Source organism: Bufo gargarizans, chromosome 4, assembly GCF_014858855.1.
Source record: "Bufo gargarizans isolate SCDJY-AF-19 chromosome 4, ASM1485885v1, whole genome shotgun sequence".
Classification (NCBI taxonomy): Eukaryota; Metazoa; Chordata; class Amphibia; order Anura; family Bufonidae; genus Bufo; species Bufo gargarizans.
Genome location: NC_058083.1, coordinates 263,052,087 through 263,124,175, shown reverse-complemented (window position 1 = coordinate 263,124,175; position 72,089 = coordinate 263,052,087). Strand labels below are relative to the sequence as shown.

At 44.6% G+C, this 72,089-nt stretch overlaps 1 protein-coding gene across 1 annotated transcript; it reads left to right on the top strand.

Annotated features, from left to right (window-relative positions):
• The first annotated feature begins 16,741 nt into the window (after positions 1-16,741).
• On the top strand, positions 16,742-55,727 carry GPR63 (G protein-coupled receptor 63). Its single transcript, XM_044290540.1, has 2 exons — positions 16,742-16,917; positions 48,546-55,727. The coding sequence occupies exon 2, from the start codon at positions 48,678-48,680 to the stop codon at positions 49,932-49,934; it is 1,257 nt and encodes a 418-aa protein (XP_044146475.1). The 5' UTR covers positions 16,742-16,917; positions 48,546-48,677; the 3' UTR covers positions 49,935-55,727.
• Positions 55,728-72,089: the final 16,362 nt, after the last annotated feature.

Sequence of the window (72,089 nt, the reverse complement as noted above, 5' to 3'; positions counted from 1 at the left end):
CTGCTCCCAATAAGAACCGGCCCGGATTGGCTTTACAGCCATTCTAACAGTTGAAGTGTCAGATTGCACTACAGACCTGACACTTCAGGAAAAAACCCGGTTCTTACCTCACCGAGGCCAGGAACCTCGGTGACACGTATCTTCCGTCAAAGATGGCTCCTTGTTCCTTCTTACAATATATACACACTGATTCAGACACCACTGCAGACAAGAGGTCATCATGGATTCATGAATGCAGCAGTCACTTTCAGTCTGTGGTAGTTTCTATCCTAGGATGGGGCAATAATCTCCGAGCATTTAGGAGACTGATTGCTTTGGGGTAAAAGCTGTTCTTCAGCCTAGTGGTGCGGGCATGTAGGGCTCTAAGACACCTACCAGAGGGTAGGGCAATGAAAAGGCTGTGGCCGGGGTGAGTTGGATCCTCGCAGATAATTTTTGCCCTGTTGCTGCAGCGAGCAGTGAAGATGTCATCCAGTGATGGTAACTGAGTACCAGTGATTCTGCCAGCCATTCTGATGATGCGCTTGAGGGTCTTCTTGTCCTCAGAAGAGCAGCCGGAGTACCACACTGTAATGCAGTATGTGATAACAGATTCTATGGTGCACCTGTAAAAATTGACAAGCAGCTGTTTTGGGAGTTGTGCTTTCTTCAGACTCCTCAGAAAATAAAGCCTCTGAAGGCCTTTTTTGGTCAATTTTGTTGTGTTTTTTATCCATGACAGGTCCTGACTAATATGAACTCCCAAGAATCTGAAACTTTGAACTATCTCCATGTTTCCACCATTAATGCTAATGAGGTGGTGTCCCTTTCGCTTCTTCTTCCTAAAATCCAGAATTAGCTCCTTTGTTTTCTTGGTATTCAGTATGAGGTTGTTCTTACTCCATCTCTCTAGGTTCTCAACCTCTTTCCTATAGGCTGTTTCATCATTGTTGGAGATTAGGCCTATCACGGTCGTGTCATCTGCAAATTTTATAATGGTATTGGTATTGTGAATAGGGAGTAAAGGAGAGGGCTCAACACACAGCCTTGCGGTACCCTAGTGTTTAGTGTTAAGGATGAAGAAAAGTGCTTGCCCATGCGTACGATTAGAGATGGCCTTGCGGTTCGCCCGGCGGTCATTTTGCGTGTTCGCGATTCGCCAAACATGCGAACATATGGAGATATTTGCGCCCACCATTTTCTTTTACATTGTGAAGAACTTTGACCCATGACACATCTATCAGGTGGGACAGGACAGCCAATTGAAACATTTCAGCACATGGACACACCCCCTACCTCATAAGTAGACCTGATCTTGCAGCCATTTTACATTCAGTCTTTTGCCAGTGTAGGAAGAGGTTGCTGTGTGGAGCAAGGACAGGCTGTTAGGGACACCAAACGCTAGCTAATAGGGCCGCAAAAGTCATTTTAAGCACTAGTATAGGTGTGCTATCGATAGGTGTGATCACAGAGGGATGCAATATACTTATAATATACTTTTATAATGAGTCAAAACACACATAGATCTATATAGTGATCACCTGGAAGTCAGGGGCCTAGGGGCTAGGGGCTTACTATGGCCATTTTTATATAGGGTAAGGTTCCGGACAGGGTCGCTCTTATCAGGGCGGGTGGTCTGTGGTTAGGCTATCAGGGCCAGAATAGCAGCCCCCCTGTAGGGCAATATCAGGGACAGTTCTTTGCCTACCCTGTCCTTCAATACCACATCATCATCTAGCCCAGGGATAGATGTTTTTTGCTTTCCCTCCTGGATTCATAGATGTGCACTGGAACCCCCCGGATTGTGGTAGGACATATGGTTTCTGATTTAGTGCCGCCGAGCACTTGTTATTGCCTACCACATCTATGCTTTTTGCTTAACTTTAATAATTTTATTTATTTTCATTTTGGGGGCTATCTTTTCCATTCACACGTCCGCAAAATGGGTTCGCATCCGTTCTGCAATTTTGCAGAATGGGTGCAGACCTATTAATTTTCAATGGGGTTGGAATGTGCTGTCCGCATCCGCATTTGCGGATCCACATCCGCGGATCCGCACTTCCGCATCTGTGCTTCCGTTTCTGCAAAAAAATAGAACATGTAATATTCTTGTCTGCAATTGCAGACAAGATTAGGTATTTTCTATTATTGTGCCGGCGACGTGCGGTCCACAAATTGCAGAATGCACATTGCCGGTATCCATGTTTTGCAGATTCGCAAAACACTTACGTACGTATGGATGGACCCTCATAGTAACATTATTAAAGGTTACGTTTTATCTTTAGGTATACTCTAATGGATTGCCTTCCTTCCTTGCACAATCTTATAATATACTCTCTCTGTTAGAGAGTATATTATAGTGCATTTGTATTGTGCGGCAGTTGTGTGCGGTTCTGCTGCGATACTGCAGGTATATAGAGGGACAAGCGTTATTGGAACAAATAATTTCTACTGGTGTGATATATCAGTCGCCCCCCCCCCCCAAAAAAAAATCTGATTGAAGCGGGGTGTTATATACCAATATACTTTCTTTATAGTGCATTTGGGTACTGTATAGCACATTTGGGCATGTGCGAAAAATATATTGCCGATATTTCGCATAAAAAAAAAATAAAATGAATGGAGATCGCAATTTTGAATAATACATCTGGTATGTCACTGTCCATGTTGTGGGACTATTTGTGCATTTTAGTAATTATTTCTTGGCTGCAAATATGAGCTGAAGGTTTTTCAGGTTTGCCTGCCATTAAAATGAATGGGACCCGCCGCAAACTTGCAGTTCGTAATCATTTGATCGCGTCCGCGAACCGTCCCGGCATATGTTCGTCCATCACTACGTACGATTTGTGGTCTTTTTGTAAGAAAATCCAGTATCTAGTTGCATAGGTGTGAGCTGAGACCCAAGTTGTTCAGTTTCGTTGCCAACTTGTTGGGAGGGATGGTGTTAAAGGCGGAGCTGTAATCAATGAACAGCATTGGCACATAGCGGTCTCTCTGCTCCAGGTGTGACAGTGCAGTGTGAGGGGTAAGTGAGACAGCATCCTCAGCCGACCTATGTGCTCTGTAAGCAAACTGGTATTGGTCCACGGAGTTGCAGATCTTGCTCTTCATGTGCCTGAGGACAAGTTGTTCAAAACACTTCATAGTAATAGAAGTGAGAGCCACCGGGCAATAATCACTTAAAGGGGTTGTCCGGGATCAAACATTTTTTTTTAAAACTGCTTACTCACTGTTAGTAGCCAAATCTATCTTCCTAAGATGTTTTTAGGTAGCTTTTGCACTGCTGCATGGCTCCCACAGTCCCCAGCAGACTGTGTACATATCTGTTTCTGTATGCTATCACTTCCTGCTGCAGTGCATTGTGGCTCCCAGTGCAGATCAGCAGCTCCTGGTTTCTACAGTGTAAGATCACCTCCCTGCACCCGCCCCCCTCATACATATTCAGCCTCCTCCATAGATCCACCCCCTTCATACATATTCAGCCTCCTCCACTCCTCCATAGATCCACCCCCCTCTTACATATTCCTCCCCCATAAACCCCTCCCTGCTCTGGCTCTTGCACATGTCATGTGCTCAGTGTTTGCAGACAGTGAACTAACAGGGAGCAGCTCCATCTTTCCACAATGGTAGATCATTTTTACTTTTGTATGTACATTCATCATTACAATAACCAATTATTAGTAATATATCTTAGCATTGCTAATGTTTTACAATTTCACTAGTTTTGCTCTGCTACACAGTAAGGCTATTTTCACACTCACGTTTGGTGTGGATCCATCATGGATAGATCCGCACCGATAATACAAACTGCTGCATCCGCTCAGAATAGATCAGTTTGTATTATCTTTACCTTAGCCAATATGGATCCATCTTGAACACCATTAAAAGTCAATGGGAGATGGATCCATTTTCTATGGTGCCAGATTGTCATAAAAAACAGATCCGTCCCCATTGACTTAGGGCTCTTTCACACTGGCGTTTTTGCTTTCCATCCTAGAGTTCCGTCCTCTGGGCTCCAGGACGGAAAGATACTGATCAGGCATATCCCCATGCATTCTGAATGGAGAGAAATCCCTTCAGGATGCATCAGGATGTCTTCCGTTCAGTATGTGAACGTTTTTTGGACGTTGACAAAACCGTATCATGCTGCAGATTTGTCTCCGTCCAAAAATCCGGAAGACATGCCATAACGCCGGATCCGGAATTAATGTCCATTGAAGAGCATTAATCCGGACCCGACGTTTACCTTTTATGAATGGTTACCATGGTAGCCAGGACGCTAAAGTCCCGGCTGCCATGGTAAAGTGTAGTGGGGAGGCAGGGAACAAGTATACTTGCCGTCCGTGCGGCTCCCGAGTCCCGGGGCGCTCCACAATGACGTCAGAGCGCCCCATGAGCATGGATCACGTGATCCATGCAAGTGGGGTGCTCTGATGTCATTGTGGAGCAGCCCCAGGACCCGCACGGACTGTAATTTTACCGCTCCCCCGCTCCACACTACTTACTATGGCAACCAGGACTTTAATAGCGTCCTGGCTGCCATAGTAACACTGAAAGCATTTTGAAGACTGATCAGTCTTCAAATGCTTTCAGTTGTCTTGCGCTGTGACAGATCCGGCGGGCATTTCCGGCGACGTAAGTGCACGCCGGATCCACACAACACAAGTGTGAAAGAGCCCTACATGAGCGCTTGGCAGCTGTAGACATCTCTGTTGGTCCCATGTTCATATGTGCCCGCATTGCTGAGACAAATGATGTGAAAGAGGCCTAAGGCTCCTTTCACACCTGCGTTCAGGTGTCCGCTCGTGAGCTCCGTTTGAAGGGGGCTCACAAGCGGACCCGAACGCTTCCGTCCAGCCCTGATGCAGTCTGAATGGATGCGGATCCGCTCAGACTGCATCAGTCTGGCGGCGTTCAGCCTCCGCTCCGCTCAGCAGGCGGACACCTGAACGCTGCTTGCAGCGTTCGGGTGTCCGCCTGGCCGTGCGGAGGCGTGCGGATCCGTCCAGACTTACAATGTAAGTCAATGGGGACGGATCCGTTTGAAGATGCCACAATATGGCTCAATCTTCAAGCGGATCCGTCCCCCATTGACTTTACATTGAAAGTCTGGACGCATCCGTCTGAGGCTCTTTTCACACTTAGCTTTTATATGCCAATATAATGCAGACGGATCCGATCGAACGCTAGTGTGAAAGTAGCCTCATTTTTTGCGGGTTGAGGTGACGGTTTGATTAGTACTATTTTGGGGGACATGCGCCTTTTTGAACGCTTGTTGAAGCACTTTATGTGATGTTAGGTAAAAAAAAAAAAAGGCTTTTTTTTTTTTTTTAACAGTTTTTATGATATTTTTTAAGGTGTTTTTCGGACATGGTGTGCAAGGTGATATATTTATGGGGCCGGTTGTTACGGACAAGGCAATACCAAATAATGTTGTTTTTTTTTGTTTTTTTTATTCATTTAATTTTTTAAAGGAATAAATGAACGGATAAAAGACAATTTTTATTTTTAATTCAAATTTATTTGTTACAGTTTGAATTTGTATGCACGTTCCCTTTTTTTCAGTTTCACTTTTTTTTACTGTCACTTTTACTTTTTTTTCATTACCTTTTTTAATACTTTCACTTTAATACAGTGCATTGCAATAGTCATCTATTTCAATGCACTGTATTGTCAGTGCTACTTTTGCACTAAGGCTAATCAGACCCGGGTCTGATTAGCCTTAGGTCCATAGCAACCAGGACGCCTTTGTTAGGCGTCCGGTTGCCATGGCAACGATCGCGCCGCTACAGGGGCGCGATGGTAGAGAGAAGGAGCTTCACATGGATGCGGCACCAGCAGAGCAGCAGAGTGTTACCTGTAATAGTTACAGCTCGCTCTCTGCTGCCATCACCAATCAAGAAGGAGCGGACGGATCGAGGGGGAGGGGGGGCCGGCTGATCAATCGGCATTTGTCACAGCTCTCAGTAATAAATATCGGCTCCACAATTAGCGGACGGATCGGGGGGGGGGGGGGCGGGGGTTGGGCGATCGCATTGGGGGAGCATTTTACACATGTTGCATCCATGTGGTTGCGACACCAGCAGGGTGTTAGCGTTAGCTGTCACACTGTCACAGCTCTCTGCTGCCATCAGTAATAAATATCAGCTCCACAAGGAGCGGACGGATCGAGGGGGGGGGGGGGGCGGGGGTTGGGCGATCGGCATTTGTAATATATAGGAGTGCATTGGGGGAGCATTTTACACATGTCGCAACCACATGGATGCGACACCAGCAGGAGCGGACGGATCGAGGGGGGACTTACTTGAATTACATTAGACTCTGACTGCAACTGAATGCCGGCAAGGGACTACTCTGATTGGTCCCTTGTCGGCGCCCGGTGACGTCACCGGACTGGAGGGGCGGAGCTTAGCACAATCTTGGCCTGGAGAGTTACTGCCCCTCCCAGACTTTTGCATAACTAATTAGACTGTCAGTGACGTCACCGGGCTCACTCAGCAGCGGAAGAGGAAGCTTTCCTCCCCTGCAAGGGACCCGGTACGTCACTGACTGAAAGGAATCAGTTACTTCCTGCCAGAAAGGTTTTGGATAAAAAGGGTACTTGGAAACATGCTCAAAAGGTAGGACATGGATGTATGGAACGTGGGTGTATGTGCAATGCTATTAAACAATGGTCCCTAATCCCGGACAACCCCTTTAAGGTCTTCACCCCGGCCTGTTTTGGAACTGGGACAATTGTGGAGGACTTCAGGCAAGTGGGGACAATGGCCTGCTCTAGTGAGCTGTTAAATATACTGGTAAACACTGTTTTCAGCTGTTTAGTACACTTTTTTAGGACCTTTCCAGGAACTTCATCAGGGCCAGCTGCTTTGTGGGGATTAATGTGGCTGAAGGCCCCTTCTACCTCATGTGCTCTCAGCATCAGGGAACATGATGGAGCCTCTTGCTGGGCTAATTTGATGATAGGCAACTCATTGGGCCATATTTATGCAGCACGCCAGACCTGCAGGGTATAGCGACAGTGAGGTCACGGTATGGGCAATCGAGGGTTACTCACTTTTTGGAGGACCCTGGGCAGGCATGCAGCAGTGAATGAGAGGCAGACACTAGTTCCTCTGGGGCACACTCTGGGTGTAGAGACCTGGCCTGAGGTTGGGTGAGGTGCCCTGGTTGTTGCAGGTGTTTAGAGTGCCTGAGGCAAGGTCCCTTTAAGGATCGTGACACCAGTGCCTGTAACGGTGGCACACCGGTTGGTAGGAATAGTAATTGAGGTACACAGATATAGTTAATGCTTTGCAGTACAATGCTGCTCTATCCCCTCAGCTATTCTAGCTGGCTGGATCCCAAGGCCCGGATGCCTAAGTGCTGGCTTGAATCCTTGGTATAAATTCCTTCCTCTAGTATAGACCCTTGCTCTTCACTTTATAGTACTCATGCTACTTATCTGTACTTGGTTGTATTATCCTCTTTTGGTAGGGAAACTGCAGGTTGCTCCCAGGAGGTGCTCTCCTACTACTGGGGTATCTCAACTGAGCTATCCTTAGCCTCAGGAGCTTCAGGCTGACTAGGTGACTCCTCTAGTCCCCTGGAATACACTGCCTCTCCCCTGTCTTGGCCTTCCTATATATATCTAGGGCTCTCTAGCTCCCTCTAACGTCTGGGAGGCTAAACTGCACCCTGACAGGCCTGACACCCAGTTAACACAGGGAAAATACATGCACATGACATTCAATGCAATAAAACACATTAACCCCTTTTGTGTAGTGCCCACCTTTACCTAGTGGGACACTACATTTATCATTAGTTCAAGTCAGAATAATGGAGTGAAAAAGTCGCAAAAAAATGCGCAAACGCTAAAACTGCACACAAATTTTCTGCTCTACACTATGCTCGCCATTTTTTTGATAGTGGGCGTGTTTTCTTATGTAAATGAATCTCTAGACAGATTTACTATTGGGACTTTTTTAAAAGTCGCAATTTCACTCCAGTGAGGACCATGCTTATCTTATGAGACTTTTTAACAGAACATGCGACTTTTGTAAAGACGTGCGACTTTTGTAAAGCTGCTTACTGACGGATAAACTGCTACCGTCAAACCACATTTATTACAGTCTTAAAGGGCCGATCATAAATCTGACTTGGCTAAAACTGACTTGAGCCATATGTGAAAGTGGAGTGAGCTGTCAGTCATGATAAATCTGGCCCCTTGTCTTTGTCAAATCGTGCAAAGAAATGATTTAGGTCATCAGGAGAGAAAGAATTTCCAGTGTTGATAGAACAGGTGTTGCTCTTATAATTCGTAATGGACTTGATACCCTGCCACATGCGTTGGGAATCAGAGCTTGTAAAATGATGTTCTATTTTTGTTTTGTAGCAGCGCTTCGCCTCTTTAATGCCCAGTGGCGTACATATAGGGGTCGCAGTTGCGACCGGGCCCGGCCGCCTGTGGACCCCTGGCCCCGCAATAGTACTGTGTGTGCTGGCGCTGCGCCTGACAGTATAATAACCCGGGCGGCCGGCCCGGGGCCCACTGCCCAGTGTTTCGCTGTAGAGCCAGGCAGCCTACCCTCCCTTGAGTCTTCTCCCCCTGTCAGTCTCCTCCCCGTGTGGGTGCGGCGTGCCTCGTCATTTCCTGTTAGTCATCGGACATGACGTTTCCCTAGGCTGCGCAGGCGCACAACGACGCCGAGACGCAGCAGGGAGAAGGGAGCGCGCAAATAAGCCGGTGCCGACAGTCCGGATTGGAACTAGATAAGATTATTAAGATTTTTAAAATAAATAAAAAAATTGGTCACGGAGTTCAGACTCAGAGTGGGGTCTGACTGGTCAATGTTACTGTCTGTCTTGCCTTCATATGTTATGGTAAAATTAAATACTTCATTGGCCTATCAAGCGTTTGCATTATAGGTGCGGATCCGTCTGTGCAGATACGGATCCGCACCTAACGCAGGTGTGAAAGTAGCCTAACTCTGCTATATTTCTGTAGCCTGCAACCTCTGACTGCCCAGTTGGGCTGAAACTACTACACCCAACATGTTCTGGCAGTAATAGTAAATGGATATTGGTGCAATTCTGAGCTACTAGTCTATATAATACATATAATGTATTATATAGACTAGTAGCTCAGAATTGCACCAATATCCATTTATTACTGCCAGAACATGTTGGGTGTAGTAGTTTCAGCAGTCAGAGGTTGCAGGCTACAGAAATATAGCAGAGTTAGGCTACTTTCACACCTGCGTTAGGTGCGGATCCGTATCTGCACAGACGGATCCGCACCTATAATGCAAACGCTTGTATCCGTTCAGAACGGATCCGTTTGCATTATTCTTTTTAAAAAAACAGATCCGTCCTGACTTACATTGAAAGTCAATAGGATCAGTTTTAAATTGCACCATATTGTGTCAGTGAAAATGGATCCGTCCCCATTGACTTACATTGTAAGTCAGGACGGATCCATTTGGCTCCGCATCACCAACGGAGGCAAACTGATGCATTCTGAACGGATCCTTATCCATTCAGAATCCATTGGGGCTGAACTGATCCGTTTTGAACCGTTTGTGACATCCCTGAAACGGATCTCACAAGCGGACCCAGAAACGCCAGTGTGAAAATAGCCTAAGCCTACTTTCACAATGGCATTTTGAATTCCGTTTGTGAGATCCGTTTCAGGGCTGTCACAAACGGTTCAAAACGGATCAGTTCAGTCCCAATGGATTCTGAATGGATAAGGATCCGTTCAGAATGCATCAGTTTGGCTCCGTTCAGTTTGGCCCAGCCGTTACTTTCAATGTAAGTCAGGACGGATCCGTTTTGACTTAGACTTTTTTTTTTTTAAGAATAATGCAAACGGATCCGTTCTGAACGGACACAAGCGTTTGCATTATAGGTGCGGATCCGTCTGTGCAGATACCAGACGAATCCGCACCTAACGCAGGTGTGAAAGTAGCCTTAGTTATAAAGCCATTAATGGGCCAATGGAGTATTTTACCATATGAAGGCAAAACAAATGCATGACAAAACCAGCTCTGCTACATAATGTAGCTGGTTTTACGTGGGAAATGCATTGCTGGTACCTGATGCTGACACCTGCAGTTCTGAGTAAAAGTACATAGTTATGGTTGAGGCCATTTGTTAACTCTGCTACATCTGCTTGTAAAGGGATGAACAGACTGCGCACATTGTGGTATACCTTCTTGTTCTTGCATTAGTCTTCAGCCTGTGGCTCTCTAGACCTGGTGGAAGTACAAATTTAGGCGGTTTGGGGGTGGAGGGAGGTTTTGGGGGGGGTGGGGGCCCCATGGATCAGTTTTGCACCGGGGCCCCATGGATTGTGTGTACGCCACTGTTAATGCCCCTCTTCAGATTGGACCTGGCTGTTTTGTACTCCTCTACAGAAAGCAATGTCACGTGCGTTCAAAGGTTTTGGACATTTCTGTTCATCCATGGTTTCCTATTTGGGGAGGTCCGAATGATTTTGGTATCAGAGACATTGTCTATGCAAAATGTAATATAGGATAGGACAGAGGAGGCATATATGTTTAAGTCTGTGTGATTTTCCTTTGTAGCTGCCTGTTTAAACAAATCCCAATCTGTGTCCTCAAAACAATCCTATAGTCTCATTGTGGCCCCTTCAGGCCAAACTCTGATTGTATGCAAAGTAGGCTTAATCCTGGTGATTAGAGGTTTGTATGCTGGAGCCAAAAACAAAGAAATGTGATCCGACCTGCCAAGATGGGGGGCAGGTGATGCTGTATAAGCATTTTCTATGTTGCAATAAACACGGTCCAATGTATTTGTCCCCCTAGTTGGGAATTTACCAAACTGGTAAAATTTGGGGAGCACAGTTTTGAGATTGGCTTGGTTAAAACCACCCGTGAAGATGAACACTCCATCTGGATGGATATTTTGCAGACTGTTCATAATGTCATACAATTTAGACAGTGCCAGCTTAATATTAGCTTGTGGAGGAATATAGACTATGGTGAGATACACGACGAAGGACTATTGTGTGTGGTGGCAGCAATATAATATAGCCATCAACTTTTTTCCCCATACTTTTCAATACTTTTTCTATAGAGGGTGTCTGCAGTGACCTGTGACTTCTGTGCAATACCTTCTGTGTGTCAGGGCCAGAGATTGGAGAAATATAAGTGAAAACTAGTATATTTTTTCCCACAGGCCATAGCACTAAATGCGCACCTTTCAAAATGACTGGCCCTGGAAATGTTGCCATTTAGGCTTGTGGACACTGAGGCCTTCCGCAGCGTGATGTCGGCGGCTGTCCCACGGTACTCTGTCCCCAGCCTCCACTATTTTTCAAGGTGTGCCGTGCCCGCCTTACACCAACATGTGTCCCGAAACGTCACAAGTTCCCTGACCAACAGTTACTGGGAAGGTTCACTTAACCACGGACACATGGACAAGTGCATTGTGCCAGGGACGCTACATTTCCCTGACGGCACACTGGGTGAACATTGTGGAGGTCGGGAGCGAGTCGTACCCTGGGATGGCACAGGTGCTACTGACGCCGAGGAATGCGGGCCCTAATTCCATCAGGGTTTCCGCCAGCACCTATGTTAGTGGCTCCAACCCCCACTTCTCCTCCTCCTCCAAATTATCCACGTAAGCACCAGTCAGCCATCAGTCGGTAGATGGAAGTAGTGTAGTACTGTAGTGGGGAAGCGTCAACAGGCCGTGCTGACATTTATTTGCTTAGGTGACAAACAGCACACCGCCGCAGAGCTGTGGCAGGGGATAAGAGACCAGACTGAGCTGTGGCTCTCGCCACTCAACCTAGAACCAGGCATGGTTGTGTCTGATAATGGCACTAACTTGGTGGCGGCTTTGGAGCTCGGCAAGCTCACACACATCCCATGCCTAGCCCACGTCTTAAACTTAGTGGTTTCTCAAAACCTACCCCAATTTGCCTGAGCGGTGAAGATGCTCCATGTGTGTGCACATTTCCGCATGTCATCAACAGCTGCAGCCAGTCTGTCAATGCTGCAGCAGCGCTTTAAACTGCCAGCTCACCGGCTGTTATGCGACGTGAACATGCGCTGGAACTCGATGTTCCACATTTGGCCAGGCTTTGTGAGCAGCAGAGGGCAGTAGTGGAATACCAGCTGCAACATGGTCGTCGCCTTTCCAGTCAGCTTCTGCGAGGAGTGGGCATGGATGTCTGACCTCTGTGAGGTTTTAAGAAACTTTGAGGAATCAACACAGATGGTGAGCGACGATGCCGCTAATTTCAGTGTAACCATCCCACTTCTGTGTCTACTCAAACGCCCGCTGCTCACAATTAAGGACGACGCTTTGCATGTGGCAGATGTGGAAATGGGGGAAGAAGACATTACACATGGTGATAGCCAGACCACCCTCCGTCCGTCTTCTCAGCGCGAATTGGACGATGAAGAGGAGAAGCAGGAGATGGTTGCCTCCACTACAGAGGGTAGTGCCCATGGAAGTTAAATTCCATCTGTTTAGCGTGGGGGGGGGGGGGGGGGCAGAAGAGGATGATGAGCTGGACAGTCATCCTCCTGATGACTACAGTGATGGTACTCTGGCACACATTTTAGACAACACGGATTACTGGGTGGTCACCCTTCTCGACCCCCACTACAAAGAGAACTTCTCATCTCTCATTCCTCAGGTGGAGAGGACGAGCAAAATGGTGCAATACCAGAAGGTCCTTGTTGAAAAATTGCTCCAAAATTGATAGGGCAGACATCCAAATGGATTGTCGCCGTCACGGGGGCGTGCGATCGCCTAGAAGTTATCTAGAGTCAACAAAGTGGCAGCAGGTCCTCACCTACAAGTCCAGTCTCAGTAGCCAAGAGTCTAGTCAACACAATCCTCACCATGACGGCTGCTGGCACCAGACTTGCCCTCCAATAGATCCTCGTTAACGGAAAGTGTACTCATTTTAATAACAGGGCCTCTTGTTATTTATTGTCACTACCTCCCCGAGTTGGGATGTGTTCGGCCAGAGCATCCGAGCACTTTGGTGCTCGATTAACACTAATCCAGAGATCTCTCCATTCATTGCTCTGCTAGATTAATATCCAGCAGACAGCTCAGGGGGGGTGTCTTTTCTGCTGCAGCTATTTTCCTGTAACTGCCACAACTTCAGCTTTACTGAGCACATTCTTCCCCTCAGTGAGGAGGACAAGAAATATAAAAAAGAACAAACAGCAGGTGGCGCTATACAGATACATTTTATTGAATAACTTAGTGGCTATAATACATTTATAAAAATATTCAGATCCAGGTGCTGGTTTAAAAACTATAGAATATTTTTTTTTATGACATTGAAATGAATGGGACGGCTTGGGTGTAATTACACCTGCTCACCACTGCAGATGCAACGGCGACAAGGTAAACCGTGAAGAGGAGGCAGTGCACGCCTCCTCTTCAAACAGCTGATTGGCGGGGGGTGCAGAGTGTCGGACCCCCGCCGATCTGATATTGATGACCCATCCTGAGGATAGGTCATCAATAAATATAACTCGGACAACCCCTTTAAAGTCTATGGGAAATATTAAAGGCAGGCTAAACTGTTGTTTTTTTCTAGCTGCATTTTTTCACCGTTAAAAGTTTTTTTGTTTTTTTTTAGTTAATGGAATTTTTTATATTCTATTATACCTCATTGTCTGGCTGTTTTTCCCCTTATGGACAGTCATTTTTATTATTTTATTAAAAAAAAGGCCTATGCAATGTGTGCTGCCATTTTTTTTAAACCAATGTATTTTCCCACACTGCTCTACAGAGGAAGTTACATTCCTATGAAAAATTGCAAGGCATATAAGGGTGCTAGAACACCCTACATGGGCAAAAATCCTTCAATAACACCTTAATAAAAAGGCTGACCAAATGGAGGGGGTCATTAAAGCTCAAAAACCTCTGAACAGTCCCAGTCCTGGATGTTGACAGCTGTCCCGCTTTCACTGTGTCTGCGTCCTGAGGATGCAGATACAGTTGAATGCAATGGTGAAACAGGTCCAGGTCCTCCTACATTATACATTAACAATATCGTATGAGTGTATTACTGTAGTAGAGCGGCGGCATGAAGCGCACGGCGTCATAGCAACCAGTGACGCCGTGCGCTCCTGCTCGCAGCCGGAATCCAGGCGGTGTTACCACGGACCACTCACGGCCGTGTGCATTCGGCCTTATGCAACTGTTATGTTCATGTAATGTGCCTGGTCCACTAGCAGGGGGCAGTGTATATGTCAGAGAGATCTTTAGATATAATGGAACTTACCATTCCATTGTCCCCCTTTTGGGCTGTTGTAGAAATATTAATATTAGAAATCCGCTCGCATCAGGCTTTGTGCAAGGAAAGGTAAACCCCTCAACCGCAGTCAGACAAAAGTGTTACCATCTTGAGTTCTTCTGAGCAACTGCCCCTCCGCCACAGTCTGCTCACCTTTTATTTAGTCACAGTAACAATAGAAAGGGGTTAGCCCATCACCCGACCACTATCTTCATGTAACAAGGATACAGGAAGTGATGACACAGGAAGTGAGACTTGTCATAGGACAGGGGAGGGCATCAATGTGGCTGGACAGTGTAATACACACACCCCATCCCTGTATAAGGAAGGGTGAGTCATGTCCATTGTCTGATCAGCCAGGTGGCCACCCATCCCCCATCACTGTCAGCATGGACCCCATTCAATACTGCTCAAAGTGACCAGTATCTTGTGAAGATCATTCTACTGGTTCTTACAGGTTTGAGATTATCTGCAAGACATTGCTACGGCTATTGTCAGTATACGGTACGAGTATACCGACAAAGCAGATATGCATGTCTTAAAAGCAGATATGTATCCAGAAAGGGATAACGAAGCCGCAGCAGTGGTGTAATATGTATCTCTCGTTATGCAGACTTCACTTCTCTAATGTGTATAGACATTTGAAGGGAAGAAGCCCAGTGCATTGCACTTAGTGCTCACAAACCAGCAAACGCCCCCTACACACTGAGAACACGTCTCCAAGCTCATGAGAAGGTTTTCATACTGACGGTTTTACCGCTGGTCCGATTCAACCCAAGTACCCTCTGCTAGAGCGTTCTTCGGTTAATTCCGACACAGGGAGACAGATGACAATCTATAAAACACACACACATCCTAAGATAAAATGTCCGCATAATAAAATGTCCACAACAGGGCAAAAGTGGGCTAGTCCTGCTTCCTACCAAGTGAGGGGCTGCAGTAACCCTAAGTTCACACCTGAGCGTTTTACAGCGCGTTCAAACGCTCTGTAAAACGCTCAACACGTGAATCCCAATGCTTTCCTATGGCCCTGGTTCACACTTGAGCGTTTTACAGCGCGTTTGAACGCGCTGTGAAACGCCCGACGCATAAGCAAGTTCAGGATCTTTTTTTGGGGCGTTTGACGCGCGTTTGGGCCATAGACTCTTTGGACAACACTGCTGTCAATCACCCAAACGCGCGTTTACTATTACAAAAAACGCGCATAAAAACGTGCGACAAAAACGCGCGTTAAACGCGCATATAAAATACGCTCAGGTCTGAACCCAGGGTAAGTGTCTAGCTCAGATGTTCTAGGCTAGCGTTAGAAGCAGATGTGTCAAGCTGTAGCAGCCAGGGAGAGGTCCCCCTCCTGCACCAGGAATCTCTCCAGAGGGAAGCAGCTCATAGAGCACTATGACTCCTTACAGATTTACAGACATTGTGTCACAAGGGGGTCAACCGCCAAAGGCACCCCACGCCAGAGACCAGAATCGTTGCAGAGTCCAGCTACCAGACTAAAGCCAAGTTTAGCACAGCAGAGAAGGATAAAGCAGAATATCCCACTTTGCCTGCCAGTTTATGCCAAAACCTGCTGGAACCAAGAGAAAGATCGTTTCTTGTATTGATGCTAGAGTCAAGTAAAGCTGTTGAACTTTATAAAGTCTGGACTCGACATATTCTCCAGCTCCACCATTACTCTCCCCTTTATTGCTTTGAGCGTAACCCTGGGGAGCGATGGTATCCAGGTAGGAGCACCGTGACACACAATATTGAGGCCGCACCACACCAATCTGCATCCGATAAACCTGGGACATGATCGGCCCTTGGGGGGGGTGGCGAGTTGCAGAAGTGGTCAGGTCCCTGTTCCACCATTAGCTCGCTGGTGATTTCCTCAGCAGCAGGTGCGATGAAGTGACGCCATTGTGCCTAGTGCGCTGTGGAGGAGAGCGCCCAGGCTGGAGATCATCCCCCCCACTGTGTGCTTTCCTGCTCAGCTGGCAGGAGGATGTCACAGCATGGGCACCTGCTGCCTGGGAGAGCAGAACATGCTCTGTTCACTGGGGGAACAGGCCTAGGGGCAGCATTATTGTAAGGGGCACTAAGGAGGCAGAACTACTGTATGGGGTATAACTACTGTGTGGAGATGCTAAGGGGGGGGGGGGCACTAAAAGGACATTCTAAGGTGTGGGGGCACTAGCAGGGCATTCTTATTGTGAGGTGGGCACCAAGGGGTTATTCTAAGTATGGGACACTACAGGTAGCATTCCACAGTATTGGATCACCACAATCAGGGGGCACTATGGGGAATGGGCATCTATAGGACATTAGAAAGTTTCACATGAAATCAGAAGCCTCGCTGGTGAAGTATTGGGGGACGCTGCGGTAACGCCTGGAGTGCACAGCCTCCAGTGGCCGCCGGAGAACTTTCCTTCCCATCCAGCTGTGCCTTCACTTTCTGTTACCGAGGAGCCAATGGCGAGGTGGCGGGCGTGGTGTGCGGCGGGCCGGCCCTCAGTGCAGCTGCTGACAGAGCGCTCATCCTCCGCGTCCATACTCGGTGGCTCCTAACAATGGACGGTACGCGGCTCTCCTCAGGCGGGTGATGCAGCGGCGCGGTAACGTAAAGCGAGGACGGGGCCGCGAGCCGGGATGCTGAACGGAGGACGCCGCAGACACCGCAGGTCAGTACCTTCCCGTCACACAATAGCTGCATTCCTGCTCCGCCGGTGCCATGGACGCCCCCTCTTTAACCCTTGGTCTGCTAGTCATTCATTCTGAGGAGCGCCGGGGATCTGCCTGGTCCAGGGGCGCGGCACGTGTGGGGTTAATGTCCTGCCTCTCTCTCCAGGTGGCATGATGGCCATAGACCTGACGATTTGGCTAGTATCGATCCTGTGATAAGATCGTATTGGTGCCTGAGATGCTGGACATGGTGGGTGGGAGTCAGCAGTACATGGGTGGTCTTCACTCCTGGGATTTATACCACCATTGGCTATGTAAGGCCAGTGGATGGGGGTCCGGAGGTCCATTTTTGGATTGGATGGGGGGAAATCTTTTGCTCTGTGGCCCCAGTCAGTCAGATTGGACCCTCCTGTATGGATTCCAGACACTTCTAGAGAGAGTTTACTGGACTGGAGAGGCGATCCCATTAGTACATAGGCAGGTATTATAGGATAGGGCCTGGAAAGTGGGCACGTCTGTATGTTATGGCTCCACCATATTCTGCAGCGCCGTACAGAGATCTAAATCCACCTACCAACCTCATGCAGATGTTGCTCCTTTGGTGCCCAGGAACTTAGCCAGGGGTGCACCTAGCCTTTCTGCTGCCTGACGTGAAAACTGAAACTGTGCCCCCTCTTCCCCAAATGCCAATTTCTCAACCTAACCCATTTGCCACAATGAAAGCGCTCATTGCCCATGGCCCTTTGGCTGCCCTCTCTTGCCCCTACCTGGTGCTCCCTGAGGTGGTCGCCTCATTGGTGGTGCACCCCTGACCCTAGTGCTGACCACTGAGCCACCCTGCAGGTCACAGTTGGCCTCCCTACCATAATAACTACCGTGGTGCTGAGCATCTCCCATGGGAGTCTGCGCTGCGCTGGAAAACATTGCCACCCACCTGAGCAGGGCTAGTAAAATTTCCAATAGGACTACACGTTAAAAGAAAATCTTCTGCCACCGCGCTTGTCCTCTCTGCTGTCCACTTCTGGGTCCTGGCGGGACACGCGTGAAGTGACAGGAAATGCTCGCTCAACAAGTCACCTCCCCCGCTAGTATATTAGCTGATCAGGTATTTCCAGTCACTTCCTTTATGTCAAACCGGGACAAGGAATGGACACCGGAGCATGACCTGCAAGGTGAGTAATGGGATTTTTCATTTGTAACCCATTCTGGCCCATTCTGAAAAAATCCTTTAAAGGAGTTGTCCAGCCCTCTACATTTGATGACCTATCCCCTGTGATGGCAAACCTACGGCTCTCCAGCTGTGGTAAGACTCTAGAACTCCATAGAAATTAATGGGGCATGCTGGGAGTTGTAGTTTCACCACAGCTGGAGTGCCAGAGGTTAGCCATCACTATCTGATCGTCAGGGGTCCACCACGCTGCAGCCCGTGCTCAGCTGTTCTGCAGTAGCCATGGCGTGGGAAGTCAGCACCAGATCTCCACAGCGCCACCTGTTTGCAGTGGACAGAGGTTGTTACTGCAGCACTGATCTCAGAGCAGCAGGTTTTTCCTCTGCACAACGGCCTGAGCTGTGGAGTTCGGGGACCTGATTGGTGGGGTGTATGTTGTTGTACCCCGCTGATCAGATAGTGATGGCCTATCCTGAGGATGTCCACACAGGCCTTAAAATGCAGTGGAAAATCCACACTGGATTTTGGTGCATATCTGTAACAAAATCTGCATGAATTAGGCTTTATTCACATGTCAGTGATTCACGGACGTGTTCTGTCCATGTACCCATTCGTTTCACACGGAAGCATGCCCTATTTTGTCCATCAGACCCATTATAGGCCATGGGTTCATGAACACGAACGTTATTTGTTTCCATGTCCGTTCTGTTTTTTTTGTGGATAGGATGCAGACCCATTCATTTCAAGGGGTCCACAAAAAATGCGGACAGCACACAGTGTGCTATACGCATCCGTATGTCCGTTCCGTAGCCATGCAAAAAAATAGAACATGTCCTATTCTTGTCAGTTTTAGGCATTGTTACAATGGATCCGCAAAAAAAAAAAAAACGCATGGCACCCTTCCTTTTTTTATTATTTTTTTGCGGATTCGCAATTTGCAGACCATAAACCACATACGGTCGTGTGCATGTAGCCTAAGGCCTGTGGGTTGCACTCTCTGCATTGTAAAGGGTTAAATCCACTACACCACAGGTTAATTTATGGGTCGGATTTTTTTTCTTTTTGGATGCGATTTCTTAAAGGGGTTTTCCAGGAGTTTACCTCCGGACAGGTCATCAATATCAGATTGGTTGGGACCTTTTCACGTTTTTGTTTTTATTCTAGATAAATACCTTTCCTTGTGGGGTACCCCCCGCTGATGCTTAAATGTTTTTTTTCAAATATCGCTCCTACACCACACTGTGCCCCCCTGTAGTTTTTCCGCTCAGTATGTTAATACTGAGCATCGGTACAAGGAGGAGGAGACGCCAGGGTTTCTCAATGGGCGTCTCCTTCTCCCTGGCTGTGCCTCGATCCAGTCACCGCGTAGAGCGTCACAGCCAGGGAGAAGGTGAGCTATTATATATTTTTTCCTCCCTGGCTGTGACGCTCTCCGCTGTGATTGGACTATGGCACAGCCAGGGAGAAGGAGACGCCCATTGAGAAACCCTGGCATCTCCTCCTCCCTGTACCGATGCTCAGGATTAACATACTGAGCTGGAAAACTACAGGGGGACACAGTGGGGTGCAGGAGCGATAGTTGAAAAAAACATTCAGGGTGGCAGCATCAGCGGAGGGTTACCCCGCAAGTAACGGAATTTATCTAGAATAAAAGCAAAAACTTGAAAGGTCCTCTTTAAATGGGACTGAGCAGTGCCTAGACCATGTGACCAATAAATGTGATGTCACAGACAGCGAGACCCCAACCGATCTGATATTGATGACCTATCCGGAGGTAAACTCCTGGAAAACCCCTTTAAGAAATCGCATCCAAAAAGAAAAAAAAAGGTATTTATCCAGAATAAAAAAAAAATGTGACTGGGCCTGAACTGTAATACCAAGCATGACCACTATACAATGTACGGCGGTGTGCTTAGTAAGCAGCAAGAGAGCCGCAGAGCTCACTTTAGCACCGTGGTGGGTGTTGGGCCCCTGCTGATCTGATATGGATGACCTATGCTGAGGATAATGTACCGCACCGTACAACACTGTGTGAACAGGACACCTTCAGGCCTTATTAGCCAAGAGGGCTCGGGTAGTGCACATATTGCAGGTTGAATCTTTTGGATGATCGGGGGGGGGGGCTCTATAGTGGCTGTATATGCATTAATTATTCAACATTTTGTAGGTTTATGGAAAGAGTCATACCTGCACCGTCACCCCTGTTCCTCCACCTTCCGATCCCCAGCTTGTGTTCTCCTAGACATGGTCATGTGCCAGTCATTGACTGCAGGCGGCACGCAAGACCATGCCCATACCAAAAAGACAAGCCGGGGACCGGAAGATGGAGGAACTGGAGCCAGTGCGCAGGACCGGAGGTGTGGGGAGCAGGTAAGTAGGAGTCTTTCAATAGGTCAGGCAGGCTTACAGAGCATACGTAAAAAGTCATTTATTACCAGAAACCCCCTGTAAGGGCCCGTTCACACGGACACCGCCTTGAAATTCCGGATGCAGTTGTGTGGCGTTTGCTGCAGTTCTTGGGCCACGGCTGCGCCAAGAAGGGACGTTCCTTTTTGGTGGGGTGTGCAGACATGGCCGTGTCCGCTCATGATTGGGCGTAAGGGGGTCCGTGACATCCAAACTGAATAACCGTGGCCTTTATACAGCATCAAAATCTGCCGTGTGACCAGGCCCTAGGGCCCTGCACATGCTTTTGTCTGCACACGTTTTTCCTGCGTGGATTCTCATACGGAAGAAGCACAGCGTAATACAGTTCCATTCACTTGGTTGGGGGCTTGCAGAAATCCATGTCTGCCACCAAAACAACCCCATTCAGATAAATCTGCCACATGTGAAGTCATCCTGAGGCTATCCACGTGAAAACCGCACATAAATCTGCAAAGTTTTGGGGCGTTTTATACGTGATTTCTGTAGCAGATTTTGGTGCAGATGTCCTGTTTAACAACCTCATTGAAGTCTATAGGGAAGCCACTCTACATAGGTAGTGTAACCGCACAGCAGGGTATAATCCACAGGTGAGCTTTGGCAACTCTCATTTACTGGTACTGTACTACACTGCGGTATTTCATTGTGGAAAGCCACACAGAAAAACCGTATGTAATCCGCAGTGTGTGCAGTTACCCCAAACCAGCCACATGTCAGTAAAAGGCCTCTGTTGGCATCCGTCTTGCCCATGGTATATGGGATGTTGTAGTAGGTATCTGGATACCACCCAGACATATACTGAAAGGAGGTGAGGAATGTGATAAGTGCTCCTAGAAGCGATGTATGGGAAGCTTTAACAATCATGGGTCTACAAAAACCACACAGCAAGGTCAATGTCTCCGCACAACTCTGTTATCGGAAATAAGCAGTTTATGTCAACAGGTGATTCCACTTTTTGCAGCATAATTTTAGGTTATTTCATGATTTTCAATCAATATATAATAACTGCTGGAATGTTGTCAGTTCTTCAGAAGTAGAGTGTTACTTGAAAGGGAGTCTATCGGCAGTTCTGACCATGCTAAACTGCTGACTGCACTAGGTAGGGGCTGGGGATATCAAGACAAACATACGTTTTGTGGAGCAGGAGTAGTGTGTATATGAAGTTCTGTTCTGCCAGATTCTGCTCCAGCATATGCCCAGCAGGCCGGCTTCACAGTGAAGTGCTTTCTGCATTGTGCTGCTTCACAGCCCCTCCCCTCTGCTCTGAGTGACAGCGTACGCTGCTGTTATTGCAGGTGTACAACTGTGTGCATACTGCTGGTGGATTTTAGATACTGTCCCTTCACTTGTTTCATGTGGATTGTTGAACCTGGAGGCAGACGGGCATCAAACTGTTTGGACACCATGCTTTTGCCTAGATTGTAACATGTAGCAGCCAACCAGGAGTCTACAACAGCTGTCGCTCAATCAGCATGGAGGGGCTGTAAAGCAGTGAAGCACTGCCTCCCAGGCACTTGCAGGAGCAGAACCTGGCAGAATAAAAGTTTATATTCACACTACTCCTGATAAATACTCCACAAAAGGTAGGATTGCACTGCTTTTCCCAGCCCCTACCTAGTGCTGCTTACAGTTTAGCATGGTCAGGGCTGCTGAGGGGTTGCTTTTAACCCCTTCCCGCATATGGGTATGCATGTAAGGCATCATTAAGAGGTATTTCCTGCACCCAGATAAACATGTACATTTAGGTGACCATATGCAGACAAAGCTATAAATGATGTTTCAGATTGAAGAGACCACTGATTCCAGCCCTTTAAATGGGTTTTCCATCAAGTATGATATATCTCTAGGATATGCCATTATGTGGGTCTGCCTGCTTGGACCAGAGTGATCCATAAGGTGTTCTCCAGGATGTAATAATTGATGACCTATCCCAAGGATGGTTTATCAATATCAGACCGGCTGATCAGCTGTTCAGAAGTGTCTGGCGCAAAACTACACCCCTCCACCTTCCAAATTTGGGAATATTCCTTTATTGCCTTGTATGTCTACATGAGGCTCATTCAATAGTGTTCTACGCCATTTTTTTTTGCCGTTGAAAAGACGCAAATTGTGTCTCAACTGCCATTTTGAGACAAACTATGCAACTTTTTAGCTATTTGCCAAAAAGTGGGTGGGAGGAGGCAGACAGTGAGCCAGAAATCTACTCCTTGACCTGGCTGGCATATTGGTTGAGTGGCGCGCCTCTTAATAAATTGGCCGGATATTTTGCCAGTGCGGGTTTTACTAAGGCTAGCACGTGAAACATCGGTAAATGAACTTGTTGATAGGGCTTACTTAGGGGCCACCCTCAACCAGTGACTTGCCCCCAGTTTATTTACTGGACATAGTATGGTATGGTAGTTGGGCACTGCTGGGGTCGCTTGCATTGTTCCTAAGGCTGCTACAAGAATAGAATGGCCATAGTAAATTAAAGGGGTGACTCAGTCAGGGCAGGTTTTGACATATTACTAGCAAATGCCATCACTTGTTGAATGGTGAAATTTTTACCATTTATGATTGTAATTGCAGTGTCCCCTTAATTCTGGTCATCTGCGGGGTCTTATTATGGGACCCCACTGGTCTGCAGGTCAACCCCGCAACACAGCAGCCCAACAGCAACCCTGCTGCTAGGCTAAACCCCCTTGGTACTGGGCCACACCACCCCACAGGCACAGCAATACAGCTGTTTTGCACCATGTGAACTGCAGTGCTGCCATGCTATCATCTACGGGCAGCCTTGGGGTCCCTACACACATGAATTTGGCGCTGGCCTTTTTTTTTCCTTTTTTTTTTTTACCCCTAAAAGAAGCCAGAATGACTGTTTTTTGGGGGTGTTTTTTGCCCACCTGTTTTTTTTTCTGGCATTTTTTTTACAGTGCGTCTCCCCACTAGCATTTCTTCATGGCATTTTATCCCTATAAAGAAGGTGGTGTCAAAATGCCTGAAAAACGCTATCTAATTAACAAAAACGCAGAAAACCCCCCACTTGTGTGTCCTGCGTTTGATATGTGCCATAGGCCTTCTGCTAACATCTGGAGCTGGTATTTTTACTGCAAACAACCCCTCCAAAAAAATGCAGGTGCAGAAAAACACAGGTAAAATAAGTATTAAAACAGCCTTTTGCAGTCTGTCATAGATAGATATAAAGGTTTTGATTGGTGGGGGTCTGAGTGCTGAGACCACCACCGATCACTAGAATGAGGAGAGAGACGGGTTTGTATAGTGCGTTTTCTCTTCCCCGCTGCAGGAGACGGAGTCAGGATGGCCTCAATAGAAAGACTATGGTAACACCTCTATTCTGTCCCTTGCAATGCGGAGAGCGAGTGCGATTACTTTTCTCTCCTCGTTATAGCAATCGCTGGTGGTCTCGGCACTCAGACCGCTACCAATCACAATCTTACATTTTTCTCTATGAAAAGTTTTATGAAGGCTCATTGACCTTTAAAAGTGTTATGCTATGATTGATGTAAAAAATTTAAAATCTGACATATAGTACATAACAAAGCCAGAACCAGCCCTGTACCTGTCATAGATCCAGAGATCTCCAGATCCATTGCTCCAATTGCTATGCTAGATTTTCTTAAGGCTGGCAGCTCGAGGATTGTGCCCTTTCTGCTGCAGCTCTCTCACTACAACTGTCATTGTCACTGTTTCTATAAGAAGATCTGGCTTGTGGCAATTGAAGGGTGGAACTGAGCAGGTGTGACTACCTTGGTACATGGATGTGCTTGTTACTATACAGATTAAACACCAGGGGGCGACATTGTAACAGTAAAGAGAATATTACACAATTGGAACATTTTTCTAACAGAAAAGAAAATTACAAAATTCGTTTTTCATGCTGAATTATATTAAAATAACATTTAATGGTGGCCCAACCTCTTTAAGTTCATAATTAATGTACCTCAGTAACTTCCAGGTAAGTTCTGTGCCAAAGAAGAAATTATCCCCATTTGTAAACTGTACATTAATGTCTGAAAAGGTGTGGTAAAACGGAACAAGCAAATGCACTTAACCGTAAGATTGGGAAAGATCACGGCAACCCAAAGTCCATTTTGGTCTTAGGCCTCAGGCTGAATTTGATGGACGTGTGTCTTCTTCACCCTTTTATGCACACGACTGTATGTATTTTGTGGTCCTCAGGTTGTGGATCTGCTTCTGCATTGGATCCATGGTCCGCATTTTGCAGCCAAGTATAGGACATGATTAGTATTGAGCGAACTTCTGTTTTCAAGTTCGGCGTACAAGGTTCGGGATATCTAAGAATTCCGTTATGGATTCCATAACTTGTGTTAGCGGAATCCATAACGGAATTCTTAGATAACACAAACCTTGTATGCCGAACTCGAAAACAGAAGTTTGCTCATCCCGAGACATGCTCTATCTATTTGTGGAACGGACATACAGATGAGGAAAGCACGTGTATCATCAGACCATGGAGCCATTGAATTCAGTAGTTCAGCAGAAAAACTGTACACATGGACCGCATCTCTGTTTTGTTGGACCGCAAAACAGACAGTCGTATGCAGGGGCGTAGCTATAGGGGGTGCAGAGGTAGCAGTCGCTACCGGGCCCAGGAGCCTGAGGGGGCCCAAAGACCCTTGTGCCACATAAGACACTGACATTATAGAAAGTGCATACTGGTCAATTTACACCTCTGGCTGGAGGGGAGGAGTTAGGTTAAGAATTTGGCATGAGGGGGTGCCCTTTCAATGTTTGCCTCAAGCAGCAGGAAGGATATGTGCTCCCCTGCCCCTTGCCAACAAGCACTGAGGGACGGGGGCCCAAGCTGAACTCTTGCATCAGGGCCCATGAGCTTTTAGCTACGCCCCTGGTCGTATGAATGAGGGCTTACAAACTCTTGTACCAAACCAGTGGCCAGTTTTGGGTGGAAATTGACTATGTTGACAGAGAAGCATTACACTTTACTTGTATGGAAATCCTCCACCAGGTACCTATCAGTTCTACAAACTTATCAGAAGGCTGTGGGGTGGGGGTCTAGGCAGGAGGACCCTACTAGTCCCTCCAGGAGAGCAGTGTGCAGATTCCCAGCCTTCCACAGCTGAGTGCTTCTGCCCTCTTGTTTTTTTGTGATTGGTCGAGATCCACCACTGATCAAAACTTCTGACCTGTCAAAGGTCTTATGAAATGATAGGTACACTTTAAAGTATTAATGCTGTTTGAAAAAACTTCTAATATGTCATAGTGACATATCCAAAGTTTTGATCAGTGGGGGTCTGAGTGCTGAAACCCCCATTCATTTCTAGAGCGAGAAGAGAGAAGCCCTCACATAGCACACTCTCCTCACTGCAGTGAGACGGACTCAATAGAAAGTCTGTGGGCCTGTCTCCATTCATACTCCTGCAGATGGCGCTGTCATCTTGTCCCAGCGACCCGTGAGGGTCTTGGCACGCAAACGTTTTTTCAAAGTTCTAAAGCCAATGATTTATTGTTGGCATCTGGGAGGCAAAGCACACTACATTTTTAATGTATTTGTTTTTGTACTGGCACGCCACTTTTTCCAGTATCACGTCCTGTTGCCATTGCTCACACCCTTTTTTTGTGGCACTTCACACCACTCTCAATGAAGGTATGGGCGCCTAATGCAGCATGCCAATGCCACATACATGGAAGGCTGTTTTCCAAGAGGACTACTTGTAGAATTGTGGTCGTGAGACCAAAGACAGCATCTGTATGGAGCTGGTGTGCTCTCCCGTCTTTACCTAGGTCTTTCTTGGCTACTCAAGCTTCCTCCAATGGTGTTTGGTGTGAACCTGCCCAGGTCTGCACACATCTTTGCATGAAGTTCATGCCTCCTAATTGGCATATTAGATATTAAACAAGTATGCCTGCACTGCTTGTAACATTTATGGCAATGGACATGTGAGTTAATGGGGACCCACTACTTGGACCCCCACCATTTTTAAATAGATGTCTTCTGAACCCCTGTCAGATCCTATAGAAGTTGCAGGCTCCTAATTGTGTTGCTCTGAGCCGCTTTCAGCAGCGTACTTGCAGCGCGATTAGATGAGGCTGACCTTTCACAGAAGTCAGAGGAACTTATATAGACTGTCACTGCCAAGAAGACTGTGACCGATACGGCTAATTATCACTTTACATGATGACTTTTCAGAACATATTGCAAAACCAATTAACACATTCTGAGATACACAATCTATCGGAAGCATTCAGCACTTTGTAGATGCTAGCATCGTGCCTTACCGTTCGTATGCATAATAAATCTGTTTGGATGGCACATGTGCCATGTCACCTAGGAGCAAATAGGCAATAAGATGGGCGGTGCAGGAGCAAAGGCACTGTTCAACATGCGTAGTATTTCCATTTTTGCTGAAGCAATATATTTCACATCATGGTGCAGATATGGCAGTTTTTATAAATGTGCCCACTGTGTTAACTATTACAGTATGGTTGGGCGAAGTAGAGCGTCTTGTGTGGCTCTATACCACACAATGGTCAGATAAATCACCGATACAAGCATTAGGGACTAAGACATTGGTTTTGCAGAGTAACTTAGTTTGTAAGCGCTGAAAGACATCCATCTACCAGTATTTTAGCCCCCCTCCAAATTGAAATCTTTCCAGACTCTAAGGGCTCTTGCACACGACTGTACGTCCGCGTGCATTCCGTATTTTGCAGAACGGAACAGCTGGCCCCTAATAGTACAGTACAACTCTTGTCCGTAATGCAGACAATAATAGGAGATTTTCTGTTTTTGTGGAACGGAAATATTTACATACGGAAATGGAATGGACACAGAGTAACTTCAGTTTTTTTGCGGACCCATTGAAGTGAATGGTTCCGCATATGGTCCACAAAAAAAACGGAACGGACACGGAAAGAAAATATGTTCATGTGCATGAGGCCTAAATCAGGCAATTAGAATATATCTTTGATTAACGACCCTTCTCCAGAAATCTAGCAACTATAGCCTGTAATATTATTACGCTCCAGAAATACATCCAGGCCCCTCTTGAATTCCTTTATTGTACTCACCATCACCACCTCCTCAGGCAGAGAGTTCCATAGTCTCACTGCTCTTACCGTAAAGAATCCTCTTCTATGTTTGTGTACAAACCTTCTTTCCTCCAGACGCAGAGGATGTCCCCTCGTCAGTCACAGTCGCAGTCCTGGGGATAAATAGATGATGGGAGAGATCTCTGTACTGTCCCCTGATCATATGCCCCCTTTCATTCACCCCATAATCCTATCGGCCTTGGCAGCAGCTGCCTGACACTGGTTTCTACAGCTTAGTTTGCTGTTCACTAAAATTCCTAGGTCCTTTTCCATGTCAGTGTTAGGGCTCATGCACACGACTGCATGTATGTTGCGGTCTACAAAAAAACACAGATGAAGTCCGTGTGCATTCCGTATTTTGCAGAACGGAACTGCTGGCCCCTAATAGAACAGTACTATCCTTGTCCGTAGTGCGGACAATAATAGGACATGTTTCTGTTTCTTTGCGGAATGGAAATACGGAAACTGAATGCACACGGAGTAACTTCATTTTTTTTGGAGGACCCATTGAAATGAATGGTTCCGTATATGGTCCTCAAAAACACCCGGAACGGACATGGAAAGAAAATACGTTTGTGTGCATGAGCCCTTACCCAGTGTATTACCATTTAGTATGTACTGCTGACTTATATTTCTCCTTCCCATGTGCATAACCTTAGGACATTTATCATTGTTAACCCTTTCAGTACCCAGACAGTTTTTGTGTTTTGTCCTGCCTTTTTCTAAGAGCCATGCCTTTTTTTTTTTTCTGTTCATAGCTGTATAAGGGCTTGTTTTTTGCAGGGCAAGTTGTGTTTGTTTAAAGAGGTTGTCTGGGTTCAGCTCTGAACCCAGACATATCCCCATTATCACCCAGGCAGCACCCCTGATATGGAAATGCTCCAATGCTCTCCTTTGCCCTGCGCTGAATCATGCAGGGCAAAGGCTTTTTTTGGGAGTTACGGTGACGTGCCGGGCTCACCATCGGGAAAGCTAGGCAGAGGTTTGATGACATCACCGGCTCTGATAGGTGGGCCTGTAAAGCGGCTAGGGCAGCGCCATAGCAGGTGACGTCACCAGAAACACTGCTAGATGGAAGCCTCCGCCCAGCAGTGTAAAAATATAAACTGGAGATATGTCCAGTTTCAGCTGTAAACCCGGACAACTCCTTTAATAGTAATGGCTTCCGTTATGGTTTTGTCTTTATGGCATTCACTGTGCGGTTAGGCTTCTTTCACATCTCCAGGCTGATCCAGTTGTCTGTACCAGCATAAATGCCGGCTGTCGGACGGACAAATAACACTGCATGCAGCAGTGTTTTTCCGTCCGAAATGCGGCATTTATGCCGGAAAGTGGCCGAGTCCCAATATAGTCAATGAGGATCTGGCAGCAAGGTATGAACTCTGGCAGGCTGTTCTTAGCCTGCTGGATACGATGACCGAAGATGGGAAGAGAGCCTAAAATGATGTAACGGGCTTATTTTCTGGGTCTGTGTGATTACAGCGTGTTTTTTCTTCACATTGTCATTTGCTGACAATTTTTTTTAGCTGTGTGAGCTGTTTTAGCGGGACCAGCTGTAGTTTTTCTTGGTTACATTTTGGGGTACATATCACTCTTTGATTTATTTGTTTTGTGGGGACTGAGGTGATAATGTTGGCCAATTTGCTATTGCCTGTTCACTGCGCACCATAGGGTGTTGATTTTAAATTTTTAAAATATTTTTGTGTATATTTTATACTTTTAAAAAAGTCCCTAAGGGGACTTTAACATGCAATTATTTGATCACTTATACCATAGACTGTAATAGTATACTATTGCAGTCTATGGGATTTTTACTTAAAAAGCAGTTTGACTTGGCCTGGGATCCTTCACAAAGTCCCAGGCTGCCACAACAACTGGTCAGAACACCACAATTGACTGCAGCATGTGAGGGGCTAAATAACCAGTATCCGAGTTATCTCCGATCCTTGGCATTACAGCTATGCTATTCTTTCAGACAGCATGGAAGAGTTGGAGGTCTACAGGGAGGGGAAGACATAGATTCGCTCTCTACCCTATAAATTTGTGTTTGTTAGAATCCAAACTTTGGGGAAAATTCTGTATAAATTCCGAACCGGTAGAATCGATTTGCTCATCCTTATTGTAATTCCATTATTTTATAGATTTTTGTCTTTAGAATTTTCACTTTTACAGATTTTTGGTCTTTCCTGTTCTGGTGATTTTTATAAAGAAATGTGCATGTAACTTTGAGTGTGTAACCACCCCACTGAACTGAATGGTGACACAGTTGTAATTACACCTGCTCACCACAGCGAGCAGGTAAAAAGTGAAGAGACCGAGCGCTGCGTTCTCTTCATACAGCTGATCAGCGGGGGTACCAATAGTCAGGCCCCCATTGATCTGATATTGATGACCTATCCTGAGAATTGGTCATCAATATAGGAAAAGAGGAGCCCTTTAAGTGAAAGGTATCATTATATTCAGCTGAGCTAGCCCTACAAGGCATTGTGCTTGCTATAACAGTGCATTTCCTAGTTACAGATTCCCTTTAAGATTACCTTTTCAGTATGTGGACATAATAGTATAGGGGTTCTCATGATCAGAGACATTCTCAATTAGCTATGACAGTGACTCACTAAAAAGTGCAGCTATCCCATTGTAGCATGTTTGCATTTGAAGGGTATTCCTGGAATTATTTAACCACTTAATGGCCACCCATAGACTATAAATGTCATATGGGTGGTTGTTTATCTCTGAGTGCACATTTTAGAACCAAAATGGTACCAATAAAACTGGCACCTTATCCCCTAGTTTCCAAAATGGGGTCACTTTTGGGAGTTTCTACTGTAGGGGTGCATCAGGGGGGCTTCAAATGGGACATGGCATCTAAAAACCAGTTCAGCAAAATCTGCCTTCAAAAAAAACATATAGCGCTCCTTTTCTTCTGCGCCCTGCCGTGTGCCCTTACATCAGTTTGACCACATGTGGGGTGTTTCTGTAAACTGCAGAATCGGGGTAATAAATGTTGAGTTTTGTTTGGCTGCTAACCCTCGATGATGTGTTAAATAAAAAAATTGATTAAAATTGAAAATCTGCCAAAAAAAGTGCAAACTTTTTATATTTGATCTTTTTTTCCTTTTAATTCTTGTGGAACACCTAAAGGGTTAACAAGTTTGTAAAATCAGTTTTGAGTAACTTGAGGGGTGTCATTTATGGAGGGTTTCCACTATGTATGCCCCACAAAGTGACTTCAGACCTCAACTGAAAAATTTCTTACAAATTTTAAGCATTGCTTCTACAATTCTATGCCTTCTAACGTCCTAAAAAAACTAAATGACAGTTACGAAATGATGCCAACATAAAGTCATATGAGGAATGTTATAATATTTTATTAGGTATAACTTTCTGTTTTAAAAGCAGAGAAATTGAAATTTTGAAAATTGCGAATAAAATTGTTTTGGGGTATTTTGGTTTTTTTCATTAATAAAGGTGAAATATATTGACTCAAATTTATGACTATCATGAAGTACAATGTGTCACGAGAATACAATCTCAGAATGGCTTGAACAAATAAGTGTTCCAAAGCTATTACCACATATAGTGACACATGTCAGATTTGAATAATTAGGCCTAGTCAGGAAGGGGGCAAATGGCTCGGTCTGGAAGTGGTTAAAATGGCCACCTGTTCTAGAATGTGAGCAGGACTGGTTGCGTCCACTTGCCGAGCTGTCTAGGGGATGAGGGGTGGGGGCCTTACTATACACTATGCTTCGGCACTTGCATATACTACATATTGGTGAGTTTTCCTGTCGGGCATAATGGCATATGTAGGGAGGCCCTGTCCCTAGGCAGCTCTGCAATAGGTGGTAGCCAGTCCTCTTCACATGCTAGGACAGGTTGCTGGTGGCCATTTTAAATAATTTCCAGAGAACCCATTTAATGCTTCATTTCAAGTACCACTGAGAGTATTTGGAGTGGTATATTGTCACTACTCCTACTAAAAGGAAGTTTTTAAAAGAATTGGCTTCATAGTTATGATCCGAAGCTCGATTCAATCAACACTACTCCTCAACAAACATAGGCTATTTTTTAAATGTCTAATAAAACTCTAGACAGCACAAGTTAGAAGTTCCCTCTGGGTCATTAACGCAAACCTCCCACTTTGGGAAAAACTGGTATGTGTTGTGCCTAGTACAGGACCTGAAGGGACTGTATGTGATACAGGGATTCACTTTGGTTTATAATATGTCTGTACTGATTTGTATACAGGAGTTGTATATTTAGCACCAAATATTATTTTTTTATTTTATTAATTTTTTTACATTAAAGGGGTTATCCCACTAAGCATTTTCATACTTACCTTTCTGGCTGGGGGCGGGCTTCATCTTGATTGAAGTATTCTCCCGGCCGCGCCGCGCGCTGGACTGAATGCGCACTCAGTGGTGACTTATTCCTGGCCAGTATAGTACAGAGGCGGCGTACGCGTTCCCTAATCTGTACTATTCTGGCCAGGAAGAAGTCACTATCGCACATGCGCGGCAGAGTGCGCATTCAGGACAGCAAGTGGCCCGGTCGGGAAAAAAGGAGTCTTCTGCGCAAGCGCGGCCACCGGGATTCTGGAGAAGAGCGGTGGCCGTAACCAGGGGAGACCGAATGACAACAATGAGGTAAGTGGGGATTAATTTTCTCCTAAACTGTGGGAATTGGTTAATCAAATATATTTACAAAAATGATCACTGTCAAATCATTAACAGATTTAACAGTGATCATTATGATAGGAATACCCCTTTAACCCCATCTACCCCGGGCCAGTTTTCACCTTCCTGCCCAGGCCATTTTTTTGCAAATCTGACATGTCACTATATGTGGTAATAGCTTTGGAACACTTATTTTTGCAAGCCATTCTGAGATTTTTCTCGTGACACATTGTACTTCTTAATAGTCAACTTTTATAATAGATAGTGATACCTCATATAATAGTTATTACTTTACATTTCCCATATGTCTACTTCATGTTTGGATCATTTTGAAAATGAAATTTTATTTTTTGGGGACGTTAGAAGGCTTAGAACAGGGATGGCCTACCTGAGGCTCTCCAACTGTTGCAAAACTACAACTCCCAGCATGCCCACAGCTATTAGCCTACAGCAGGGCATGGTGGGAGTTGTAGTTTTACAACAACTGTAGAGCCACAGGTTGGCCATGCCTGGCTTAGAAGTTTGGAAGCAAATCTTGAAATTTTTTTGGAAAATTTCCAAAACCCACTTTTTAAAGACCAGTTCAGGTCTGAAGTCACTTTGTGAGGCTTACATAATAGAAACCACCCAAAAATGACCCCATTTTAGAAACTACACCCCTCAAGGTATTCAAAACATGATTTTACAAACTTTGTTAAGCCTGTAGGTGTTCCACAAGAATTAATAGAAAATGGAGATGAAATTTCAGAATTTTACATTTTAACCCTTGCTTTGCTACTGGAAAAAATGGATTAACAGCCAAACAAAACCCTGATTCTGCGGTTTACAGACACACCCCACATGTGGTTGTAAACTGCTGTATGGCCACACGGCAGGGTGCAGAAGAAAAGGAGCGCTATTTGGTTTTTTGAAGGCAGATTTTGCTGAACTGGTTCCCACCTGATCATCATGACATATTATTACGTCAAATTGTGGGAACGCAGTGGCTTCCATGACTTAATAGTACGTCATGTGTCGGGAAGGGGTTAAGGGAATACTAAACCTATAAATAAATGTTAAAAGTAAACAACAAGTATAGTTGTCCCCATTGTTTGTCAGTCTTGGGCGATCTCATCCATCTTTCGCTCATGGCCCTCTGAGAGAGCAGGGTTTGGGAAAGGGGTGGGTGTTAACGTTTTTGTCGGACTCCAGGCGGGGGGGGGGGGGGGGAGGGGGGGGGGGGCTGTTGCTTCAGCCAGTTATCTTACAGCTAGCATGGAGGAGCTCTTGGGACACAGAGTAAAGATTTCATTATATATTTCTCTGTTATAATTGTAATCCAAGGCAAAATAGGATGAAAGGAAATGAGGAAATAAAAGAAGTGAACTACTTTTTATAACATAAGGGCTAAACAACAATATTGTATAAGTTACACACATAATATGTCACACAGCTCAGCACAGGAAATAAAACATACAACCATGTTGTATCAAAGTCACATCTGCATCTTTGGAACAACTGGAAATCAAGAATCAAGTCACCATGTAGCCCTAGCCTAAGGCTAAGTGTACTCCTTGCATTTTGCTGAAAAAAGTAGCACTATATGTACGACTGGGGTTATTTTTTGAGAAGCACATGGATTTCTGCAAGCACCAATCAGATGACTGGAACTGATTTTCAGTCGCAGGAATTTTCTGCAACAAAATTCTACAAAAAATAAATAAAAACTAGAACCCCACTGTTAATTCATGCTTTAATGTTGCAGATGTTTTGTGGCTTATGATGCTAAGCTGTAAGCCTCCATCAGTTGCCACATTTATGGAGACATTCTCGCCTACAGTATGTACATATGGAGTCCTATGGAGCATGTGGAATCTAACACACAATCTCTGGGCTTTTGTAGCAAATTTGGAGCATATGAACATTAGAGGCCCTTTGGGATATTTAAGGGATCCTTGTTATGGCTCTGTAAAAAAAACAAAAAAAAAAACTGAGCCACAATATGTCTCCATACACAAGGTTACTAATAAAAGTTGAATAGTTTTTACAGAAACTGCTGTGACTAAACATCCATTCCATAACTTTGACTATGGTATTTTGTGTTGTGTTTTGTCTTCATTGAAGTCGATGGCGACAAATTGCCACAAGGTGTTATGCAGCAATGAGAAATAATAAACCAAGATAAGATTTTATGATGAGATGAAGGCCGCAATTTTACCATTTACCAAAGGTTTAGGATTGGACCAGTTATTGGGAACAAACCTTTCTACGCTCGTTCCCAATAATTGAACGTTGATCACCCAACAGACGATAAAAAGCCACCCTTGTCAGGTGACCCGATCACAGTGAATCTGTGTGCGGATGAATGATCACAGCAACGATTGTTCCTCCCCATACATAGGGGGCGATTGCTGCATGTAAATGATCAAGAAGCAATGGTTCGTTACCTGAGTGTCCTGCCATATAAATAGGCACTTTTAGTGTTTATTTCTAAAGTGTCGGTGCCTGCTTCTGTTTTTACGGTTACTATAGTCTGTAACATTGAACCTGCGCATTTCCTTCTTCTGGTGCATTTCTAAGCTAGGATATTGAGCTGTGATTTGTGTTGACATTATCTATGACATCCAGATTACAAAATGTAAGGAAATGGTGGTTAAAGTGGTGACTTTGTGTGATTATACCTGCAGAGCTGGAAATGCGTCTGTTGGGAAAGAAATGTGTGTAAACCAATATCTTTATCACCTTTCGTAAAATAGCTGATTCAGTCTGTAAGATTCAATTTAAAAACTAGCCGGGTGTTTTAGAAGCTGAAGTGATTAGGTAGACGGATGCACAAATGTGTGTGGGTTTTATCAGGTTTTCCTTGGCACGTTCTTACAGGGATCTGTGTATGTGTAGATAGATATGAGATAGATAGATAGATGGATATTAGATAGATATTGTGAGGATTCGCTCTGGTAGACAGGACAAGCGGATGCAGTATAGAGGCAAAGACCAGTTTGTAACTCAAAAACTTCAGTATTTTATTCACACTTATGGCAACAAAACAGTACGACAGTCCATTTGCAGTTTTGGTGTTCGTTCACACCTAGACAGTTCATACAGCAAAAGAGTCACCTGTTATCCTCTGTGTTGGTTCACACCCGATCGGCATTGCTCAGGACAGAGCAGACCTCCCAAACTCAGGCCTCCAGCCTAGCACACGACTCAGATCCCAATCCAGCAATTGCCAGAGCTCCTTTGTTAGAGAGGGAGGTAATTACCACCAGCTGACACTGCTGGCTGTTGTATTATTTTTTTTTTTTATATAGGCCAGTCAAGACCCAGCCTGGAACGTGGGGAGTAGTCACCCACCCAGCACTTTGACTACTCCCAGTAAGAGCCGTCCTGGATCAGCTATTACAGCTGATGTCAAACAGCAACTGCTGCTGACACATGAAAACTGGCTCTTACTCCACCGAGGCCAGAAACCTCTGTGAAACATACCCTCCGTCAACGACTGTCCCTTGCGCCTTCCTACAATAGATATTAGATAGATAGATAGATAGATTGATATGAGAGTGGCAAAAAACGACGGAGAAGAGCTGGGAGGAAACACCCCCAAAAAAAAAAAAACTTATGTAATGGTAACCAGACAACAAAATAAATAAGAGACTATACATATGATCAGAATTTACATGATGTCATTAATTTGTCCCAAGTCACGCTGACGGAAGATCAATTGGATGTTTTATCCTTAGAACTGAATTTTGTTCCTTTGAGGGATTTTGATTTGTTTACCACGATCCTGGATGTGAATAAATTTATACACCATTTAACCCTTAAGAGACATTTCTCTGATATACCTGTCAGTAGTCAGACCGAAGGGATGAATAGGGAGACGATCACGAATTAATATACTGCTTGTCTTTCCAGGAACTAATGTCGTTAGTTAGTCTTGTTGATTTACAAGTAGAAAATGCTTGCTTTTCTCTTACAACTATAGGGTAGGAATTTAAAACCACTAATGCTCGATATTATCCGGTGAAATCCCATACAGAGAGTATGGATGTTTTCCAAGAGGTATTGGAAAGGGAGCTTACTACAATATATAAGTGTAAAACCAATAAAAAGTATAATCTTACTAGGGAACAGAGGGGACCACTTAACAAGATCAGACCGATCTTCCAATAGTTTATCAAAATGGCTGACAGAGGGGGGTCAGTTGTGGTATTGGACAAGGAGACCTATTTCCAAAAGATGGTAGATTTGTTGTCTGATGCTTTCACATACAGGAAGCTAGATAGAAACCCTTTGGAGAAATACCAAGGGGAATTTTCAGTTATTCTAGATAAAGGTAGAAATAATGGTTTTCTAAGTGAGAAAGAACACTACTTCCTGTGTGTGGAGGCTCCGATAACACCAATCATGCATGCTCTCCCAAAAACACATACAAAATTTACCCACCTCCACTCAGACCAATAGTATCAGGAATTGGGTCGTTACTAGAAAGAATGGGAGAGTGGTTGGATGCTCTGATACAGTCTTTAGTTAAGAGATTACCAGGCTATATAAAATTCCCTTACGTCCTACCAGCAGCACAGATGGGGTTAACTGCCCCCCGTGGACTGGTAGGACCGGCGGAATTTTTAATGAGCCCAAAGATTAAACCAATAAAAGAACTCCAGCTCCCTTAAGGGGAGGGGTTCATCCCCCAGCCCACCGGTGTTTTTTTCTGTCCTTTGGACAGGTGGACTGGCGAGTCTTTCTCCCTGGTTTATTTTTTAGACAGGGAGTTTGGGACGTTAGCGTGCTGACCTGAGAAGGTCTCCTTTAGTTCCTTTTTTAACTTATCTGAGATGCGCTTATATTTGCGCCCCATTGCAGCTGTGGTTTTTCCATGCTCACAGGTCCTCCCTCCGTCATCTCCCCTGCGATAGCCGGCAGCGCTCCGCTGATAAGTTTTGCCTGGGCGCCGCCATGACCGGAAGTGACGCGGCCCTAGCCGCGGCGTCACTTCCGGTTTCCCCGGCGTCAGCCGGCCGGTTTTCGGCCGTTTTTTCTTTCGCAGGGGGGAATAGGTGGATGTGTGGGGACACTCTCACATAGGCTTAGGCCTTTCTTTACCCTTTTTTTACCAAGGGAAGGTTGTTTGTATAGCTGTTTTAAGGGGGAGGTTTAGCCTGGACTTCACCACTCCCCTGGGCGGAGCTACTCTATTTAAGCTCCCCGATTCCCTCAGTCGGTCTCTGGTTGCGCTGCTTTAACAAGCTAGCTCCAGAGTCTCCTGTCATTTGTGAGACATTGCCTTCAGACCGGTCTTTTTTGCTTTCAGCTATCTTTGTTCTCTCCTCTGGTTCGTGCTAAAATCTGGAGGGTTTTTCCTTATTTCCATTTTTATGATGTTTTAAATTCCTCTCCTTTTGTTCCCTTTTAGCTATGGCCTCTCCCAGAGAGCCCGATCAGCCACGGAAATCAGCCACCAAGAGGAGACACCTGGCTTGCTATGACTGCAATACGCCTCTTGAGGACAGCTGCCCATTTTCTAGATGCAACAGCTGTCGTTCCGCCACTGCTACAGAGCCTTCAATGCAGGATATGTACCAGTGGGCTAAGACTTATGTCGACGACTCCATTAAAGGGGTCGTAAGTCTCCTTAACGAGAGACTACCCGTTCCCTCCCAAACACCTATGGAGGTGCCCGCCCCCACCGATAGGCCTATGCCCCTTTCTGTGGGGTCATCTTCCTCGGATGACGAAGAAGCGACTTCTGGCTTCTTTCCACCGGAAAAGACCCAGAAGCTTCTAAGGTCCATCAGGTCGGGGGACCATGATGTTGACGTAGGGGAGTCTTCCGATCCCGCCTGCCGGACCCAGCGGGTCTTTAGGGCAGATGAGACCCTTCTCTCTGTGATGCGCACGGAGTGGAAAAAGCCAGAAAAAGGCCCAGTCCTTACCAAGAAGTTTAAACTAATGTTTCCTATGGCTATACCCTTAGTGGAATCATGGGGTTCCATTCCTAAGGTGGACATGGCGATTGCCAAGTTGTCCAGGCGCACTCTGGTCCCTGCAGACGATGGGTCTAGCCTGCAGGACCCTCTAGATAGGAGGGCAGAGTGCACCCTCAGAAGAGGTTACTCGGCGGCCGCAGCCTCGGCCTCGACTTCTATTGCTGCCACAGAGGTCTCCTCCTTCCTCAGAACCAAGCTGAACCAGATCCAGACGGATGTTGACCAGAGTGTCTCTCGTGACGATATTCTCGCTGCCTTTAAGTCCGTCAACTTAGCCATGGATTTTCTCTGTGACACAGCCCAACTCCAATTAAAGTTGGCGGCCAAGACTATGGCTTTAGTGTCTGCCGCCAGGAGACCTCTGTGGCTCAAACCTTGGAATGCGGATAACGCGTCCAAATATAACCTCTGTGGGCTCCCCTTTGAACCGAGCCGTCTATTCGGATCTGAGCTAGACACCATCATGGAGGGTCTATCAGACAAAAAGGGGAAGAGCCTTCCCCAACAGCCCTTTCGAGGCAGGGGAAGACAAGCCCGCGGAGGCCGACCAGGACAGCAGGGACATAAGGATTGGGGGGGGCCGCCTAGAAAGTTTTCTAGGCGTTCCCGCAAACCCACCAGGGAGGCAAAGCCCTCCTGACTATGAGGCTCTTGGATAAACCCTGCTATCCCTGCCGTTACGCCTCTGGATTTTCCCATACCCCTCCCCCACCTCCCTGTGGGGGGGGCGTCTTCTCTTCTTCAGTCACGTATGGGCCCAGGAAATCCGGGACCCCTGGGTCCAAAATATAGTAGCCGTCGGCTATCTAATAGACCTTATTTCCCCCCCCCCCCCAGGAAGATTCATTGCCACACGCAGTTTTTTGCCAACCAGGCAAAGGGTCTTGGAAGCCTATATCCAAGACTACCTTTCCAAGGGAGCCCTGGAGGAGGTACCGGCAGGGGAGAAGGGTCTAGGGATTTATTCTCCAGTATTCCTGGTAGCCAAAAAGACGGGAGATCTTCGGATGATTATAGATTTGAGATTTCTCAATCGTTTCATAAGGAGGACCAGGTTCCGCATGGAAACCATAAGGTCAGTCAGCCACCTCCTCAACCCTGGGGATGTGATGGCTACTCTGGACCTCAAAGACGCTTACCTCCACATCCCGATCCATCCTTCCTCCCGGAAGTTTCTCAGGATCGCGGTCCAGATATCAGGAGTGTGCAAACATTTCCAGTTTGCCGCCCTTCCCTTCGGAATCTCGTCTGCCCCCCTGATCTTCACCAAAGTGGTAGTATCGGTAGTGGCAGCATTGAGACTCCAAGGTCTGACCATTGTCCCTTACCTGGACGACTGGCTTCTTCTAGCCCCTTCAGTCCCTCTACTTTCCCACCAACTTCATGTCGCAATTTCTTTTCTGCTCCGCCTAGGCTGGATGGTCAACTGGTCGAAGTCGAACGTGAGCCCTTCGACTTCTATCCATTATCTGGGTTTCATAATCGACTCTTTGCAGATGTCCCTCCAGTTGACACCAGAAAGAAGAATGCGGATTCAGGACCTAGCAAGGTTCCTTTACGTACCACGACGAGTCTCCATACGGACCCTCATGAGGATGGTGGGGCTCATGTCAGCGGCTGCGGATGCAGTCCCTTGGGCTTTATGGCACCTCCGACCTCTTCAATCGGAGGTCTTAAGCAAATGGAACGGCAGCCCCAAGGGGCTAGATTCCCTGTGCTCCCTGTCCAACCAATCCCGGAATTCCCTCAGATGGTGGTTCCATCTACCAGAGGGGAAGTCTATGACCCAACCAGCTTGGCTCATATTGACCACGGACGCGTCCCTTGTAGGCTGGGGCGCTCATCTAGACGGGTCCCCAGTTCGGGGATCCTGGCCTCCTCAGGAGCGGCATCTTTCTTCAAACCTCTGCGAGATGCGTGCTATCCGGCTAGCCCTCCTTCACTTCGCCCCTCGGATTCGGGGCAAAGCAGTGAAAGTCCAATCGGACAATATGACTGCCGTGCTTTATATAAACAAGCAGGGAGGCACAAGATCCGTACCCCTTCTTTTAGAGATTGGGGTAATTCTTCGGTGGGCAGAGCTGAACCTATCCCATCTATCCGCCACTCACATCAGAGGCTCCCTCAATGTCATCGCGGACCGCCTAAGTCGCGGCCTACCGACCATGGAATGGTCATTACATCCAGAGATCTTCAAACAATTAGTCCTCAGGTGGGGGATGCCAGAGGTGGATCTCATGGCAACCAAGTTCAACGCCAAGGTACAGAGGTTCTGTTCCCTTTACAGGGAGGACAACCCCCTGGCGATAGATGCTCTGACAATACCGTGGAGGTTCAGGCTGGCGTACATCTTCCCTCCTTTTTCCATGATCCCGAGGGTATTGATGAAAATCCGTCAGGATCAGGCCTCGGTAATAGCCATCATACCGTTTTGGCCCAGGAGATCCTGGTTTACCAAGCTCATTCAGATGAGTCGGGAACAATATTGGAGACTCCCCCCGGAGCAGACCCTGGTGTCGTGGGACACTCATCTCTGCCCAGATCTGCACAGATTCAACCTGACAGCCTGGAGGTTGACCAGTCCCTTCCCAGAGTAGAAGGGCTCTCTGAGTCGGTCCTGAGAACATTATCGCATTCCAGAGCAGAGTCTACCAGAAAGGCCTACTCCCGGATTATGAGGATCTTCACCTCTTGGTGTAGCTCCAACCAGGTGGCGTTTGCAGATCCGCCCCTCGCAGCGATCCTACAGTTCCTTCAGGATGGGATAGACAGAGGTCTCTCCCCTTCTACCCTGAAGGTCCAAGTGTTTGCCATCTCGGCCTGTCTTAACAGACCATATTCTCGGGACCCGCTCATCAAGCGCTTCCTTAAAGGAGCGGAAAGATTGAAGCCTACAATACTGAGACCCGTTCCTCAATGGGATTTGTCAGTTGTTCTTAGGGGGCTAGCATCTCCCCCCTTTGAACCCTTGGAGGAGGCAAGTTTTAAACTCTTAACACTTAAGATGGTTTTTCTTCTGGCCATAACTTCGGCCAAAAGAGTTTTGGAGCGTCAAGCTTTCTCCGCGTCATACCCTTATACCATGTTTCTACAAGATAGGGTCCTTCTGAAATTTCTACCTTACTTTAGACCTAAGGTTTCTACCTTTCAAAATATTAATCAGGTAGTCTCTCTACCTGTATTGTTCTCTGCCTCCTCCCCTGATGCTCCAGTCCGACATCCACTGGACATAGCTAGATGCCTTCAGATCTATGTGGATAGATCCAAAGAGTTCAGGATGGATGAAAATCTCTTTATCCTGTTTGCCGGTAAGTCAAAAGGCCGTAAAGCGTCTAAAACGACCATTAGTCGCTGGGTTAAGGAAGCCATTAGGGAAGCCTTCATTTCCCAAGCCTTAGATCCTCCGGAGTTTGTGAGGGCCCATTCTACAAGGGCCGTAGCTACCTCTGTGGCGGAAAGAAATCTTCTCCCCCTAGAGTTGATCTGTAAGGCAGCTTCCTGGAGCTCTGAGTCTACCTTCATCTCCCATTATAGGATCGATGCTAGGATATCGGAGTTCTCGGCCTTTGGGCAGACAGTCCTTACTTCTGCCGAGCATGAGGACCCTCCCTAGGGGATTCTTCTTGCTATCTCCCCATCTGTGCTGCTGGTAGGACGTAAGGGAATCGTTAATTTCTAACGATAATTTGTTTTCCCTTAGTCCTAACAGCACCACACAAATTTCCCGCCCTAAGTACTTTTTTTCTTGTGACATACACGGTGGGCTGGGGGATGAACCCCTCCCCTTAAGGGAGCTGGAGTTCTTTTATTGGTTTAATCTTTGGGCTCATTAAAAATTCCGCCGGTCCTACCAGTCCACGGGGGGCAGTTAACCCCATCTGTGCTGCTGTTAGGACTAAGGGAAAACAAATTATCGTTAGAAATTAACGAGATTCATCTGATGTACTTGGAGCGTTTTTGGGGAAAACGTTGAAGGGAGAATATAAATGGTTAACTATGGATGTAGTCTCCCTGTACCCCTCTATTCCTCATAATATAGCTCTGGAATATAATTTACAGATTCAGTAGACATTCAATGGAGTATATTCATTATATAGTGGAGGTTACATTGTTTCTTTTGAACCACAATTATTTTTGTTCTGATTCTTTGTACAAATTACGAGCATGTCCATGGGGGCTACATTTTTACCATCCCTTGCCAATTTAACTATGGCGTATTGGGAGGAGGGCTTAGTTTTTTCTGAGCCTAATCAATTTTCGGGGGGACATCATCTGGTATGGCAGATACATTGATGATTTGCTGCTCGTTTGGAGCGGTGATGTCTCTGCCATACCAGACTTTGTATAGATTATTGTTGGCATAGTTGACAATTTGAAGTTCACCCACCATATGGATATACAATCAGTGTGTTTTTTGGATTTGAGGCTGACTGGAATTACAAATCGGTGTATTTTTACGGAGACTTATTGTAAAAAGGTCTCTGGTAATACTATTCTAAAGGCAACCAGTCCTCACTCTATTCACACAGTTAAAGCCATACCGGTGGGTGAATTTATTCGGGCATGGAAGAATTGTAGCACGAATATTGCCTTCCAGAGAGAGTGTCAACTAATATGGGACTGCCTTAGATATAGGGGGTATGCTGACTGGCTGTTGGCCAGAGCTTTGCATATTGCCCAAAATAAAAATAGAAAGGACCTATTATTTAAATCAAAAAGGAATATGTCAACACAAAAAGAAATGGGGAACACTTGTTCTCACTTACAGCAGACAGTTCCCCCAAATAGAACCAGCAATATGTAAGTGTCTTCTGATTTTTATATGAGGACAGTATTTTATATATAGTTTTGAAATAGGTGTTTCGGAGACAGCACACCGGAGTCAGCAAATGGCTTTATATTCAATCTTTATTTTACCAGTGGTACAATCTCATAATATTTATTGCCTATGGCAACATTTCGGGCCCAGTTCGGTGCCCTTTGTCAAGCTTGATTGAATATAAAGCCATTTGCTGACTCCGGTGTGCTGTCTCCGAAAGTCAAGTACAAGCTATTTATTTTTTTTACTCCGCGGGTGGAAGGAGCTTGTCAGGAGACGTGCACCCACAAACGCCATTCAATTAAACGTGTGCTGAGGTCTCACAGCGGTTAAGAAGTATTTTATATAGTGTCCTCAGGAATGGATGCAGAATTGTGCCAAGGAGACCAATAGGTTATCGCCTTCGGTTTTTACCCGTATTCACACTACATCGACACATACAGTACACATACAGTACTTCGATGAAATATCAGGGTTTTACTGGATGCGGGACACACCCCTGCAGAATTATTATTTTTTTAAATATTGAGCAAAAGTTCATTTATTTCAGTAATACAACTTAAAGGGGTTGTCCGGGTTCAGAACCCGACCCGGACATACCCTTATTTTAACCCTGGAAGCATCCCTGACGCTAGCATCGAAGCTCTTTTGTTTATCATAACACACTGCCGAGCGAAAACTTCCGCCCGGCAGTGTGTTTGTTGACGTCACCGACTCTGATGGGCAGGCTTTAGTGCTGCCCTAGCCGTTTTACAGGCTAGGGCAGTGCTAAAGCCCGCCCATCAGTACCAGTGACGTCACCGGATTTCCTGGCAGCCCCATAGAGAGACCGGTTCGTCTCCTGAACTCTTGAAAATGCCTTTGCCCTGTGCTAAATCACGCAGGGCAAAGGAGAGCATTGGAGCATGAACTGCTCCGATGCTCAAGTCAGGGGGGCTGCCTGGGTGAAATGGAGGTATGTCCGGGTTCAGCTCTGAACCTGGACAACCCCTTTAACAGGTGAAACTAATTTAAAGGCTCAGGAACCCTTTACAGGTGTTATGGATGAATTAGCTGACTAGAGTATGACGCTTTGAGCCTAGAATATTGAACCTTTTCACAAAATTTTCTGAAATTGTGACTTTGGGGTTTCATAAGCTGTAAGCCATAATCATCCAAATTATAACAAATAAAGGCTTGAAATATCTCGCTTTGCATGTAATGCTGTATATTAGTTTCACCTTTTTAAGTTGCATTATTGAATAAATGAACTTTTGAACAATATTTAAATTATTTTCGAGTTTCACCTGTAAATGCAGAGCTTCACCCTCAATGAATGAGCAGCTGACTGTCGGGAAGGAACGCTTCCTTCCTGCCAATCTGCTTTTCCTCAGCAGGTGTAAATGCACCTCAAGACTCTCCATACCCCTTATCAGTTATCTTTTTTTTGCACCTTTGCTAACTTCAGGGAATCTGTACTAATGCTGTATACTCTGGTAATATTACATCCCTGTCCCATGAGCCCATGCCTCTTATAATAGGAATCTGTCAGCTTTGAAACATCCCCCAAACTAGAATAAGCAGTGTATGGTGTAAGTGATGCAGAGTCCATACTCGCTTACATTCTGACATTGTTCTCCAACAAACCAGTAGTAAAATGAATTGAGAGGACTCCCTGAGCTCATTCACTTAATGGAGAGGGGTCCTCTCAATGCATTTTACTGGTGGTTTGTGGGAGCACTGCATCGGAGTGCAAGTGAGTATGAAGATAGAAATGACATGACTGGACTGGGCGTCACTTACTCTATCCACTGCTTACTCTAGTTTGGAGGTGTTTGGAGCTGACAGAGTCCCTTTAAAGGGCAAGGGCTTGTCTCACTTCAGAAAGTAGCATTTAGGGTCTATTCACACGTCCGTATCCACAAATTGCGGAACGGGTGCTGTCCTCATCCGCATTTCCAGAGCGCCCCCGATCTTCTGGACAATTGCGGACAAGAATAGGCAGTTCTGAGGGTGCCGGGCGGGTGTATTGAGGATCCGCAATACACTAAGGACGTGTGAATGGACCATTATTATGTAGAGGAAGTTAATACAAGCCATTTACTAATGTATTGTTATTATCCATATTGTCTCCTTTCCTGGCTTGATTCACTTTTCCATCACATTATACATTGCTCGTTTCCATGGTTACCACCACCCTGCAATCCATTAGCGGTAGCCGTGCTTGCACACTATAGGAAACAGCGCCAGGCTGTCTGGTGGCCAGAACCATGGGAGGGCACATAGCCTGGAGCTTTTTCCTTTAGTGTACAAGCACGGCCACCGTTGCTGAATTGCAGGGTGGTCATAACCATGGAAATGAGAAGTGCCTAATGAGATGGAAAAATGAATCAAGCCAGTAAAGGAAGCAGTATGGACAATCACAATACATTAGTAAGTGGCTTGAATTAACTTTCTCTACATGATAAACACAATTTGCTGAAGTGAGACGGCCCCTTTAATACATGACAGTATTCTACTAGCCTTAGAAACAGCTGACACTGCTGCCCAGAAATAATCTATGGTCTACAAGTACACCTCAAATCATTCCCACTTTTAGTACCCCTAGGAAGCATAGGAAGAGATTTATCCATACGCTAGTCTTGATCCCCAGTGAGCTAGAGTAAGATGCGCCTAATTTATTAAGAGACCTGCCTCTTTTCCCTCTAGGCCACAGCCCTCATTGAGCGTTTTGATTCATAAATGTGTCTAAAACTTGATGCTACAGGAATGCGCTAAATGTTTGCATTTTACGACAAGGTCTAGGAGCAGTTCCATTTCTGATTTGCATATTCTGAGAGATAATCAAAAGCCACTAGGGGGTGCCTTAACAAGTATATAACATCAATATATACCAGCCAGATTGATATCATTTACTTTATTTCTATATAGGGGACAGGAGCAAAAAAACGAAAATAGTGAAGTGCGGGATCCATTATATGGCAGGCACCTGTGGTGCCCATTGATTCCATAATGGGTTTATCGTGTTTCTGTCAAATGTGAAGGAATTTCAGGCGTATAACGAAGTCTTCCATGGAAATGTGAACTGAGCCTTACTGCCAGTAGTGAACTGGCAGAGGGCGCGGTAAAGCCAGTATACCTGGGGACTAGTACGCTAGAGGAAACCCTGAGTTGTCAACAAATTAGACCTATGTTTACCTTCCTGTGAGACTAGACTGGCCAAAGGAGACCAGTTGTTATCCTTGCCAGGGCCCGCGGACTCTTCACACCGTTGTAAGCGGCCTGCCTTGGCTGTGTTTAGCATTTAGCTTTAGCTGGATTATTATTGCTGGGGTGCGCTGTGCCGATGCGGCCCACGGTTATCGTGATTAATTGGCCATATTGCCGCGCTCACTGTTGGCTTTGTACTATGTTTATCTCTCTTGCCCTTAGTGTTCAATTATCTGTGAGGATTGCATTCATCGGCAGAATGTTTTCTACAACTTTTAACTTCCAAAAAATGTATAAATGCTTTTTCTCATCCTTTTTTTTTCTTTTCTGTTGGGCATCTATTACAGATAGAAATTACTGGAATTTAGGCTACTCCTGCCAGATGGATTGTATGGTTGCCATAGAAACAGTTGGGCCATAATTGAGGCCCCAGCTGAGGTGTCTCTATCATTTCAAAGAGCTCTTTGAAGCTTAACCCCTTAAGGTTGGGTGCAATTTACTTGATTATACAGGTTAGGTTTGGTAGTCCTAAGTATCCTCACAGATTTATATTGACTTTACACTCCACGAATTGGACGTGCCTTACATACGTTCAGAACAGATTAGCTCTGCTAATTGTTTATACGCTATGTTGGAGCAATGTTCTATTATACTTCTTATTTTCATTTTTCAGTTGGTCTTTTATTAAAAAAAATGTCAACTTCTTTTTTTTTTTTTGTCTACAGCTTTCAGTTTCACTGCATCTGCAAACTGAATCTGTCAGAGAGCTGCTCTGATGGCTCAATCTGTACCCCTTGTTTACTCTCCAAATGGCTCCTAAACACTCATTTAGACAAAATTCTTATCAAACTGAGAAAACTTTTAGCTTGGAGTATTCCGGTTGTGAGAATTCATCCCCTATCCACCAATCAAATAGTTATCACCTTTCAAACAAGACTAAGCCCATATCTCTAGCTGCTACCAATTTTGAGATATGAGGGGTTAAAGTAGCCCTCATCTTGCTACCTGAGCTCTCCTCTTTCTCAAGGCCCAAGCGGAGCTTTGGCAAAACTGTTAAGGGGTTAAATGAGTGTTTGAGTAGGGATGAGCGAACTTGATGTTTTTGGGTTGGGTAGCAATTCTGTTATAGATTCCGTTATCGCAGACTATGACGGAGTTCCATTTTGCATTCCCTCATTGTAGAAGTCTATGGGCAGCAGAACGGATCCATCTGGTTTCAGTTATGCAGGATAGGACTCCTGCATAATGGAAACCATCCAGGTCCGTTATGCGGCCCATAGACTTCTAATATGACGGAATGCAGATAACGGCAGTAAAGTGATCTGTACAGACTAAAGGGTGTATTAGACTGGCAGCCTGCCTGATCATCGCTAACGAGCCTTCCTAGTAATGCTGGTTAGCAATGATCTGGCAGTGTAAGGCTACTTTAACACTAGCGTTGTTTGAATCCGGCGTTCAATTCCGACACCGGAACTGCCCGCCGGATCCGGAAAAACGTTTGAAAACTGATTACATTTGAATCCTGATCAGGCTTTCGATTACAATGGAAGAATGCATTGGGAAAAAACGGATCCGGCATTTATGGACTTAAATTTTTTTTCCCTATTTTTCGGGTTTAACATGCAAAAGCCGGATCCGTTTTGACTGAACACACGGCGCCGGATCCGGCGTTAATGCAAGTCAATGGGGAAAAGGCCAGATCCGGCGTTCAGTCAAAGTGTTCAGGATTTTGGGCCGGAGGTAAAAATACTGCATGCTACGTTTTTCTGAAAAGCCCGATCAGTCAAAGACTGAATAGAAGACATCCTGAGGGACGGACTCTCCATTCAGAATACATTAGGATAAAACTGATCAGTTCTTTTCCGGATTTGAGCCCCTAGGACGGAACTCAGTGCCGGAAAAGAAAAACGCTAGTGTGAAAGTAGCCTTATACTGTCACCGATGACCGACCAAATGCTCGTTCATGGGGCAATCTGAATCTTTCAACAGGATTAGCGCTACACATGTCCATGGGTTTCGCCTGGTATTGCAGCTCAGCTCCATTGAATTGAATGGGACTGAGAAATCATACCACATTCAGCCTGTGGACAGGTGCAGCGCTGTTTTTGGAAGAAAGCACCTTTCTTTTCTAATCCTTGGAAACGCCTTTAATTTACAGAGGCTATAGGTAGATGTTCAGATTGTATTTGCATTCAGCAGCATGTGAGAATGTGAATATTGTATATAGTTTCTAACCTAATATGATGCATTAACATGTGAACCCTATTATAGATACCATTATAATGTGTGCTTTTTCTTTGATTTTCAGTTTGCAGAAGATCCCTTGGGAATTGACCATGGATTTACTGTTGCACCACTATTACCTGTGGAATAAGACCCATGGAAGGCGACAGCTCTCCAGAATTGTTAGCCTACATTGATTCAACTGGACCGGACAATTATGGTTTTCTCAGCAATGCTTACACCCGCTCATCCCGTGACCTCCTATAGCACACACATCATATATGTAAATGGCTATACAAACTTAACGCCACAGCCTTCCTTTCGTGGCCACTTGGATGTTCCACCAAAATACGGTCCAGTTGCCATGACCACAACTGGTACACTACCGGTGAACACAACTGCTTCTACCACACAAGCTACGAAAGATCTTTCTGAGACCTTGAATTTACCCCTTCAGATAATACTCTCTGCCGTGATGATTATTATTCTCTTACTGTCATTCCTTGGAAACTTTGTCGTTTGTCTCATGGTGTACCAAAAAGCTGCCATGCGATCGGCAATTAATATTCTTCTGGCAAGCCTGGCATTTGCCGACTTACTGCTTTCCATTCTCAACATGCCCTTTGCTTTGATCACCATCATCATAACCGAGTGGATTTTTGGAGAAGTCTTCTGTAGAGTATCAGCCATGTTTTTTTGGCTGTTTGTAATAGAAGGTGTTGCCATCCTGCTTATAATAAGCATAGACCGGTTTCTAATTATTGTACAGAAACAAGATAAACTCAATCCCCACCGGGCAAAGATTCTTATTGCAATTTCATGGGCCACCTCTTTGTGCATAGCTTTTCCTCTGGCTGTTGGGAACCCACACCTTCAAGTACCGTCTAGAGCTCCGCAGTGCGTGTTTGGCTACACTACAAATGCCGGCTATAAAGCCTACGTGATTCTTGTGGTACTGATTTTCTTTTTTATTCCTTTTATGGTGATGCTTTATGCCTTTATGGGCATATTGAACACTGTGCGGCACAATGCAGTCCGTATACATAGCCATCCGGACAGCATATGCCTTAGCCAAGCAAGCAAGCTAGGTCTCATGAGCCTTCAAAGGCCTTTCCAAATGAATATAGACATCAGCTTTAAAACCCGTGCCTTCACTACCATATTGATTTTATTCATCGTCTTCATCGTCTGCTGGGCACCATTCGCTACGTACAGCCTCGTCGCCACATTTAACAGTGACTTTTACAACAAGAGCAACTTTTTTGAGATCAGCACGTGGCTTCTTTGGCTATGCTACCTCAAGTCTGCACTAAACCCAATAATCTACTACTGGAGGATTAAGAAATTCCGGGATGCTTGTTTAGATCTAATGCCCAAGTACTTCAAATTTTTACCCCAGTTACCAGGACACACAAGAAGAAGAATCCGGCCCAGCGCCATATATGTGTGCGGGGAACACAGATCTGTAGTGTGAATTTTTGCATTATTTTTTTTTCTTAGCGTGACTGCCATAAGATATTTAATGTTTTCAACTATTTCCCTTGTGCAAAAGGTGATGCAGTCTGTTCTCTGCCAGGAAGAAATGTACATGACAGAATAATACGTGTTACCTCTAGGATTTATGGTAAATCCATGTAAGGTTGATGCTTACCAGGCCTGCAGTTGGTGTTATTGCGGGCACCTTGTATGCTGCTACAATCAGTGGATGTGTCATTTTTCTGAAACAAATGTTGCTGCTTTTGCTATTAGATTTGAGCCAAAAAATGTTCTGTAGCTGAACTTTGCAGGATCTCTTCAGAAGTTCCCAATATCAGTAGTGTATCTGCCTATCTTTTAGCCGTTTCCGGACATGGCTGTATGAGGGGCAGACCGAATTCTCACCCCCTGCAGACTGGTGAAAGCGTTTGTGCACTTTATCAGATCTTCTCTCGCCCCTCTGTCCCTTTGGTGTTTAGCAGTGGAAATATTAAGACCGTACATATTTTTTTTTGTAACCGAATATATTCACATTTAATGTACAGTGCCTGAACACACTAGGTAGGTCTTCAGTCATAATGGTAAATATAATATAATATTATAATCAGGGCTAAGATACTGTGAAATGGAAAAGCATACAGCGAACTGTATGCCGAAATTCTGAATTGGGTAACATTTTATTTTATTTTTATTTTTTCAACCAGATACATGGTTTCCCTTTATATAATGTATGTTATGGTAATGGAGATACAGTTCTTCAGGTGGCGCCACTACTGTGGACATACATACACAGTATGTCTAAACTGCATAAGTAACTAGAGGTGTAAAATTGTTTAGGGCACCCAAATGATCCAGATGTCTAATACTGATCCTTTCTGATCGGACACACATAAAATGATCGCTGTTGACAACCTGTCATCGTTGTTGCTGCAGCGTACTAAACGTCTCGTCCTCAGATTACCATCTAGCTTGCATTGATCCTGCATCCCATACCTAGCAATAAAGTCTTATCCAAATTGAGTCAAGAAGGAGTCATATTAAATCTTCAAGAGGTTGGCCACAAGATATTGAGGAGGGGGGCTGATTGCAAAATCCTTGTTGGGCAGGACTGATTTAAAAAAAAAAAAAAAAAACCTGACTTGCCATTCTAGGTGCCCTCCATTCCAGTGCCGCTCCTCCTGCTGGTCCTTGTTGGACTGGAAGTGATGAGGACCTACCATAATCTTGGTCACGAGACCACTGCAGATAGTCAGTGTATAACGACAACATATTATTGCCGAGCAGAAGTGACGTGCCATACTTGTGACCACTGGATCCATTGATTGGCTGCTGAGGTCTTGTGACCCAGAACAGGTCTCTGTCACATCCTCTCCATCAAGGACAAACGGGAGGTGCCTTGTTGGAAGGGGGCCTCCTGGAAAGGTGAATTTTATTTTATTTATTTATTATAAATCAAGCACATTCCTTTTTATTTAGGTCAGACAGCCCCTTTAAATTTACAAATAACAGCGCTACAGTCATATACAGTTTCAGGGCATCTGCGTCATTGTTCCCCACTATGCAGCACCATACTGCATTTTAGATTCATGGCAGGTTCTAAATATACCATGCCTGGAAAATGAAATTTACAGATGAAATGATCTGTAGAAAATACATTAACCAGAACGTGAACAATTTAATTTGCCACATCTCATCCAGACAACCAGTTGTGTGTTCTGTACTGATGAGGTTCATTAACCCCCAAAACAGCATTCAACAGATGGAGGAGCCTCTGGTCTGCATTGACCTTCTCTGAAGCTGCACGGTTTGTGCCCTGATTATAATCTTATTTTTTTAACAAATTGTATGGTTGGAAAAGTATTTCTCGTGGTTTTCAGACTATACATTATACAGACCACAAGAATACGTAATGTGTTAGTATTTGCTGTTTAAGTTCTAGTGAAGTAATGAGTAACTGCCTGTACTAGACAAGACGGACTCTTCTACCACCATGGACGTTGTATCAATCGATTTCCAGAAATAGGATGGTGCTGAGCTTTAGGTTTGTATGCAGAACCCGTGTATTTCTTGTTAAAGCACAACTCTTTTTCCTGACCAACGCCGGCCTGGACTTCACAGCGGGCCAGCTTTCTTTCTGTGTCACTGGAATTTAATTGTATATCTGCTTACTTTTTGTATGACCTGTGGATGAATGTGTTCTCCCCTATATTAATATACATGACTTGATTGCACTGTTCACTTTGTCAGACCAGTGTGCATTGGAATTGACTTGCAAAAACTAAAGCCAGTTATCTCAGGATATCTCATTTTACATTAGGGAACATTTTACAATTGAAAATGAAGTTATGAAATGTATATATGGCTTTAAGCGCAGTACATTCAGGAAGTCCCAAAATGATCTGTTCCAATCTAAAGTGCGTAAAGTGTTTTCTGATAAGCCATTTGATGACTGAAGTGCAATGCATACTGTATGTCAAAAGGCCTTATACATTAAGAATCTTTTTAAGAACTTTGCAGCCACCTATGGATATTAGCATTCAAATCACAGTGTTCTTGTCGAGATAAGAAAGTCCTTTTAAAGGAGTCGTCCCAAGAAGTCAATATCCCCTATTCACAGGATAGGAAATAAGGGGCGCATTTATTAAGTATACTTGTCCACGCTTTATTCAATTCTATGGGACTGCTGGAGATGGCGGAGTACAAGTGCTTGGCTATCTTCAGCAGCCCCTTAGAGTTGAATGGAGCAGCAGTACGCATGCATGACCACAACCCCATGTAAACCGGGGAGCACGGGGCCTCTTTCTCATACTCGGCAGGAGTTTGGTTCTTGGGGCAGACAGTTATCCTGTGGATGGGGGGATGTCTACCTAATAACAACAACCCCTTTAAAAATGTTAGTAACAGGTTTCTAATCTCTTACCCAAAGTTTGTGTAATAATCTACAGAAGCTGAAGAACATGAATTAAAAAATAACATCATGTCTCTTTGCCCATGCATTTTCTGGAAGCAGACAGAACTAAATAGACCAAAAATTTGCATGATCCAGATGCCAGTAAACATTTGCATCACACAGTTGACTGACAATCTGATTAGGTGCAGAAAGTAATTAAATATATTATGAAATATTACGATCTTTCCACAAACTCCCCCAATTGCGACAATCGGAGATCTCATATGCTCCCTGATTGGTAAGAGGGGTGATGACATGAAGAAAAGTCCCTGAATCCCCCCCCCCCTGGATGCTGTACAGGTGAGAGATGACCGTAATAGGCTGTGATCTTTCTTCCTGATATCACTTGTGGTCTCCTCCCACTCTCACCTTACACAAAGTAGAAAGCAAAATGTTTAATTTTCTTTCTTCAAACTAGTGCTATATCTCCTACTGCAACAAAAGCTAAGAATCTGGGCTTTAATATGATATCAGGATCTAAGCTTGAGTCCTAATATTCTAGCCGTGGCAAGAGTTTAAGTATTATTGACAGTGCCTCATATAGATCCCACATAATTGTTCACATGGGACTGCCACCGATCCCAAAAACAGATCTCCCCCCATCTGATGGAGCCTGGTGCTGTATCGGTAGGAACTGTTAGAATTTCATTGTTCGTCTGCAGCACATTGCTGGTTAAACTGGACGATTTGCTGTTGAGAAAGATGATCACCCGAGAAAAAAAAAATCTTTTGCTCATTTATAGGGTGATCTCCACCACATTTACATGAGTCAGTTATCGGGGCCAAGTGTTCATATGAATGTTTGTTCATCAAGATCTGGTCATGGGCCTTAAGGCTCATTTCATATCAAATGTGAAAGCCCTGTGACCTGTTTTTTGGACGATTCAAAACTGCCACAAAAGAGAAAGGGGCACATTCCCTGTTTTACACTTTAGAAATGTTTCTTCTTTATGATCTTAAAAGACCTACAAAAGAATGATGTTTTGAATATGATAGATAAAGGGACCTAATATCTGATCTGACCCTGTGAAATAAGACATGCTGTTAAATACTGCTATCTCCAACCAACTGTTGTCTGACCCTACTAAAAGATCTGATTATATAGCCAGCATTAAAGGGGTTGTCCAGGTTTTTAATATTGATGTCCTATCCTCAGGCTAGGTCATCTACATCAGATTGGCGGGGGTCCGACACCCGGCACCGCCGCCGATCAGCTGTATGAGGAGACGGCACCAAGTGTGCACGTGCCGTTTACCTTCTCGCTTCCTGCTCCGCTGCTGATTTGCCATAGACATAGCAGCAGGAAGAGAGACGGCATGTGCACACTGCACTCCAGTCTCCTCATACATCTGATCGGCGGGGGTGCTGGCTGTCAGACTTCCGCTGATCTGATATTGATGACCTACCCTGAGGATAGGTCATCAATATAAAAAGCCCTGCCAACCTGTTTAAAAGGGTTTTTAAAGATCCTCTGTATAGGCCATCAGTATCTGATCAGTCGGGGGTCTGACACCTGGGACCCCTGCTGATCAGCTGTTTGAGAGCAGCCTTTTCTCTGCTCACCAAGCAGAGCGCTGTACATTTGATAGCAGTTGTGGTTGGTATCGCGCTAAGTCTTGTCAACTTCAATGTGGCTGAGCTGCACCTAGGCTATGTGACGTCATGTTCATTAGTCACATGGCCTAGGGAAAGCTGTAAGAAGGCCGCGGCGCTACGGTTTGTGCAAGCGCCTTCTCTAATTGCTGATCAGCGGGGTTCCCGGGTGTTGGACCCCCACTGATCTTCTACTAATGACCTATCCAGAGGATAGGTCATCAGTTAAAATATCTTGGAAAACCCCTTTAATGCTGCCTATCGTACCCAGAAACATATTGCCACGTGTAATCTCTACTGACCACCAGTGTCTGTCAGGCTTAGGCTCTGTTCAGAACTGCTTTGTGTCATTATTCTTGTCAAAATGACTAACTTCTTTGTGAAACTAAACCAATCCGATTGTAAGTGAGTTGGGTCCATCGTGGTGCCACTGGAGGGTCTTGTTGCAATGGATCTGGCTGAATGCAAATGTGAACGTAGCCTTAAAGAGGACCTTTCATGGTTTTATATTAATTGAGATAAATACCTTTCCTTGCAGGGTACCCCCCGCTGATGCTGCCACCCTGCCTGATTTTTAAAAATATTGCTCCTATGCCCCACTGTGTCTCCCTGTAGTTTTCCAGCTCAGTATATTAATCCTGAGCATCAGTACAGGGAGGAGGAGACGCCAGGGTTTCTCAATGGGCGTCTCCTTCTCCCTGGCTGTGCCGCGATCCAATCACAGCGGAGAGCGTCACAGCCAGGGAGAAGGAGAAGGGGGCACAGCGAGGCGTAGGAGCGATATTTTAAAAAATAAGGCATGGTGGCAGCATCAGAGGGGGGTACCCTGCAAGGAAAGGTATTTATCTCAATTAATATAAAACCATTAAAGGTCCTCTTTAAGGTGGATTTAGACAAGCAGATAATTGTTACGATTTGAACTCAAGCAATGGAAGATGGAGAATTGTGGTATGTAAACGTTTCTAACGATTGAACGATCTGACAAAAAAAAAACTCTCGTTCAACGTCTGTTAAATCATTGATGCGAACAAGTACAATCCTCATTTGTCATTAATAAATTACATCATGTAAATGTGTATCGTGTGCATTCTTGATGATGGACAGCCCTGTGTAGGCAGGTGTATAAGTAAATATACGATCAGATTTTTTTAGTTTTCTTTTTTTTTTTTTAACACTATAATCCTTTCATTTAAATGCTAGTTGTCTGCTAGAAAGTTCGGTTGGTAGTCGCTCGTGTCTGTTAACTGCTTAAAGGGAACCTGTCACCGGGATTTGGGGTATAGAGCTGAGGACATGGGTTGCTAGATGGCCGCTAGCACATCCGCAATATCCAGTCCCCATAGCTCTGTGTGCTTTTATTGTGTGGAAAAAAACTATTTGATACATATGCAAATGAACCTGAGATGAGTCCTGTCCCTGACTCATCTCACATACAGGACTAATCTCAGGTTAATTTGCATATGTATCTAATAGGTTTTTTTTACACAATAAAAGCACACAGAGCTATGGGGACTGGGTATTGCGGATGTGCTAGCGGCCATCTAGCAACCCATGTCCTCAGCTCTATACACAAAATCCTGGTGACAGGTTCCCTTTTAAACAATTATCTGCTTGTCTAGATCCACCTTTAGGTTGTGTTATATCTTGTAGCTGTTGTGTGAAATATGTGGTCTCTGGGATTATCAATTACTATTATGACTGAAGTCAACGCTTGCTACCCACTCGGCTCACAAATTTCTACGCTCCTCTGAAATTAGTGACAAAGCCTGCATTCCCCCTTTAAAGGGTCATGTAGTTTCAGAACATCTGGAGTGCCGTAGGTTGCTGATCCCTGCTCTATGAAAACTCCAACTCCCAAAATGCTCCATTCACTTCTATTGGAGTTGTGAGAACAGCCGAGCATGTTTGAATGCTGGGAGTTGTAGTTTTACACAGCTGGAGTGCCGAAGGTTGCTGATCCCTGTGATAGAGCCATATAAAAAGTTTGGTTGCTGGTGGGCCTGTCTCACTTGTGTCTCTTGATATTTGAGATAGTTAAGCAACTGTCTCTCCTCGTTCTAACAATCGGTGGGGGTCTAAGCACTCGGATCCCCACTTAACAAAATTTTTGATATGTCTTTATGATATAGCAGAAGTTTTCTGAATATTCGATGACCTTTTAAATTTACGTTCTAGCCCTGAAAGTACAGTATCTAACATTTTTCATGTCAATCTGCAAAATTATCTACTCAATTTATCCTTTTAAAATGTTGATACAATGGGAAAAGTCACTTTATTTTAATTCTGGTTGTGTTTTCTTTGTATTATGTAATGTGGGAAGGATAAATCTCTTATTACAATGTTGTTTACAGCCTATATTTTGTTGTACAGAGTAAAAAAAGATTCACCATGTTACCTTATTTTATTTTTTTATTTTGAGCGTATGGAATGAACGTGTTACTTTGTTATTTCAACTTTAAATGCTCATGCATAAAATGAGCAAAAATTGCGCTGCTGTCATGATTTCAGTTTATGTTGATATTTTTTTTTTTCATGTGTATATTGCATGTATAGGTCTTTTCTGACACTCCTGTAAAATCTAAATTTATGAACCAGTCTTGTTTTGATTCTTTCTGGGTATCTATAAAACCTTTTTATCTGATTTTGGTTAAAAGAAGTTCCTGGTTTATAAAACCCATGTAGAGTTTGATGTCACCAATGGTGGTGCTGTAATGGAATTATAGAAAATAGTAGGATCTCCCACACTACTCCCCTTAAAGGGGTTATCCTATGATTGATGTAAAAAATGAAAATCGGACATTATAGGACATGACAATGTCTTTGTAACAAAGCTAGAACCAGCCCTGTACCTCACATGGATCCAGAGATCTCCACATTCATTGCTCTGCTAGATTTATATCAAGCGGACAGCTCAGGGGAGTGTCTGTTCTGCTGCAGCTCAGGGGGGGGGCGTGTCTATGCTCTCCCTATCACAGCTCAGGAGGCAGTTGACGTATGAAACTGAGCAAGTGCGACCATCTCAGTGAGAGGGACAAAGAAATAAGAAAGATCAGCTATTGTTTTGTTTGAATCGTGCAATCTTGCCACATGTATCTTTAAGGCACCAGCAGTCTTTAATAAGTAGTCTATATTTTTTTTGCCAAATATAAGCTATAATCCGCTTTTCACCCTTAAAAAAGGCCTTTTTTGCAAGTCAGTATGCAGGGGAGTTGCACCTTTACTCTTCAAATAGCTTACAGCTGACCACCAGATATTTCAGTAACAGGACACCCTGTGACAAGTGCAGACTCGGAACTTAGTGTCTCTGGACACCTTCAAATTGATAGGAGGTGTTCCACACAAGTAGGGCCAACAGAATTAAGCGGGGCAAGTGATACTAAAATGCAGCACAAAGAAATGCCTAAGCAGAACCAATTACCACAGTGCAGTACAAAATACTGCCCCAGCAGAACAAAATACCGTAGTGCAAATGCCTTTAAAGGGGTTTTTAGGGAATAACATATTGATGATCTATCCTCCGAAGTCATTAATATCTAATTGGTGGGGATATGGCACTATCATTGACAATGGCGGATTGGAATATACCTTACAGGGAAATTTCCCAGGGGGCCATCCAAGCTCTCCTCTCTGCCGCAGGCAGGGTACATAATGTGCTCTCAATGGTAAATACCTCTGAGAATCAGGTACTCAAGTGCCCTGCCTGCGACCACACATGCCCTCCTATTGCTGACTCTTAGAATTTTTTCCAGGGTCCACTTTAGGTTCCCAGTCCACAACATGCCATCGATCAGCTGTTTGAAATGGCCATGTCTCTCTGGTTAGCGCCACAGCATGCCAATAACAGCACCGTTCATAGTATTAAAGCCCAGGCCCATTCACTTTAGTGGTACTGATCTGCCCCTAGGCCATGTGACCGATGAAAGTCATGTCTAGAGTGCCACAGCCTCTTCAATCAGTAGGTGTTCTAGGAGTGGGACCCCACCAATCAGATAATGATGACCTAGCCTGAGGATAGGCCATCAATATTGAACTTGTGGAAAACCCTGTTAATAAATATGGTGCATTTTACTAACTCTCGTAGCCAAGCCTTTTTCGAGACGGAAAAAAACATTCCTAATGCTTAATCTCCCCTTGGATTGTACAAAAGAGTGCATTCAAATTAACATTTTTATATTGTATTAAAGAGGATTTATGGGTTACATAGGATGCACCCGGGACCACCACCAGTCTGGGCTGTGGCCCCTTCATTGCAGTAGATTCGCAGCAATGTACATAGGAGTGTAGTTGTGTGTATAGCAGTAGTGCAGCTTTGGGGTTTTACTGTTTTGTAGCAGTTATAAAGAACAAGCCGTGCTGATTTCTGCTGAGAGAGAAAGGGGCCGCCGAAATCTCCTCTTCAAAAATTTGATTTGAGACTTACAAAGTAGTGATCGTTTTTAGAGCGTCTATAGAATGGCAGCAGTAAAATGACAAGTAAATGAGAAGAAACAATGAGAAAATAGACAGTACTCTATATACTGAGTACCGTATCTGAGCCATAACCATTTATACTGCTGCAAAAGCCATAACTAAGCAAATGGATAACAGATAAGCACTTCCTTAACAAACCACATATGCACTTACTTATTAACTCTGGCTACTGGAGTTATGGATACAATTAGTGATTCGGGTATGCCCTTCATCTTCATATACACAAGACTGCGTATTCAATGGAGTACATCTACAAATGTTGAATACCTCCTTCAGCAAACCAGTTTTCTTGGCTTTAGTTGCTTTTCTTTTCTTACAATTCTGTTATTTCATTAGTACTTTAAGGATACATTTATGAACAGTCCAACTCCTTTTACTTTTCCCATGGTTACGTTTTTCAGGCGTAGAGCAGACATGTATTTTTCTGGCGCACCACATAAGGTTGCAATATGCATTCTATTATCCTGTGCGCTACATTCTGAATGATATTAGCATATCTTGTCACATCTTTCTTTTACATAACAATGGGACTCTGCAAGTCAAATAAGCCTTCCCTTTTGTTATTTCTAATAGATGCAGTTCTTAAGTATTCTTTTCTTGTCAAATATTTATAACCATTGTAGAGTCGGAGTAAAATGGTACTGTTCTCCCAGTTGACAGCCGTGGGTGGGACTTACATTTAGGAGTGCAGTTGTACCTATCTAAATGATGAAGCAGTTGTATTGCCCTGACTAATCTGTCAAATCTCTGGGTTATAATAATCATGCTTAGATAGCAGAGGTCATCAAATAGTGTCTGCCTGGTCCATCCAGGCCAACTATCAGTGATTGACAGCTGTCTCTGTATATACACTTATACGGGGAATGCTGTCAATCACTGATAAGATGTCCCTGTGTACAACTGAGCAGGTTCTCTTTAAGGCTGCGTTTACATCTCCGTTAGGAGATCTGGCAGGTTGTTCTCGCCCTGAACAGCCTGCCAGATCTCACAGGATTCAGCTACTTTACCACCAGATCCTCATTGTCCGCAGTGAAGTCTGTTGGTGATCCAGTCGATTTCCGGTATACATGCCGGGTATCTGCTGCACAGTCAGCATCTGCGCTGGACCTCCTAAATGATGTGAGATGTGAACAAAGTCTAAGTGGTTATATGCATAGAACAATTAGTCTTGCTTATTTTTGGTCTTGCCGTTGCCAAGCAATTGGTCTGCTTATTTTTTCCATGTACTGTGCCTGAGATTGCAAAAAATGAGTGAAGCGAGTTTTGGGTGCTACATCGGAAGTCTCTTCGTTCAAAACTTCAGAATAATACTGTACGGAGATCTGTCTCCGTACAGTATTAAAATGTATGGGCCCCGACGAGCCAAAGTAAGTTATTCACGAAGTTGTGTGTGACTTGAGGTTCCAGTCAGAACCGAAGCCAAGTTCGATTTCAAGTTTTAAAAATCAATTACCGAAGTTATTCAACAAACTAACGCGCAACTTCACAAATAACTAACTTCGACTCATCGAAGCCCATACATTTTAATACTGGACGGAGATGAATCTCTGTACAGCAATTATCTGAAGTTTTGAACGAAGCAACTTCAGATGTAGCATCCAAGGCTTATGTTATAGAGCACCAGGTACCTTGGTGCAAGCATCGGGCGCTCTGGATATCAAAAATGCACGAAAACTGCAGGTACAGTCCGAACAGGCACCAAGGCTTGAATGCTCTTTTTACAGATCCAGGCAGCGCAAAGTTAACAGACACAGAAAAGATTTGAAGGTACATTAGTGGTGAGGTACACAAAACCAAGGAGACTGGGAACTTGACTGGAGCACAGAGAGGCCAGACTGGGTAACTTTGAGTATGAACTGAACTTGGACTTGAATGTTTAGGATGACACAGGATGGAAAGAGAATTTGGAGCATCACAGTAATACAGGCAGGAGCTAATGCTGGATAAATGCAGGTAAATCTCAATAGCACACAACTATCAAAACCTTTGCTGGTCACCAGAGAACCTAAGCTCAGGCACCCTCTGCCTGGAGAGGGTGCTTAAATACCCATGGACCCTTAGTCCCTGGCTGAAGAAGGATTTTGTCTTTTAAGAAGCAGAGGTGAGCATGTGCACCCTAATGGAGCATGGTAGGACCATGGAGGCAGCATCATGAAGAGGACATCAGTGACCAGGACACCCGATTGCATGGTGAGTGACGCAGTGTCCGTACCTGCAGAGGAAAGCAGGAGGGTGGCGGGCACAGACATAACACCATCAATGATGGCAAGCCATCTTGGCTCAGATGCAGCAAACCAGGCCTAAACCTGATACTACACCCACCGTGTTTCACAGATGGGATGAGGTTTTTATGCTGGAATGCAGGGTTTTCCTTTCTCCAAAAAGTTATATTTTTATTTCATTCATCCACAAAACATTGTTCCAATAGTCTTCTGTCTAGGTGATCTTTAGCAAATGGGCAGTCATGTTCTTTTGGTTGAGAATCTGCTTTCTCATCCTCTTTATAGTGGACTCATTAACATTAGCTAATGAGAAAAAGACCTTTAGTTCCTTAGAGGTTACCTTAGGTTCCTTTGTGACCTTGCAGACTATTACATGCCTTGCTCTTGCAGTGATATTTGTTGTTTACCCCTGGGGAGGGTAATAATGGTCTTGAATTTCCAAACTCTTTGGAGATGCTTTTGCACGTTCTCCAGCCTAAATACCAAGAACTCTTCTGAGGTCCTCAGAAATCTTCTTTCTTTGTGACATAAAACACTCATGTGTTTTTGAAGATCAGGAACAGGCTGCCCACTCCCATTGATTGAAAACACCTGACTCTAATTTCACCAAATTATCTGAGAATCCTAATGGTTCACATTCTTTTGCCATTCACAGGCATTTGATATTGGATCATTTCCTCAATAAATAAATGACCAAGTCTAATATATTATTTGTTTAATTTGGTCTACTTTTAAGACTTGTTTGAAAATCTGAAGGAGTTTTAAGTCAAATTTATTCAGAACAGTAGGAAATTCTGAAGGGTTCACAAACTTTCAAGCACCACTGAATATTCTTTTGCATGAAAAGATAGAATAAGGGTACTTTCACATTAGCGTTATTCTTTTCCGGTATTGAATTCCGGTAAAGGGTCTCAATACCGGAAAAAAAAAACATCAGTTTTGTCCTAATGCATTATGAATGGAAAACAATCCGTTCAGTATGCATCAGGATGTCCTCCGTTCCTGTCCCTTGTATGGTATTTGACAGAACAATACTGCACTTGCCGGATCCGGCAGTAATTTCCATAGAGATGTATTAATGCCATATCCGGTACTAAGTGTTCTGGAAATTTCTGGATCCAGTTTTTCGGTCTGCGCATGCGCCGGGCTTTTGATCTTTGAAATTTTTTTAATACAGCATACGTTATTCCTGATTAGACGGATCCGGTATTTCACCGGATCCATCTAACAGATCTGGGAAAAAAGCCTTTCCGTTTGCACACGGCTTGCCGGATCCAGCAGGCAGTTCCGTTGCTGGAAATGCCTGCCGGATTCTAAAACCGCTAGTGTGAAAGTACCCTAAGTTGCATTTTATTCATTTAAAAACTTTGCTCATTCTGGGCTTAGGAATCCAGATGGGTGATCCTAGTAAAGCCTATATTAGACCTAGCGATTCTACAGGTAATTGTTGATTGTTGGCAAGGAAGTGTTCCTTCCCGGCAATTGCCTGCTCGCTAGCGGAGGAGACTGATACTATTACATGCAAGGATCTCCTCCACAGTATGGGGAGATGTGATCGTTATGCCATCGCTCGTCCCCCGTGCTGTCTAGTTTTTTGTCGGCAGATCGTCATGTTTTAGCATGCGGAAAGATCACAATTGTCCAATAAACAAACGTTTGCTTGAAAATCAAGTAATTGGCGGCAGAATTACATTGCCAGATGATCGCTAACATGCGTTTCTACGAACCCTCGTTAGCGATCATCTGGCAGTCAATCTGCCAGTGTTATACAGCCTTTAGTGATTGACAGCTCTCTATGTATGCATACTCGCACAGGAAAGGCTGCCAGTCACTTAATGGGACCTTCCATTGGACTCCTGAACTCAATATGAAAAAATAAATGCTTATCTTGACCTGCTCAATAACTGAAGGACTGCATTTTCAATGTGACAGGTTTGTTTTAACCAGGTTGTCTCATCAGGGATAACCCTTTAAGTTAGGATTTCTCCAGCACCTCTGTAAAGATCTAATTTTGCTAAGGGATCCACAGCTAGCCAAGTGTTTTCCCCACTTTTGTATAATTTGGTGGTAATATTGCATTGACACATTCGGGGGAACGTCTCAGCCTTGTATGCCAGAAACGGGCAAATGCCATTGTGCACCAAAAAATTCTACTTTTTGCCCTTATCCACCTCCGTCACTACTTTTACAAAAAAAGTGGGTGGGATGAGGCAGACAGCAGAGGGAACTTCCTAATCCAGACTCCTTTAACAACATTAGAGTGTAAATCTACGGCAGCTATATTGCTAGTGTGGATTTCTTTTTCTGTCTCTGAACTCTTAATGATGCATCAAAATGATTACCCCATTTCTTATGTTGCTCTTTACACTTGCATTTTAAAGCATTCTTCCCTTTAAGTCTGCCAGAATAGGAGTGGTCTTATAGAACAGCTTGCCTTTTTGGCTTGTAGAGGGGTGTACCCATAGGGGAACCACAGCCACTCAGGAAATTGTTACTAGTCATCCTTATCCATTTCAGTTGGTAGGAAGCTAAGGCTACCACTAGGTTACTTACCAAAGCCTTCCACAAGGCCGGATGGATTTGGCTACTAGGGACCCAGGGTACATCTGTGGAGTAAGGCTACTTTCACATTAGCGTTTTTCTTTTCCGGCATAGAGTTCCATCACAGGGGCTCTATACCGGAAAAGAACTGATCAGGCATATCCCCATGCATTCTGAATGGAGAGTAATCCATTCAGTCATTTTGACTGACCAGGCAAAAGAGAAAACCGCAGCGTGCTACGGTTTTATCTCCGGCGAAAAAAAAATGAAGACTTGCCTGAATGCTGTCCCCGCATGTGCAGACCTTTAAAAATGAGAAAAAAATAAATACCGGATGCTTTTTGCCTGATGACACCGGAAAAACAGACCCGGTATTGCAATGCATTTCTCTGACTGATAAGGCATTTTTCAGACTGATCAGGATCCTGATGAGTCTGAAAAATGCCTGATCAGTCAGAAAAAATGACATGCGTTTGCATACAGTTCAGGCAACGGAACTGCCGGCCGGAATCAAACAATGCAAGTGTGAAAGTAGCCTAAGGTAGCAGAAAACTGATGTGAGCTTACTAGAAGCAGATCTACCAGAATGATTGGGGTGCAAAGAGTAGTAGACAAGAGGGGTCAGGACGAGGAGAGACACATAGCTCCAAAACAGCAGACAAAGGGTAAATCCAGAAAGTGTGCAGCATCCGAATACCAGGAGAATCAGTAAAAGACGAGGGGTTAATCCCAAAATGAAGCCACAGTCAGGATACTAGGAAAATCAGTGAAAGCATATGCAGTGTGCTCTCCTTTACTTTGTGGGCCCTGTTCTGGAGATAGGTGTGGTTCTCAACTCTAGGACCTGCTCCTATCTGATATTGATGGCATATCCTAGCTTTTTGCCATTACTGTCTGAAATGTACAATCCCCTTTAAATCCCCCGCCCACCTCTGGGATTGGACGCTGAGCCAGGAACCTTATTGGATTGGCTTCCAGCCTCACTGATGGGTCAACCAGCTAGGGCTTGACTGCTCAGCATGGCAACCCTCCCATCCAGGGGCGTAGCTAAAAGCTCATGGGCCCTGATGCAAGAGTTCAGCTTGGGCCCCCGTCCCTCAGTGCTTGTTGGCAAGGGGCAGGGGAGCACATATCCTTCCTGCTGCTTGAGGCAAACATTGAAAGGGCACCCCCTCATGCCAAATTCTTAACCTAACTCCTCCCCTCCAGCCAGAGGTGTAAATTGACCAGTATGCACTTTCTATAATGTCAGTGTCTTATGTGGCACAAGGGTCTTTGGGCCCCCTCAGGCTCCTGGGCCCGGTAGCGACTGCTACCTCTGCACCCCCTATAGCTACGCCCCTGCTCCCATCACAACTGCAAGAAAAAGGGGGTCAGTCAGGACATCCCAATGCGCAGGTGCACGCCACCATGGCTAGAAATACAAAGAAAAAATCACAATGCAACAGCACTCTGCAAACCCAAATTACGTACAATAATGCCATCGTTTTAGAGAATATTCTGGTGCTAATGCTACGCTTATTTTGTAAATTTGAGATTCTTGGCAAAAACATTTTGTACAAAATTATTTGGGCCTGTCTTCTGGCGTCAAGGCGATCTCTAGAAGATGGGAACCTAACACTAAATACTTCCTGTAATTTAAATACCACCATAAAATTCAGAGAATGCAGCCTAGCATTAGCACCAGAATATTTTCTATAATTATGGCATTATTGTACTTTATTTGGTTTCCAGAGTGCTGTTGCATTGTTTTTTTTCCTTTGTGTTTCTATCCGTGGCAGCGTGCACCTGCGCATTGGGATTTGCTGACTGAGTCCCTTTATCTTGCAGTTGTACTGGAGCTGCAGGTGTGGATGACTCCAGTTGGTCTTGGGCTCAGCATGCATGTGGAACCTGCATTCCGTGAACTTTCTGGTGGCCAGTATGGCACATAACCGGTAGGATTTAGTGTTAGGTTTCCGTCTTATAGAGATTCGCCTTGACGCCGGCAGATGGGCCCAAATAATTTTGTACAAAATGTATTTGCCAATAATCTTAACTTTACCAAATAAGCGTAGCATTAGCACCAGAATATGTTCTATAACTATGGCAGTATTTTATATCATTTATGTTTGCAGAGTGCTGTTGCATTGTTTTAACCCTCCCATCACAGCCATGCATAGTATCTTAGCTGGGTAAACGGCTGATACTGCTTCTGTTAAAAAGTGGAATTTTTTCTGTTTTACACAACGCCTATAGAAAGAACCCGTGATCCGCTCTTTCAGATGCCATTTATTTGTATAAAAAGAGCACCCACTATGTAGCCCCCTGAATGACAAGTAGAGTGAGAAAGAGAAATATATAAGGAGAGACGTGTTATTATTGAGGGAACACAAAATGAACACCCAGAGTAACCTTAGGGTGCCTTCCGCACAGCAAATTTTGTTATATTAATTTCTGCGACTTAAAATCCGTTCTATTCATATCATTGGGGCTTGCAGAAATCCTATTCAAATGAACTGAACTAATTTCAGTTGTGGAAATTTCTGCAATAAAATCTGCCATGTGTGAAGGCATCCTTAGACAGTTGATTGTGGCCTGTTACCCCCCCCCCCCCCTCCTCCCCCTTGATCCACACCTCTCCCCCACACCTCTCAGTGCATTCCTATGGATTTTGTAGGGAGCCACCCTTGTCCGTGTAAAAAACCCTGAATATTGGAATGGCTAACATCGCCAATGTCTTGTCAGTCGCAATGCGTTCAGGATAGCTTTGTATTTATTTTACAGTTAAAGTTTCTTTCTAAAGTGCTTGGGAAATACTTGATTCTTCTTCTCTAATCAGCATTCCCAGAGGACTTCATTATCTTGAAGGGAGCTATTAAATGAGATCTGTTTGTGCTTTTGAAGCTGTGTTTAATCTTGGCAAAACTGATTACTAAGCAACAGCTTCTGTTTCTATCCAGCTCAACAGCAGCCCAACAAGTGCATTTTATCTGTGAATCTGGACTCGGAATTTGGGTGAATGATATATTTATTAACATTATTCATGAGTATTACTTGGCCTTATGGTATAAATGTGATCTGATTCTAACATGGGAGAATAGTTTGTGTAACCCCAGAACATTGCCTACTGTGCTGGTATTTCAGGCATAATAATGACCCACTACAATATAATCAATGAAAATTACAAACTATGCTAGGCATGCAACGGTGTTCCCACATATATACTACATAGGAGAATGGGAACAGTTAATAGTAATATCACCATTGTAGTAGCAGAGAGGTTGTACTACAGTATGTTCATACATCTGGGGTATATGTTCAGCAGCAGATGGTTACGCTGTAGATGTTCTGTCATGGAAAATGCAGCAGCAAATTTCCGTCTGAGATCCGTTTTTTAGATGGAAACAAAAGTACTGCATGCAGGACTTTTTTTCCCGTCTAAAAAACTGATCTCGAAGAGAAGAGGTAACAAAGTTGCGGCACTCACCGGAATGCTGGTTACTACTTTATTCAGGCTTCCTTAGAAGACAACATGAAGGATCCAGGGGCGGACAAAAACTGATCTCGGTCGGAAATGGCTCAAACAGATGACAACTGATGCAACAAGATCCGTTTTTTCTTTTTTTTCACCCTCTCTCTTCTTCTAAAGGAGCAGAAGAACGGAAAGCTAAACGGTGATGTGAATGCACCCTTAGGCACTTTTTACAGAAAATATTTCCATGAAGTCATGCAAAAAATATGAACAGTAGTTATATCACAAGTGACATAAAGAGCACAAAAAATATTAAAATAGATGCAAAGTGTTCAGACACACAAGAGAAAGATAAAAAAAAGTAATGTACCTACATTTTGAAGATTACTGCATTGTAGCATACTGTAGTGATGTACCATATTTTCCGGCGTATAAGACGACTGGGCGTATAAGATGACCCCCAACTTTTCCAGTTAAAATATAGGGTTTGGGCTATACTCGCCGTATAAGACTACCCCTCCAACGCTATTCACTTTGGCATCAAGATCTGCAGGTAATTGTTGTGCAATTTTTGCCTCAGTACCATACTATGCCTTTCCAAGAATCTAGTACACCAGGACACAGTGGCCTTAAATCTGTTGCTGTGATCTGGGTTAGATTTGGCTCACTGAAGTGCAAACAAACGTATTTTATTTCGTGTCACTACATAACTGTTTTGGCGATGCTCATTCACCATGTCTACTACATCTTTTTCGAGTTCTGGCTAATGTGGGGTGCCTCTCCTTAATGCACACTTACCCCTTGGCATACTCTTTAATGCTTTTTCATTTGCTTTTCAGTCCCAAACCTTTTTTTCTGTTACTCCATATTGTCTTGCAGCAGCGCAGTAATTATGTTCCATGGCAAAGTGAAACTGTCTTCATATTTCTTTCTTCTTGCTGGTAGAGCCATGATGGGGTCTTGACTGTTAGCCATTTGTATACTGTACTGTATGTACTGGTGCTGCACTGTATGAACCGGTATAGATACTGGTGGTGTACTGTATGTACAGATACTGGTGCTGTACTGTATGAACCGGTATAGATACTGGTGCTGTACTGTATGTACAGATACTGGTGCTGTACTGTATGAACCGGTATAGATACTGGTGCTGTACTGTATGTACAGATACTGGTGCTGTACTGTATGAACCGGTACAGATACTGGTGCTGTACTGTATCTAAAGATACTGGTGCTGTACTGTATGAACCGGTACAGATACTGGTGGTGTACTGTATGAACCGGTACAGATACTGGTGCTGTACTGTATGTATAGATACTGGTGCTGTACTGTATGAACCGGTATGAGCGGTAGTACGTAATGTGATACTTCCGGCATGAGAAAACCACTGACAGCAGGAAGAGGGGGCTGCTTCGTGAGCGGCTGGCTTGGGATGCAGCGCACGGTGGCTCAGCTAGAGGGTGCCTGAAGCTGGAGAAGGACAGCTTCTCCAGTCCGGATAGGAAGTAAGTTTCAGTACACCGTATAACGGCATATAAGACGACGTATAAGACAACCCATTACGTTTGAGAAGATTTTCATGTGTTAAAAAGTAGTCTTATACGCAGGAAAATACAGTATATGATTTGCTCACATGGATATAAAATGATAAATAGTAAAATGATATTTTTGGCTTCAGAATGCCAAACAGTTTTTTTAATATCTCATATCAGAGAACTTACTGATTTCTGCCCCCCCCCCCCCCCCAAGTTGTATAAGATATCAATAGCAGTAGGCTGTATTCTAAAGGCCCCCATATACTTTAGGGTATTGTTAGCTGAACCCGCAAGAATCTCCCCTGACAGATAGATGGATTAGATGAAATGAATTTTTTGTTCCGATGATTGTGTTCTCCCGAAAGATAAGTTTTTTTCCTCTTTCCCCATTGACTACACATACATGCTCATTCATCCAACAGCTACTGATTGTGTATGTCCAGTTAAAACATTGTTAAAATATAACCGTTTATAAAGGTAGCTCTAATTATGTAATGTATTTTGTTTACTTTTTTTGCTTCGATCTGTCGTTCAGGGCTGTTCTCACATGACCATGTCCATGTAGCTCTTCTTTACTTCCTGTGATGTTATGTCCATGGATGTATCAGGGCAGTGATAGGGAAGTGTCTATGTACCTAGCGGAGCTATAAACTAGCTGGGGTGTGCTGGAGCTATGTCAGAGGAAGGAGAGGGGCATCATGGGTTGGGTTGGATACAAGAACAGGAAGTGCTACATACAGGATGGAAACCAGAGTGATTTCTTTACAAAGTGAAAGAGTCCACTTTGAGTCAGGAGAGTCCAAATTGAAGAAGAAAAAGCATGAGGAAGATGTACATGAAATAAGCAACTACATAAGCATATCCGTTAAAAGCAATAGTTATGCGGGGGGGGGGGGGGGGGGGGGAGGGATTGTGTCACTATCAAATGACCTGTTACTTAAATCATGTTTTTATGGTTAACGTATTTAAAAAATATCTATTTTTATATTTTTAATTTTCCGTCAACATCTACAGTCGTGGCCAAAAGTTTTGAGAATTACATAAATATTGGAAATTGGAAAGGTTGCTGCTTAAGTTTTTATAATAGCAATTTGAATTTACTCCAGAATGTTATGAAGAGTGATCAGATGAATTGCATAGACCTCCTTGCCATGAAAATTTAACTTAATCCCCACAAAACCTTTCCACTGCATTTTATTGCTGTCATTAAAGGACCTGCTGAGATCATTTCAGTAATCGTCTTGTTAACTCAGGTGAGAATGTTGACTAGCACAAGGCTGGAGATCATTATGTCAGGCTGATTGGGTTAAAATGGCAGACTTGACCTGTTAAAAGGAGGGTGATGCTTGAAATCATTGTTCTTCCATTGTTAACCATGGTGACCTGCAAAGAAACGCGTGCAGCCATTGTGGCGTTGCATAAAAATGGCTTCACAGGCAAGGATATTGTGACTACTAAGATTGCACCTCAATCAACAATTTATAGGATCATCAAGAACTTCAAGGAAGTCTTCAGGGCGTCCAAGAAAGTCCAGCAAGTGCCAGGATCGTCTCCTAAAGAGGATTCAGCTGCAGGATCGGAGTGCCACCAGTGCAGAGCTTGCTCAGGAATGGTAGCAGGCAGGTGTGAGCGCATCTGCACGCACAGTGAGGCGAAGACTTTTGGAAGATGGCCTGGTGTCAAGAAGGGCAGCAAAGAAGCCACTTCTCTCCAAAAAAACATCAGGGACAGATTGATCTTCTGCAGAAAATATGGTGAATGGACTGCTGAGGACTGGGGCAGAGTCATATTCTCCGATGAAGCCTCTTTCCGATTGTTTGGGGCATCAGGAAAAAGTCTTGTCCGGAGAAGAAAAGGTGAGCGCTACCATCAGTCCTGTGTCATGCCAACAGTAAAGCATCCTGAGACCATTCATGTGTGGGGTTGCTTCTCATCAAAGGGAGTGGGCTCACTCACAATTTTGCCCAAAAAAACACAGCCATGAATAAAGAATGGTACCAAAACACCCTCCAACAGCAACTTCTTCCAACAATCCAACAACAGTTTGGTGAAGAACAATGCATTTACCAGCACGATGGAGCACCGTGCCATAAGGCAAAAGTGATTAACTAAGTGGCTCGGGGACCAAAACGTTGACATTTTGGGTCCATGGCCTGGAAACTCCCCAGATCTTAATCCCATTGAGAACTTGTGGTTAATCCTCAAGAGGCAGGTGGACAAACAAAAACCCACTAATTCTGACAAACTCCAAGAAGTGATTATGAAAGAATGGGTTGCTATCAGTCAGGAATTGGCCTAGAAGTTGATTGAGAGCATGCCCAGTCGAATTGCAGAGGTCCTGAAAAAGAAGGGCCAACACTGCAAATACTGACTCTTTGCATAAATGTCATGTAATTGTCGATAAAAGCCTTTGAAACGTATGAAGTGTGTGTAATTATATTTCACTACATCACAGAAACAACTGAAACAAAGATCTAAAAGCAGGTTAGCAGCAAACTTTGTGAAAACTAATATTTGTGTCATTCTCAAAACTTTTGGCCACGACTGTATATCTAATAAAAAAAAACATTAATTCCTGCAGTTTTCACACTAGACACTAAGCCTATTAATCCACCTCCCTACATTATCCTAAAGAGGCCCATATAGCTGCCTGATCCTATTGTCTGATGTTGAGATATATCTGACTCTAACTTATATATACATTCTCTATATACAGTAAAATATGGCATGTATAAAGTAAAAAATAACCATATACAGTAAATATCGCGTATGGCCAACAATAAGTGTATTAACCTCTACCCGACCAGCGCCGTAATAGGCACAATGGGACGTGACTTGCCGCCCAGCGCCGTACTATTACAGCTCGCTGATTGGGCGGGTGCAAGAGCTGCGCCTGCCCGATCAGCTGCAGGGGACTGGCTGTTCCTGTTAGCTGGACCCCTGCTATATGCGCCGGCATCAGTAAAAATGCTGACCGTGACATAAAAGGAGTTTATATAGACATAGAAGCCCATTGGGTCCCCTGCGCTGCTGTGGCGGGGACCCGATGGGTGAGAAGGCAGCCCGATGCCATGCAGAGGCTGCCCAATGCCTTGCACGGCATCAGGACCTGCCTTCTATGGGTGCCAAGGAGATCCAGCCTCAGGCTGGGTCTCCTAGGCAACCTGTTAGGACTCTTTCACACGGCGAGTTTTCCGCGCATGTTCAATGCGTGAGGTGAACTCATTGCACCCGCACTGAATCTGGACCCATTCATTTCTATGGGGCTGTGCACATGAGCGGTGATTTTCACGCATCACTTGTACATTGCTGGAAAATCGCAGCATGCTTTATGTTGTGCGTTTTTCACGCAACCTAGCCCCTCAGATGAATGCTGGAAAAGTAAAT

Bases quoted from the DNA above. Each gene is read 5' to 3' on its own strand.
- GPR63 (XM_044290540.1), top strand. From the start codon at position 48,678: ATGGTTTTCTCAGCAATGCTTACACCCGCTCATCCCGTGACCTCCTAT.